The sequence below is a fragment of the Pygocentrus nattereri genome, chromosome 11 (assembly GCF_015220715.1).
Source record: "Pygocentrus nattereri isolate fPygNat1 chromosome 11, fPygNat1.pri, whole genome shotgun sequence".
NCBI classification, from domain to species: domain Eukaryota; kingdom Metazoa; phylum Chordata; class Actinopteri; order Characiformes; family Serrasalmidae; genus Pygocentrus; species Pygocentrus nattereri.
This window is the reverse complement of record NC_051221.1, coordinates 2,276,441-2,348,250: the sequence shown is the minus strand read 5'-3', so window position 1 is coordinate 2,348,250 and position 71,810 is coordinate 2,276,441. Positions and strand designations below refer to the sequence as shown.

Below are 71,810 nucleotides of genomic sequence, written 5' to 3'. Positions count from 1 at the left end.
TTTCTGAATGAGAACTGTCGTGAATTGCGCTGCCCACGCTGAAAACATGGTAGAACAACATTAAAAAACACAGCCTTATGATCAGATATAAACAGCTCAACTCCATGCAGGTTAGTAGGAGTTATGCCAGTAGAGCAGACAATGTCCAGTACATGACCTTTGTTATGGGTAGGAAAATTCACATTCTGAACAATGTCAAAACAATTAAGAAGATCTAAAAAACTTTTGGCAAATGAGCAGCTTTCGGAGTCAACATGAATATTAAAATCACCAAGCAGCAGCAAATTTGAGTACACAGGTATAAAAGAAGAGAGCATGTCAGAGAGTTCAGAAATAAAAACAGGCGACATTTTCGGTGGTCGGTATATGAGCAGAATTAAAACAGATCTAGAGGCAGTGATGAGCAATGAAAGACATTCAAATGAGGTCAGAGGGGGAAGTGGGATCGTTCTAACTTTAAGATTAGATCGGTAGACCACCGCAAGTCCCCCACCCCGACCTGTTAAACGTGGTTGACATACATATAAGAAGCCCGCTGGTAAAGTTTGATTCAGCGCAAAATAATCATTGGGTTGCTGCCAAGTTTCTGTTAAGCACAGCAGGTCAATATTGCGCTCCACAATAGCATCAGCAATGAGTGGTGCTTTATTATTAAGGGAGCGCACATTCAGTAAAGCACAGTTAACATTAAAATCAGTGTTCAAAGCAGGCAGATTTACGGTTTTAACGTAGTGCAGTATCCGACCACTAGCTCGAGTAGATATTCCCATAGCAATCGTACGACGACATGAGGTCCAGAGTGTAGAAATAGTATTCGCGTGCTGCTTATACATAAAAGTCCGGCCTGAACCACGGTGAGAGTATTTAGGTCTCCGCAAAATGCCGAGGTTGCGAAGATGATAAAGCGAGTCCGGGGGTTTACACCGAGTGTTTTGTAGAACATATAGTTCAATAAAAGAGTACCTTAATGTCCTTACTGCCATGCTGGAAGCCTCCATAAGAGCCAAAACAGAGACGCCGGGCCAGCAATGATTCCCGAAATCCAGTGGGCAATCCCAACAGCGCGAGCAGAGTCAGGACAGGGGCGGGTAATCCAAATGTTGACACCGGTGCCGGCCCACGCCACAGGTGAAGAGATCAAACGGTCTGTAAGAGCCAAAACAGCGACGCCGGGCCAGCAATGATTCCCGAAATCCAGTGGGCAATCCCCACAGCGCAAGCAAAGTCAGGACAGGGGCGGGTAATCAAGTACCGGTGCCGGCCCACGCCACAGGTGAAAAGATCAGACGATCTGTAAGAGCCAAAACAGAGACGCCGGGCCAGCAATGCTTCCCGAAGTCCAGTGGGCAATCCCAGCAGCACGAGCAGAGTCAGGACAGGGGCGAGTAATCCAAGTGTTAACACCGGTGCCGGCCCACGCCACAGGTGAAAAGATCAGACGAAACAAACCCAAGGGAACAAATGTCACCCACAGAGTACAAGATCCTAATCCAGGGTGAGCAATACGAGTAGAATTTTAACTTAAAAATAACCTAAAAAACTAAAACAAAAACTAAACCTAATTCAACATAAATTTAACAGGGGAGAAGCGGCAGCCAAACGCGCCAGCGTGTCTCTCGCAACCCGGAAGTACCGCTCTAGACTGTACCTTCCCCAATCTACGCCTTGCGGCAGCCCTTGCCTCATATAGATGGTACCTAAAGCCAGAGACATAATCCAAGACATTGACTGGTGCTTCTGCAGCACACCACACATCAGCTACAACAGCTGTTGGCCCCCTCACTACATGTCCAAAAACAAGCTCGTTAGGGCTGAAGCCAGTACTCTCCTGTATAACCTCCCTAATAGCTAAAAGTAGCCAGGGTAACCCCTCCTTCCAATCAGCCCCAAGCTCAACACAGTACGACCTTAAGAGAGACTTCAGGGTTTGATGGAAACGTTCAAGGGCGCCCTGACTTTGAGGGTGATAAGCACTAGATACGTTATGTTTAGCTTTTAACTGACGTAAAGCCCTAGCAAATTGTTTAGACATAAAATTAGTCCCTTGGTCACTTTGAATGACCTTGGGAATACCAAAGATAGACATGAAACTAGTGAGAGCCTTAAGCACAGATTTTGCAGTGATTGATCTGAGAGGGTAAGCTGCAGGATATCGCGTAGACTGACACATTACTGTTAACAAGTATAAATGCCCAGCTTTAGATCGGGGCAATGGCCCCACACAGTCAATAAGTAAATGCTCAAATGGACTGGAAACTGCTGGAATAGGACAGAGAGGGGCTACAGGAATCTTCTGATTAGGTTTGCCAGTTACTTGGCATACATGACAAGATCTTACAAAAGCAGACACATCCCGCTTCAACTTGGGCCAAAAGAACCTGCGCATAACCCTATCATATGTTTTCCTTACCCCAGTGTGTCCAGCCACCTTCCAAAGCTGATCTTTAGTTAAACGTGACAAACACTCCTCAGAAGGACTAGCAAAAAACTCTTCAGGAGTTGCCATAATTCAACAATGAAGATAACACGCTCAACAAAAGTCCAGCTAACACAACCCACACTAAAAATACACGCTGTAGCTAAGCGCTAAGCTACCTATCCCCCTAATAGGCGCCCACTCCACATAAAAGCTACTAGTGTGGCTACTCAATAAACCAAGACTACTGAGGCACAAAAACTAACCAAATAAATATATGTATATAGGCACAAAACAAAGGCTATAATGATTCAACCCAGCATACAATATGCAATCAAACACCAGCACTAGGCTACAACCCTAATACACAAAACAGCTGGTGACACTCCTCCCCGAATACAAACCTAGGCCTGCTACGAACACTTCAAATTCAAGCATTCATTCACTACAGTTTACTACAGGCCAAGTTACAAAGGCTTAATTGCAACCAAAATTGCCTCTACAACAAAATACAGAGTTTAAATAGCCTAAACGTTCGCTTGTGTAACCTAAAACACTAAAGTTTAGCTACACAAAATAACCAAACGCACGAATTAAGAAAAAAAAGATCAATGCGTTATTAACAAACGAAGCGAAAAAAAGCTGCTACTACAGCGAACGCTAAACATCACCAACTACACAAAACACTCCACTCACCTACTCAAAGGTGGATCCCAAATACGTCACGTACATCCAGTCGAAGCCTTGGTTGGCAGCCATTGAAAGTTCCCCGCAGTTCTCCAGTGTCCTGAACAACTAGCCTAGCTAGTCTTCCAGGGCTTGCTGGCCTCGGGGCGGCTGGTTAACGCTGAACACGTTGCAGTAACCTGCACGAAGCGTGCCCCCGGCAGGAGTACAAAACTCCGGACCAGGATTACCCCTCAAAACAACAAACTAAAATAAGAAAGTAAAAAAAACAAACAGTGCTCCGATGGAAGGGAAACCCCAGCTGAAGCACTCTGCCTGAATCCTGACCAGAGACTAACCTTAGCTGCACAGCCAACAGAATTAAGCTCACCTGGATGCACGTGAGTCTATGGTCCCATGTCACCACCTATGTAGAGATCCCGGACGAGGTCCCAATTATGTTACGGCATGGGCTCGTCCACACCCCGCAACATAAGAAGAGGGACACAACACGAAAGGTTGACTTTAAACCAAAGAATACTTTTCTGTCTAGGGTATGAATGCAGTGTTAGTCATGAATGAGTGGATGTATGGTTGTGTCAGTAGATGATATATGTAGAGGCAAAAGAAAAGAAGAGAGCGAGAAGGGAGGGCGGGGAAAGACGGATAAATCAAAGAGCCTAAAAAAAAAGAAAATAAACCGTGCCTACACAAAGAAAGAAGGTGCCTCTCTAGAGGGACAGATCCACCACCGTTTAAGCTATACCTCTTACCAGGTGCCCTCAATGATCTAATTAGACTAATCAGGCCTAGCTCCGCCCGTGCACTGGCAAACTAGTACCTGAAGGGAGCACAGGGGGTCGTCACAATTAGTTAACATGAAGTAATGCATTAGTTAACATGAAGTAATGCATTAGTTAACATGAAGTAATGCATTAGTTAATATGAAGTAACGCATTAGTTAACATGAAGTAATGCATTAGTTAAGATGAAGTAATGCATTAGTTAATATGAAGTAATGCATTAGTTAACATGAAGTAATGCATTAGTTAATATGAAGTAATGCATTAGTTAACATGAAGTAATGCATTAGTTAATATGAAGTAATGCATTAGTTAACATGAAGTAATGCATTAGTTAACATGAAGTAATGCATTAGTTAACATGAAGTAATGCATTAGTTAAGAGAGTTAAAGACTTTTACTTCTACTTAACACTGTTTGCTTAATTCCATTTCAGTCAATAATGTTTAGTTGCTTGTTTTTGATGGTTCATCTTTGGCCCTGTATTAAAGCTCAATAATATATACAATATAATTTAACCTGTAACATATTCTTATGCGTGTATTCAAGAAGGAATCATACGTACCATTCTCGCATAACAATCAGGCCTGGATGAGGCAGCTTGATGAAATTATTTACGTACCTTCAACCTCTCTTCTTTTAGCTTTATTTCATGATGCATATGCGTGAATGCAAATGTGACTTTTTTTTGTAAGTCCTCCTATATTTACAATTGCAAATATAAGCAATGAGTGTATACACATACATTTCATAAAAAACACCCTCAAACTTAATAAAAACCAATCATGCCTTTGTAAAGCATTACTAACATCTGTTAAACATTATCAATCCTTTATTAGGACTTGTTCAATGAATCAAACATACCTGATGTAAAGTGTAAACCAATAATGCCTTTGTAAAGCATTACTAACATCTGTTAAACATTATCAATCCTTTATTAGGACTTGTTCAATGAATCAAACATACCTGATGTAAAGTGTAAACCAATCATGCCTTTGTAAAGCATTACTAACATCTGTTAAACATTACCAATCCTTTATTAGGACTAGTTCAATGAATCAAACATACCTGATGTAAAGTGTAAACCAATCATGCCTTTGTAAAGCATTGCTAACATCTGCTAAACATTACCAATCCTTTATTAGGACTTGTTCAATGAATCAAACATACCTGATGTAAAGTGTAAACCAATCATGCCTTTGTAAAGCATTACTAACATCTGTTAAACATTACCAATCCTTTATTAGGACTTGTTCAATGAATCAAACATACCTGATGTAAAGTGTAAACCAATCATGCCTTTGTAAAGCATTACTAACATCTGTTAAACATTACCAATCCTTTATTAGGACTAGTTCAATGAATCAAACATACCTGATGTAAAGTGTAAACCAATAATGCCTTTGTAAAGCATTACTAACATCTGTTAAACATTACCAATCCTTTATTAGGACTAGTTCAATGAATCAAACATACCTGATGTAAAGTGTAAACCAATAATGCCTTTGTAAAGCATTACTAACATCTGTTAAACATTACCAATCCTTTATTAGGACTAGTTCAATGAATCAAACATACCTGATGTAAAGTGTAAACCAATAATGCCTTTGTAAAGCATTACTAACATCTGTTAAACATTACCAATCCTTTATTAGGACTAGTTGAATGAATCAAACATACCTGATGTAAAGTGTAAACCAATCATGCCTTTGTAAAGCATTACTAACATCTGCTAAACATTACCAATCCTTTATAAGGACTTGTTCAATGAATCAAACATACCTGATGTAAAGTGTAAACCAATAATGCCTTTGTAAAGCATTACTAACATCTGCTAAACATTACCAATCCTTTATTAGGACTTGTTCAATGAATCAAACATACCTGATGTAAAGTCTCTTATTGTGGAGTTCTAATTGTCTCTGCCTTTCATTTGAGGGTCTCTGCAGCTATGACTGCCACCCAGTCTGTCTGGATCAGGGCTGGAGGACTTTCTGGTTGAGGAAACAATGAAAACAGTAAGAACCTTTTCATCTAAAACTTTTAGAAGAACTTTTATCTAGAACATTTTCTACCAATGTAAAACTGTATATTAAGTTCAGTTTGTCTTCAGTTTAGATATTTCACTGCTTATAAAATAATCCTTGTTGGGAATAAAAGGCAGAACGTGTGCAGATCTACACTGTGTAGTTTAGTCCATCATTAGATGATTGTAGAACCCATTAATATTGTATTATAGGTCAGAAATAGTGCATGTAGAGGCTGAAGAGAGCGGCGTGTTTAGAGCAGGAGGTTTTTGTACAGCCAGTAAACCAGTTTGTATCACTGTGGTGGACTTTTGGTGGAGGAACCAAACTGTCAGTTGGAAGTAAGTCCACTTTTCCTCCTTATTCAAAAGGAATCTTTTATTAAAATGATTATGGATCAACAGAGCAGACGTACTTGATGTTCTTCTAAATCAGTTCTGATCCAAATTTGAATGTATTTCATTAGAACTTGGCTGAAGTGTGGCGAGCGTGGAGCTTTAGGCTTTACCACGAGCTCCTGTTTCTGAACTGGATTTCTTTTCTTTAAAACACTAATATTTCCTAAAGGTTTCCTGTGAAGTGTTCAGTAATGACATTTCTCTAAAAAGATCAGATGTAGAGCTGGATTGTAGTGTCAGTGTTGGGCTCCATTACAGCAGTTCTGTCTCCATCTGGAAGCCACAATGTGGAGGTTATTATGAGCGGCGTTTTCTGCTCTAAAGCTTTGAAGCCATAGTACATGGAGACTGCAGCTCCATTTATTTAGGGATTATTTATTGTTTTGGAGGAAATAAAATCATGTTCCATTTCAAATTTCCCATCACAGGATGTGCAGAATGTCCGAGTTTTACTGAGTGAAATTCAGTAATATTTTCTAATGAAAATGGAAATGAAGTGCAGCTATGAATGTGATTGGAAATATGAGTTTGTGTGTGAAACGGTTGAGTTTAAGGTTGTAATTAGAGTTTGGTTTTTAATGCATCACTGAACTCAGTTGTGCTCTGTTAGAAATAAGGGAAATGAAACTGTGTGTGTGTCCTAGGTGTGGCCGCGCCCACCCTCACGGTCCTGCCCCCCTCCAGCGTGGAGCTGCAGCAGGGGAAGGCCACACTCGTGTGTTTGGCCAACAAGGGCTTCCCCTCAGACTGGAGGCTGAGCTGGAAGGTGGACGGGAGCAGCTGGAGCTCGGGGGTTAGCCAGAGCCCCGGGCTTCTGCAGAAGGACGACGGCCTCTACAGCTGGAGCAGCACCCTGACCCTCCAGGAGGACCAGTGGCTAAAGAAGACAGTGACCTGTGAGGCCACCAAGGACTCCCAGACTCCTGTCAGCCAAACCCTGAGCAGAGAGCAATGCACTGGGCAGTGAGCGTCCACGCGTGTGGTGGAGCTGCTGGAGCTCCTTTTTATCTTCAGTGAGCTATAACATGGCTCTGCTTAATGCTCTGATCTTCATCTCATCACTTCATCATCACAATAAAGAGTTTCAGTATTAATATCTACAGTCTTTCATTGTTTATTATGTTATTTTCCTGTTTTTTCAAGCAAAGAATAAACATTTAAACAGCTCTTTGATCTGTAATTCACTGGAATCAATGTTGTTTATTTCTCTTCTAAAAATAAAGCTTGTAGATTTGATTAACTGCAGTGTTTCCACTTTTGTGTCATGATTTTTTGAGGTTTTATTGTAAAAATTTTAATGATGACACAATTATTTATTTTTCAAAAAGTCATACCAAACAAGATTATAGTCCATAAAACTTTCCATTATTAGAAAATAAATGAACCAATACAAACTCAGAAAAATAACAAATATACAAATAAAACCATAAACAAGTCGTTACATGGATAACAGTTCAACTCTGTCCCAATAAAATCAAATCTTTATTCAGTTTTGGATAAATGTAATGTTTCTGATTCAGCGACTCTAAAGAACTCTTGACTCTATCAGCCACTTTCATTAAGCTGAAAACCCTGATGCATCACTCTGTTGTCCACCCAACCAGGCACTATTTGTTTTAATAAAAATGTGTTTTTAATAGAAATAAGTTTCCTTTTTATAGCTTCTTCCTCACAAGGCTGGTTTATATATAAAAATTATTGAAATTCAGAGAAAAGCAAATCACTGAGAAACAGGCAGGTTTTGATTTGTGTCTTAAAGGCCGAGACAAATGTGAGATCATGCAGACTTTGAGGAAGTGAGTTTCAAAGTTCTGGAGCTGTTACAATGAACCACTGTCTGAGGATGATCTGAACTGGGGTGAAGAAAGCAGTACCAGAAGATCTGAGTGTACGAGCTGGTGTGTAGAGATACTCATAAACACACTAATCAGCATTTCTGCATCACTGCTACTGAGCATGAGACGGACCCTGGAAATGTTATAGAGGAGACTGAAGGTGGTTTAATCAGTGAGCTGATATGACAATCAATAAAAGTGACAAATTAAATGTGTCACCTAGATCAGAAACAGGTTCTGAGGGTTTTACATGAACTCCGTCAATGTTAAAACTCATATCAGTGTGAGTGCAAGTAAATATTTTGGGGGTAATTAGGAAATCAGTCTCATCAGAGTGAAGCATAAGGAAATTACAGCTCTTCCAACTTGTAATATCCCAACAGACAGTTAGAGAGGGGGGGGGCAAGAGATTAGAGGAGTTGAAGCTGATTTATATCTGTTTCTCATTTACATAACAAAGAAAACTGAGTCCATGCTGATGAATTATACGGCCCTGTGAAAGTGTGTAAATTATAAAGAGGAGAGGACCAAGGACAGAACCCTGGGGAACCCCTTGAGCAACATGAGAGACATTTTTCAGTAGTTTAGCAGTGAAAGGGAGTTTCGAATTTGGTCTGACATTATTTAAATTTGTTGAATCTGAACCAGATTTCTTCATGACCAGCACAACTGCAGCAGGTTTTAGTTGGAACAGGACAATTCCAGACATACAAGATTACTCAGGTGAGAAATGGGAGTAGAGATAACTGAAAGACTTTTGTTGGTATGGCACTGGAAGGATTTAACTGGTATGTTGTGGTCTCCCAGATAAACTCCTGAAAAGGTTATATGTAGAAGCAATTTTATTATGAAGAAACAGGAGAAGTTACTCAGATCGCTCAACAGAGCCAGAAACATTAGATGCAGGGGGTTAATGGGTTTGTTAACTGTGGTAAAGAGTGACAGAGGCCTGAAATGAACACTGCTGATTGTAGAAGACATGTGGTGTGAAGGTTTCTTCTAAAGCTGCTGAAGGTGGCAGCCTACTGCTCTCATGACCTGGAGCTCAGGAGTGGAACAAGGACAGGAGTGAGAAGAGGGTACAAGCCAAGTCTTCAAGGAGGCATGAGCTTCAGACGCTTTAAAGAGAGAGTAACTGTAATTTGAGAGCATCTCTACTGGGCAGCATTCATTAATAGTGTAAAGAGGAAAGGAAGATTGCATGGAGATAGAAAAGGACAGAGGACCAGCCAACTGAAGGCCATGATAGGATATTGTGTTTTCTGTCTTAGATTAAGTGGAGAAAACCTAAAACTGAATTCAAGCAAATGATCAGAGACACCACACTTGGAACCAGGAACATTAACATCATTCAGACCAAAGGAACAAAATAAATCAAATGTGTGATCATAAGAGTAATAAGATCCACATCCTGAGTTAAATTAAAGCATTCAAACACATTGAAGTGTGTAAATGTGAAGAAAAGCTAGATCTGCAGTATCTTCACCTGCTCTCTTCTCCAGGGTCTCCACCTCTATTGAAGAGAAGAATCGCATCATCTGCAAATGTCTTTTCTCATGACTGCACTGAATGGAGTGTATGGGGATGCATCTCCTCACAGTACTGAGTTCATAAAGGCACAACTCTTTTAGTGGTAACACTTTAAATCATTAGTCTGTGCTTTATAAATGAAATATTTGGTTTTAGTAAATGTGATTATTCAGTAATCAGCTCCACTCATATGTTCAACAGTGGACTGTGCTGAAAGTTAAAGAACCAACACTGATTCAGATCATGATGACCAGCTGGTCTGAGGTCAGTGAGATTCTCCTGGATGAAGACATTCACAGGTTTTAATGAGATGTTTCAACTGTTTCTATGACAGTTCATCTGATGGTAGTTAGATTAGGAGTTAGGAAAGTTCTAGTTGTTCCACTGTGGAAAGAGGAACCAGTGAATGTTCTCCAGTGCTAGAACGCATTAGTGCTGCTGCATAGTTTCCAGTTCTTTTGAGTTCAGTCTGAGTTCTTTACTGTGATGAATGGTGATGGTCAGTGTTGTTAGAGAGGGAGTTCAGCTGGAGATTCGGTGCAGTGCTGTGTGTTGATCTTGAGGGAGTTTGGCTGAATGAAGCTGAACATCTGGTGAAAGTGCTGCTCTATTCTGGGAGAAGGAGGTCGACTCAGGCCTGTTCATGCAGATCTGAGTTCCACCCCACTGCTCTCTCTCTCTCTCTCTCTCTCTCTGTCTCTCTCTCTCTGTCTCTCTGTCTGACTGTTTACTGCTTAAACTGCTTGTTTGAGTTCAGCTGGGTGGGCTGTGGGGGGCTGGTTTCACTTCTTCCTTTTGGTGCTTCTGCAAACCCTTTTAAACTTTGATTTACAGTTAATCAAATTTTCCTTGAAAACATCCAAACTGAAGAACAAACAGCTGCTCTTAATTATCTTCACTCAGTTCTCATCTTTCTCCAATCTGTATTTGGTACTGTGAACCACCAGCTACTGTATTTATCCTACCGGTCTGTAACATTGAATCTATAACATTAAAGACTCTTTCTCTACACAAGACTGTGGGCTTTTTCTCCTTTGGTCACTCATTTGTTTTGGTGTCATAAAGCTGTCATAGTCCTGTGATTATCAGCCTGGATTCATGTTTTATTGTTGCTAAGTACAGATCGACTAAGACCACAGTCAGTCCATGATCATCAAACCACACTGTTCTAACGATCATATCTTAGTCTAATGCTGAACCCACTGTTGTGTATGTAAACATAATTAGTGCTGATCTCATTTCATTATCATTGCTATGTAGAAACCCAGCTGTACTTCATCTAATCATCACCTTGGACTGATTCTTCATAACCAGCTCTGATCACATGACATCTGTTATCAGATCCTGAGGATTTCTACGACATGAACCAGAATTTTTTATTTTATTTTATTTATTTATTATTTATTTAACCAGGAAGGCCCTACTGAGATACACTGTCTCTTCTGTCAGGGAGTCCTGATGAAACTGAGCTGCTAAAATGAGATGAAAAGGTTTCATTCCAGAAAAGAGGACTTCATTTACATCTTAGTCATTTCCAGACTTGATTACTGAAATTTTCAGCTTGCTGACTTTCTTTCCTACACCTTTTCTCTTCTACAGAGGATGCAGAATGCTTCAACTGATCAAGTTCACGAATTCCCAGCTTCACATATCCTCTGCACCTGAATTCATAATAACACACTCACACGCTAACTTCAGATCTCCTGATCCCTGCCCTGCCCTTCCCTGAGATCCAAGAAAGGCATGAGGTCATTTCTCAACGCTTCACCGTCCACGTCTCTCAGTGGTTACACTTTCTCTGAGCCCCTTCTTCTGTGGGCTGAAGACTTAGTGCTTCACTAAATCCCTCAGACCACTGTTGAATTTATTGTTTACTTATTAAAAATTTAAAAACTTTAAAATATGTCCTTATTTAACAAGATCAAGCTTTGATAGGACTTGATTTTTAGGTTATAGACTTTAGAGACTATCTGGGTACTTTGTGTTGCGTTGATCTCCACTGTAATGAAAGGGGGTCTGCTAAATAAAAATTAAATGTAATATGGAACTTAATAATAATAATATTAATAATAATGATGATGATGATGATGATGATTGTTACTATTATCATTGTTATTATTATTATTAATATTATTATTATTATTATTATTATTACTATTAAGGTGGGATGGTACTTTAACGTCAGCGACAATCTGTGGGAGATTTTTGTCTCTTCACTACTTTTAAGTAGAACTAATAATATCCATGAGTTTGTAGATATTTGAGGGTAATCTTTAGAAAAGATGTGCTGAGTGTGTTTTGTGAGATGTTCCATCTCCTGCTGAAGATCCTGTTCCACAGTCAGGAGAACCCCCTAAAGAGAGAACAGTGCGCACTACTGTAGTGTTTTGGAGTTGATGAGTTCAGCTGAGTGCAGCTTTAGCAGCTGTTCTCAGATCAGTGAGAGTTTCTGAGTCAGAGCAGTTCCTCTACAGCTGAGGGAGGTTTTTGTATTGCGCTCTAACACTGTGTGAGCGGGTAGCTGTAACCCTGCTGACAGTAATAATCTCCTGCATCTTCAGACTGAACTCCACTGATCTTTAGAGTAAAATCTGTACCAGATCTACTCCCACTGAAACGATCTGGAACACCAGACTGACGGGTAGTAGCACCATAGATCAGGAGTTTAGGAGCTTCTCCAGGTTTCTGCAGATACCAGTGGAGAGAGTTGCTGATGCTCTGACTGGATCTGCAGCTGATAGTAACAGAGTCTCCTGGTGAAACAGTCTGAGATCCTGGAGTCTGAGTCATAATTATGTCTCCAAATGACCCTAAAGAAAAAAAAATACAGAGAAAAACAAGTCAGAACATTTCAGAACATCTTCTTTTAATTTTAATTCAGCTGTGATTAAAAAGAAAAGTGAGTTAATGCAGCTCCTCAGAACATAAATATAACCCCTGATATTTTTACCTTGAGTCCAGAGGGTGAGAGTCCAGATGAAGATGGAGACCAAAGTCATGGTTGCTGTGGGTGAAGTTTGTGGGGCAGCAGCTCTCAGTCATGAAGTGTTAAACTCACAGGACTATAAACACTAGCAGAGCACTGAAGCATGGGCTGATCATGCAAAGTGGAGCCTCTATGGAAATCATCTTTCTAACAACACTGAGTAAAGATGATCATATTTATCTGATCTTGTCTGATCAGACGTTTCTGCTCAGGGTGGAATCTGATGTTTAAAGTCCAGCTTTTTATAAAGATGTGGGGAAATGAAATCTCTTCTGATTCCCACCAGAGTTTTCTGAAAGAAGACAGAATGATTTGAGCGTTATACGACATTTCACTCCCCCAGATGATCCTTAAGGCATTAAGTGGAGAGGAAAAATAAGGGGGTCTCAGAGGTTTGTGGAGGTCAGTAGTGGAGACTATTGCTGGGAGCTACTTCAGCTCAGCCAGGCTTGTCCAATTCTAGAGAGATTAGAAGTGAAATATTCCCTTTAATGTCCAGCAGAGGGCGCTCTCTTATTGTGCAGTTCTAACTGTCTCTGCCTTTCATTTGAGGGTCTCTGCAGCTACGACTGCCACCCAGTCTGTCTGGATCAGGGCTGGAGGACTTTCTGGTGGAGGAAACAATGAAAACAGTAAGAACCTTTACATCTAAAACTTTTAGAAGAACTTTTATCTAGAACATTTTCTACCAATTTAAAACTGTATATTTAGTGTTTAGGAAGTTCAGTTTGTCTGTTGTGTAAATTCTAAAGGACCAAGCGAGTCCTCAGTTTAGATATTTCACTGATTATAAAATAATCCTTGCTGGGAATAAAAGGCAGAACGTGTGCAGATCTACAGTGTGTAGTTTATTCCATTATTAGATGATTGTAGAACCCATTAATATTGTATTATAGGTCAGAAATAGTGCGTGTAGAGGCTGAAGAGAGCGGCGTGTTTAGAGCAGGAGGTTTTTGTACAGCCAGTAAACCAGTTTGTATCACTGTGGTGGACTTTTGGTGGAGGAACCAAACTGTCAGTTGGAAGTAAGTCCACTTTTCCTCCTTATTCAAAAGGAATGTTTTATTAAAATGATTATGGATCAACAGTACAGACGTACTTGATGTTCTTCTAAATCAGTTCTGATCCAAATTTGAATGTATTTCATTAGAACTTGGCTGAAGTGTGGCGAGCTGGAGCTTTAGGCTTTACCACGAGCTCCTGTTTCTGAACTGAATTTCTTTTCTTTAAAACACTAATATTTCCTAAAGGTTTCCTGTGAAGTGTTCAGTAATGACATTTCTTTAAAAAGATCAGATGTAGAGCTGGATTGTAGTGTCAGTGTTGGGCTCCATTACAGCAGTTCTGTCTCCATCTGGAAGCCACAATGTGGAGGTTATTATGAGCAGCGTTTTCAGCTCTAAAGCTTTGAAGCCATAGTACATGGAGACTGCAGCTCCATTTATTTAGGGATTATTTATTGTTTTGGAGGAAATAAAATCATGTTCCATTTCAAATTTCCCATCACAGGATGTGCAGAGTGTCTGAGTTTTACTGAGTGAAATTCAGTAATATTTTCTAATGAAAATGGAAATGAAGTGCAGCTATGAATGTGATTGGAAATATGAGTTTGTGTGTGAAACGGTTGAGTTTAAGGTTGTAAGTAGAGTTTGGTTTTTAATGCATCACTGAACTCAGTTGTGCTCTGTTAGAAATAAGGGAAATGAAACTGTGTGTGTGTCCTAGGTGTGGCCGCGCCCACCCTCACGGTCCTGCCCCCCTCCAGCGTGGAGCTGCAGCAGGGGAAGGCCACACTCGTGTGTTTGGCCAACAAGGGCTTCCCCTCAGACTGGAGGCTGAGCTGGAAGGTAGACGGGAGCAGCTGGAGCTCGGGGGTTAGCCAGAGCCCCGGGCTTCTGCAGAAGGACGACGGCCTCTACAGCTGGAGCAGCACCCTGACCCTCCAGGAGGACCAGTGGCTAAAGAAGACAGTGACCTGTGAGGCCACCAAGGACTCCCAGCGTCCTGTCAGCCACACCCTGAGCAGAGAGCAATGCACTGGGCAGTGAGCGTCCACGCGTGTGTTGGAGCTGCTAGAGCTCCTCTTGATCTTCAGTGAGCTCAAACATGGCTCTGCTTAATGCTCTGATCTTCATCTCATCACTTCACCATCACAATAAAGAGCTTCAGTATTAATATCTACAGTCTTTCATTGTTTATTGTGTTATTTTCTTTATACTAAACCAGCAACAATAAACATGTAAACATTTCTTTGATGGTTAATTTACTGGAAATATGTTTGTTCATTCCTTTAATAAATAAAGCATTTGGTTTAGCAGAACTGCAGCGTTTCATCTTTTATATTGTGATTTTGGAGGATCTATCAGAGTAAAAATCATGAAGAGACACAGTTATTAAGGTCATAAATTTATTTGTAGTTTTTTATTTCCAATATCAGAGATTTAAAAAAATTATCAAAAAAATGAAAAATTCAATAAGACAATATTTCTATATTGGGTAAAATAAGATCTCTAGATTCAGAAATTAATTGTTTTTAACCAATCATATTAAATGTTAACAGTTTATAAAATGTTCCATTTCTATAAAAAGGAAAAATAATCAAACAAATAAACAATCAGATAAATAAATAAACAGCTCCACTTTCAGTCTCGTCACTATAATCACATTATTATTAAATCCTCCTTCATTTTTGTCTGAATGTAATGTTTCTGATTCAGAGACTCTAAAGACCTGCAGAATCTACCAGCAGCGTTCATTAACCTGAACACACTGATCCCTCACACTGTTTCCCACACAATCAGACATTTACTCGTTCCGTTTATTTAGGTTCTTTATGTGTTATGAATTTCTTAAAGTGAGTGTCTGTGATGACGGGTTAAAATCCCAGCATCCTCTCAGGCCTGCTTTCTTAGAACACCTGAAATTTCTCCGCCTCTATTAAAGTTTATGTTATTATATTATAGAGAATCTGTTTTACACACGAATGTGACGGATATTTTCTCTTACATGTTTGTTTAAATTCTCACGATTCAAAGTGTTTCTCACAGTGTTTTAACAGCGTTAGTCTGAACTTAAAGCCTATGGGTCTCCTGTAGATTACATACCATGTCTCTGCTGTTGACATGAATTGACCGGGATTTAAGCTGAAAACACATTTTGGTCTTTAAAACTGACAAATTACTTCAGTTTAGTGTAAAAGTCTGAAGTGTGCAGTCACTGGTGGACAGAGCAGTGTAGACTGCTGTGAGAGCAGATTACTATGAGTGGCTCAGTCATATTTAATCTGATGAAGATGATGAATCATCAGTGATTGTTGGGGGGACAGCAGACCCTCATAGTACAGTCAGCCCTTTAGGTTTGAGCCTGAGAGAAATGAAGCTGTGCCTGACAACCACAAAGATCAGACCAAGGAAAGATCAGTACCAGTAATTTCTATGAAGTAAACTGTCATAACTCAGCCAGGAAATCACTGATTTTAACTCCAGATCATTGTGAAATGAGGGGCTATGAGCCGAAATTCATTTCAATTTTAATGAAGCATCGTGCAGCTGGTGAGTGAAGCGAGATTTACAGATGTCACTACTGTGACTAATTCATGTTTATATCTGAATTATCTGTTATAAATTATTCATAAATGATTTCCAACATTAACTCCTTAAATGTCCAGGCTTCTTAGATAGTGAGGCTTATGATTCAGTAACTGCAGGGATTCCAGTGCAACCTGATTGAGCTATTCTGTGGTTATAGAAGTGTGTAATAAAATTTTGGGCCTGCCGGTGGTCCTGGCCGGTGGTCCTGGCCATTTAAGTGGTCAACTTTCACCTCAGTGCAATAGAACATTCCCAGTTAAGTCATGAAATCCTCTGACACTTCCCTAAATCACTGGTTTCCACCTAAATGAGACGGACGAGATTTTATGGAATAACACTTTTAGTCCTGATCAAACCAGCCAGCTGAATGTGTAACAGTATTAGACAGAAAGAGCTTGAAGTCCCCACCAGTTCTTCAAGCTCGCTCCTGTTAACACAGGACAGATGGAGTTGTTATGCGGTCACCTGCTACCAGTCAGTCAGTACCTATTATCTGACCCCTGCCCACCATGTGGACGTTCATTCAGAATGTTCTGTCTTCTGTTTGGGTCTTTGAGCTTCTGAATGGCTGGTTTCTCTGATTGTCTTCATCCATCTTGTAGCTGGTCGTTCTCCTCGTCTTTTACCCTCAACTGTCCTACAGTTAAATGTTCTCTTTCCACTGAACTGTTCTTCTCAGAAAGTGTTTAAACTGTGATCTTCAGTTTGGGTATCTGGGCTGTGAGAAGGGAGGTGAGGCTTCATTTGGTTGAGGATCCATTTTCTTTACTGTCCATGTTTCTATCAAAAGTCTTGACCAGCACCAAAGTTCAAAGGCATCTGTACTTTTTCTGTGCCTGTGTCTGTCTTGGTGCCGTCTAAATCAAACTCCTCTTCCAGATCTCCAAGCCCTCTAGACCTGTGGCCCCCTGTCTCACTGGATTCATCACACAGCCTGACATAAATCAGTGAAACTGAACTTGTATATAAGGAGAGGGGTCTGATACTGAAGCCCACACTTCTCTAGGACTTCCAAAACTACTTCTTCTCAGTGACTCCATGTTGTTAGAGAGAGAGTTCAGCTGGAGATTCAGTGCAGTGCTGTGTGTTGATCTTGAGGGAGTTTGGCTGAATGAAGCTGAACATCTGGTGAAAGTGCTGCTCTATTCTGGGAGAAAGAGGATGACTCAGGCCTGTTCATGCAGATCTGAGTTCCACTCCACTGCTCTCTCTCTCTCTCTCTCTCTCTCTCTCTCTCTCTCTCTCTCTCTCTCTCTCTCTCTGTCTCTCTCTCTCTCTCTCTCTCTCTCTGTCTCTCTCTGTCTCTATCTATCTCTCTCTCTCTCTCTCTCTCTCTCTCTGTCTCTCTCTCTCTCTCTCTCTCTCTCTGTCTGACTGTTTACTGCTTTAAACTGCTTGTTTGTGTTCAGCTGGGTGGGCTGTGGGGGGGCTGGTTTCACTTCTTCCTTTAGTGCTGATAACTCTGGGTGTGTCTTGGTCTTAGTGTATCAAACCTCCTTCAACTCATCAGGGGATCATTAAGCTCTGCATCAGGTCAGTCCGGTGTGTTAGAGTGAGAATACAGTAATATGTAGAGTGTTCAGTCTCCAAGACTGGAAATGACCACCACTGTGGGTCAGTCTTTGAGAATAAAACATAGAAAGAAATAAGTCAAAAAGGTCTAAATCAAGTTTAGCAAAGCTCCAGCTAAATGTGGTGAGGCTTTACAGTGTGGGCACTGAAGATAGGAGTAGTAATAGTAGAAGAAACTGCACAGAGAGACATTTTAGGCAAGTGTTTCACTTCATGTCAGCCTAGAGGCTTCACATGTGGTAAATACTGTGATTGCAGCTATTTGCTCAAGCAGGATTAGTTATAAAAGTGTTACCAGAACAAGTTTCTTTCCCTGTTATACCAAACAGTGGCCTAGTTTAAGAAGGTCCACTTCAAGAAGAACAGAACAGTTATAGACCAGAACAAAATACACACGGCATCTGACTTCAGCAAGTAAACCCACTTTATCACCGCAGGACATTTACCAGTTTATAGTGGTGCCTTTTAGCCAGTGGCTGATTGATGATCACAGTGCTGTGTGGTTTAGTATCCTAAGCTGGTGTAAAAGAGACTCAGTTCAGAGTCTAATGTTGCTGATTAACAGACCTATGGAGTCTGAAATGGATCATGATGTGATGGTCCTGTAGAAGACCATGTAGTGAGGTTCTTCTGAGGGAAGTAATGGGAGTATAAACAGTGTAATAAGTGCAGTGGGGAATGAAGCTCCAGCTGATTCTCCTGGGCTCTTTATCACAGTGTACAGAGAGTAATGGTGCAGCAGGAACATGGCCAGTGAGAAAACCCACAGCAGCGTTCCTGCACGCCTCCCAGCTCCACACTCCAGGATCAGTAGTGGGAGTTTTATTGATCAGTGTGGGAAGGTGGAGCTCCAGGAGGCTGCTGGGAGGGGCTGAGTTGGGCTGTGGCTCCCCCTGCTGGTCAGTCTGCCTGTCAGACTCCATGGTGGGTCACTCTGTCTAACAGCACACCAACTGCTGCTGACCACTGCGTCCATCAGGTCCAGTTAGACTCTTGGGAAGTTCTGCACTGTAGGAACTCAGAACAACAGTGTAAGTCGTGTAGTGTGAAAGGTGTTGAGAGAGAAAGAGCAGCTTCAAATCAGACTCCAGTGAAAGTGTTGATACTTCAGTGAAATCATGACTGAAGTAGCAGTAAAAGTACAACTGGAGTAAAAAAGTATCAGATCTAAAATCTACTCAAGCTCTGAGTTTCTCTATAGAACTCAGTCCTGAACTGTGAGTTTCAGAGCTGGACCTCCAGTTCAGGTCATTAATGTCAAAACTCCATCATAAATAAATAAATAACAGGAACAGTGATCTGCTGTAGATGTTAAATGCTGAGTGGACGGGATTAATTTGGATTAAATCACATGAAAAAGTCAAGATTGTGAGATCAGCACCTCTAAGGGGTTTGTAATGTAATGTTAGCGCTAAGCTAACGGAGCTGCACATGCAGATTTTATAACAGCTCTAATTAAATTAAACCCTGATCTTCAAACCTTATAACAGACATAGTTTACATGTTTTTACTGTCTGTGTTTCAGTTTTACAGAGACTTCAGTAAAGATCTGAACTTAATAGCTAAATCTGAATATTATTGGAGGAGCCTGAATTTCTGCTGAACTGAACTGGCTTTACTCAATAAATAACTTGATTGAATAAATGCATCATATAAAGTATTGATTATAGTAAATAAACTATGTTTTACAGTGAACTCACCTCTGAATATGATCTCCTACTAAAAACTGATGAGTGTGAGAGTGAAGTCTCTGTGCAGCTGGACTGAGGGGGGTTTTTGTACACCTACTAAACTCTGTGGGAACACCCAGCTACCACTGATAACATGTCCACTCAGACAGTAATAATCTCCTGCATCTTCAGTCTGGACATTACTGATGGTCAGAGTGAAGTCAGATCCAGATCCACTGCCACTGAAACGAGCTGGAATACCTGACTGTCTCCTGGTAGCGTAGTAGATCAGGAGTTTAGGAGCTTCTCCAGGTTTCTGCTGGTACCAGGCTAATCCCTCTTCTCCACCACTCCAGCGGTAAACTGCAGGGCTGGTTTTACAGCTGATTTGAACTGTTTCTTTTGGAAGTGAAGAAATGACAGGAGGCTGATTCACAGTCACCTGACCACTGGAACCTGGAAACCAAAAAATAATAAATACATGTAGATTAAAACTTTAGTTTTATACATTTATTTATAAATATTAAAAACATGTAAAAACTCATTATATATATATAGTTTTAAGAATATATTTTAAAGATTATACGTCCCTTGTCCAGTTGTACAAAGAGGCAAATGAGTGAGTGACCTTGAGTCCAGAGGGTGAGCGTCCAGATGAAGATGGAGACCAAAGTCATGGTGGCTGTGGGTGAAGTTTGTGGGGCAGCAGCTCTCAGTCATGAAGTGTTAAACTCACAGGACTATAAACACTAGCAGAGCACTGAAGCATGGGCTGATCATGCAAAGTGGAGCCTCTATGGAAATGGACTCACCAAACACCTCCATAATAAACACGTCTGATTATTCAGATCTGATTAAAAAGTATCAGCTCAGTTCTGTTCATTCAGTGTTAGATGTTCATCTCTAAAGCTCATCAATAGTTGAGTGTAGAAGAGCTCAGGGTGAACAGTGAGGAGTGATGGAGGTTTATGTACAATGACTTCACTGAAATGTAGCACTGTGGTTCTCTTTCAGTGGAGGAACCAAACTCACTGTGAAAAGAGACTTTTATTCTATTTAAACAGGAGATTCATTTAATCCCCTCATTATCAGCTGCAGATCATGATGACCAGCTGGTCTGAGGTCAGTGAGGTTCTCCTGGATGAAGACATTCCCAGGTTTTAATGAGAGGTTTGAACTGTTTCTATGACACTTCATCTGATGGTAGTTAGATTAGGAGTTAGGAAAGTTCTAGTTGTTCCACTGTGGAAAGAGGAACCAGTAAATGTTCTCCAGTGCTAGAACGCATTAGTGCTGCTGCATAGTTTCCAGTTCTTTTGAGTTCAGTCTGAGTTCTTTACTGTGATGAATGGTGATGGTCAGTGTTGTTAGAGAGGGAGTTCAGCTGGAGATTCAGTGCAGTGCTGTGTGTTGATCTTGAGGGAGTTTGGCTGAATGAAGCTGAACATCTGGTGAAAGTGCTGCTCTATTCTGGGAGAAAGAGGACGACTCAGGCCTGTTCATGCAGATCTGAGTTCCACCCCACTGCTCTCTCTCTCTCTCTCTCTCTCTCTCTGTCTCTCTCTCTCTCTACCTCTCTCTGTCTCTCTCTCTCTCTCCCTCTCTCTGTCTCTCTCTCTCTCTCTGACTTTTTACTGTTTAAAACTGCTTGTTTGTTTTCAGCTGGGTGGGCTGTGGGGGGCTGGTTTCACTTCTTCCTTTAGTGCTGATAACTGTGGCTGTGTCTTGTTCTTAGTGTTTCAGACCTTTTTCAACCCATCAGGGAATCATTAAGCTCTGCATCAGTTGAGTCAGTCAGGTGTGTTAGAGGAAGAATACAGTAATATGTCGAGTGTTCAGACTCCAAGACTGGAACTGACCAGCACTGTTGGTGAATCCTTGAATATAATCTATGAGAACAAAATCCAAAAAATCTTGAAAAAAACAGTCAACACCAAGTTCACCGAAGTAGCAGAAATATTTGGTAGGACTTCAAAAAATGGATGGAGAAAATCGCATCAGTCCACGTACAGACATATTTTAGTAACGCTATGCTGCACTAATCAGAAGAATTCTTAGAACTGAGGCTGTGGATTTTGCTAATACTTCAAATCTGCTTAATCCAGGTTCTTTAACTTAAAGGGAACAAAGCTAGACCTATTATTCCAAGCAAAGATCTGGTTTGAAAGGCATTGACCTTAAACTTCAGTCTCACCCTCAAGGTCACCCTCTTAGTTGATCTCAATGGGCCTCATTCACCAAACGTTCTTAGGTAGAAATTTCTTCTTAAACCCACTTACATAGTTTTAATGAAGATTCTATCACCCACCAGTGTTTTATTTGGGATTTGCTCTTTGGTAAGAACAGAATCTGCACACACTCAAGAGCACAGAGGTGAGAACAGATCTGGGCTTTATGATCATGTCATGAATCTGAGACTTTCTCTTAGAACCTTCATCAAGAACAAACTTCAGAAAAAACTCATGGGTGAATGAGGCCCATAAACTGTAGCTAGGATACCTGTGATTCATCTACAAAGAGATGGCCAAATCATGGACATGGTGATTTACTCAAATCACCCTTTAAAATGCTCTATGAATGTCAGGTCAGGATTTTGTTGGATATGGTCAGGAGGTTCAATCAATTGGACAATCAGGTTTGAGTGTGAATGTCTCTACTCTATTTAAAAGAACAGTGTATGCCATGTCTCAGCCAAAAGAGATTTCTGAGGATCTCAGAAAAACATGTCAGTGTTGATTAGACAGGAAGAAGTTCAAAACATTTTCTGATGAGTTTGTTTTCACAGATCCACTGTCAGACCAATTCAACACCACTGTTATCCTTCACTGGAGTGGTGATCCAACAGAAAATGACTCCATGACTAAGATACATAATATTCTGGTAGATCACGAAGAATCTCAGGATATGTCTGAGAACCTGCAGGCCCTCTTACACTGGGTAATGTCAGAGTTCATGAGTCCATCATCAAGCAAACACTGAAGAGGAAGAGTATGTATGGAATGATAGGATGGAGAAAGCCATTACTCTCCAAGAAGAACATTTCTGCCTGTATAAAGATTCCTGAAGACAACCTGGATGAGCCAGAAGATGACTGAAATAATGACATGTGGATGGAAAATGGATCTTGGTGGCTCAAACAAGAAATATAACATTTAATAAAACCGAACACTTCCAGCATAAGAACCATGACTGAACTTAGAAACATGGTGGTGGGAGTATCACAGTTTGGGGCAGTTTGCTGGTATTAGACCAGGACAGCTTGCCATCATTTAATGGAGCTATGAATTCCGGAATGTATCAGTAAGTTTTATAGGAGAATGTTAGGACATTAATCCATGAACTGAAGCTCAACAGAAGGTGGTCCTGCAGAAAGACAATGACCCTAAAACCACCAGTTAGTCTATAAAGAACGACTGATGCAGAAGAAATGTTGGAACGACTTGGTCAAAGTCCAGACCTTAATCCAATGGAAATGTTGAGGCAGAACCTGATATGTGGCAGTCATACCAACAAAGTACAGTGGAAACAGTTATGGAGGAACAGGCCAAGATCCCTCCAAGTCAATGTGTTGGGCTGATCAACACTTACAGAAACTATTTGTTTGAAATAATCTGATCATATTTTTTTTGGTCACATGTATGAAGAAATGAAGGGGATCAAAAATGTTCAACACAGGCAGAAGCAAGACAGACAGAAGGTCAGGAATGGAAAGAAGGCAAGGACTAGAAGCTTTGAGTCAGGGCAGGTGTCAAGCCTTCTGGTGAAGACGCCTCCCCCACCTGTTCCTTTTTACTCAGGTCACTTGAGTCCTTGAACGGCCCAGAGGACTCCAACTCCCATGAATCAGTGGGAGACCAAGTGACTCCTACTCTAAAGCCATCAACCAGTGAACATTCACTTCAGCATTCAGCCTCACTGGAATTCTAAACCATCACCCCTGTTTTTATTACAGCTCGTTAGTCAGTATATAAAGCCGGGCTTTAGCGTAGAACTTTGTGAAGTATTGCCAACCTTTTTCTTTGTCCACTGAGAGTTCTCTGTTTGTCAGTTATTTCGTGTATGACCTGTTTTTTGTATGTCTGACCTGCCCTTGCTGGTTTGTTCGCTGGATCCTGTGTGAGATGTTGGTTTTTGAAGACTGATTTTTGGCTACTCTCTGGATGTCCTGTTTGTTTTGGTTTTCTTGCTCACTGGTTCTGACCCTCGCCTGTTCTGACTATGCCCTCTGTACATCCATCAAAACCTCAAGTAAACTTCAACCTTGTTCTTTTATCTGTGAGCGTCTGACCTGTGTTGACATCCTAAGAGCAGGAGGTGCTACTGTTGCTCCAGACAAAAGTTCTACAGGGTAAATATCAATAAAGTCTGGAAACAAATGTGAACTCTTTAGTAAAGAAACTAGAAAGTATATTAATATTAAAGAATATTAATGTCAAAACTCAGTCATAAATAAATAAATAACAGGAACAGTGATCTGCTGTAGATGAGAAAATGTTGAGTGGACGGGATTAATTTGAATTAAATCTTGTGAAAGGTCTAGATTGTGAGATCAGCACTTCTAAGGGGCTTGTAATGTAATGTTAGTGCTAAGCTAACGGTGCTGCACATAAAGATTTTATAGCAGCTCTAATTAAATTAAACCCTGATCTACAAAGCTTATAACAGACAGAGTTTACATGTTTCACATCAGTAAAGATCTGAACTTATTGTGTCAATCTGAATATTATTGGAGGGGCCTGAATTTCTGCTGAACTGAACTGGCTTTACTCAATAAATAATTTGAATGAACAAATGCATCATATAAACTATTGATTATAGTAAATAAACTATGTTTTACAGTGAACTCACCTCTGAATATGATCTCCTACTAAAAACTGATGAGTGTGAGAGTGAAGTCTCTGTGCAGCTGGACTGAGGGGGGTTTTTGTACACCTACTAAACACTGTGGGAACACCCAGATACCACTGATATAATGTTCACTCTGACAGTAATAATCTCCTGCATCTTCAGTCTGGACATTACTGATGGTCAGAGTGAAGTCAGATCCAGAACCACTGCCACTGAAACGAGCTGGAACACCTGACTGTCTAATGGTAGCCCAGTAGATCAGGAGTTTAGGGGCTTGTCCAGGTTTTTGCTGATACCAGGCTAAACGGTCTCCACCATAAACGCTAGTGCTGGTTCTACAGCTGATGGTAACTGAGTCTCCTGGAGAAACAGTTTTCACTGCAGGAGTCTGAGTCACAGTCACCTGAACACTGCATCCTGAGAGAAATAAAAGAAAGAAAAAAAAATTAGATTCAAATGATAAAATTGAAGGGAAAACTACACAGAGCATGAAATGTAACTAAATATACTTCAAACAGGACAGAAATTAATTTACACAAAGATAAATGAGTGAGTGACCTTGAGTCCAGAGGGTGAGCGTCCAGATGAAGATGGAGACCAAAGCCATGGTTGCTGTGGGTGAAGTTTGTGGGGCAGCAGCTCTCAGTCATGAAGTATTAAACTCACAGGACTATAAACACTAGCAGAGCACTGAAGCATGGGCTGATCATGCAAAGTGGAGCCTCTATGGAAATGGACTCACCAAACACCTCCATAATAAACACGTCTGATTATTTAGATCTGATTAAAAAGTATCAGCTCAGTTCTGTTCATTCAGTGTTAGACATTCATTTCTAAAGCTCATCAATTGTTGATGAGTGTAGAAGAGCTCAGGGTGAACAGTGAGGAGTGATGGAGGTTTATGTACAATGACTTCACTGAAATGTAGCACTGTGGTTCTCTTTCAGTGGAGGAACCAAACTCACTGTGAAAAGAGACTTTTATTCTATTTAAACAGGAGATTCATTTAATCCCCTCATTATCAGCTGCAGATCATGATGACCAGCTGGTCTGAGGTCAGTGAGGTTCTCCTTGATGGAGACATTCACAGGTTTTAATGAGAGGTTTGAACTGTTTCTATGACACTTCATCTGATGGTAGTTAGATTAGGAGTTAGGAAAGTTCTAGTTGTTCCACTGTGGAAAGAGGAACCAGTGAATGTTCTCCAGTGCTAGAACGCATTAGTGCTGCTGCGTAGTTTCCAGTTCTTTTGAGTTCAGTCTGAGTTCTTTACTGTGATGAATGGTGATGGTCAGTGTTGTTAGAGAGGGAGTTCAGCTGGAGATTCAGTGCAGTGCTGTGTGTTGATCTTGAGGGAGTTTGGCTGAATGAAGTTGAACATCTGGTGAAAGTGCTGCTCTATTCTGGGAGAAAGAGGACGACTCAGGCCTGTTCATGCAGATCTGAGTTCCACCCCACTGCTCTCTCTCTCTCTCTCTCTCTCTCTCTCTCTCTCTCGCTCTCTCTCTCTCTCTGTCTGACTGTTTACTGCTTAAAACTGCTTGTTTGTGTTCAGCTGGGTGGGCTGTGGGGGGGCTGGTTTCACTTCTTCCTTTAGTGCTGCTTCGTAGTCGTAGTGTCTCGTCCCTCATTAAACTCATCAGGTAATTCTAAAGCCCTTCATGGGTTTAGTCCAGTGGGCTGGACTAAGACTACAAAAGTATGAGGACTGTAGAGCGTTCAGGGCTGGAACTGAGAACCAGTGTGAGGAACCTTTGAGAATAAACTACTGAACTGTCAGGCAGGTAAAGGACTGTGAGATGAGAGATCCACTGATGCTGCTCCAAAGCCTTTATTTCTCCAAGCTGAGAACTTTCCACCACAGCACAGCAGCTCACGGCTCAGAGCTCCACTCATTCATTAGCTTGTGTGGTCTGAAATAAACTAGAGTGGAATAAACAGCACAGCAGTTTAAGTAGTCTAGAGAATTAACTCCTCCCCTTCAAGCAGTAATGAAGTCCACACTACTGTTTAAGACTCATCACAGGCTTTATCTACAAGTCCACCATCTCCAACATCTCTGTTTAACTTATACAACAGTGCCTCCTTGTGGGGGAAGCAGGTTCAAGTTCTTATATACAACAACTTATATACAATGAAAAGCTTACTTTGCTCCTCGCTAAGAATGCCAGATATAACATTAAAAAAATACAAAAGAGTATATATACAACCATATAAATTAATCAAGAAATAACGCAATGTATAAATTACAGTGGTATGGATGGACAGTGCTGTGCCTTGCCGGGAACATGATTGTCTGCAGCAGAAATGAGTAGTAAAGTGCAATAGTGCAGTTGTAAACATGTGCTACAGTTAAAGTGACAGTAGGTGCAGGTTATTCCTGAGGAAAGAGTTCTTTACCAGTGGGGTACACATCACACGTCTGTACCTAAGTCTGGCAGACCGAAGTGTGAATAGTTATTTCTGGTTCAGAACTCTGATTGCGGTGGGGAAGAAGGAGTTCTTTAGTCTGGAGGTCTTGCACATCATACTCCTATACCTCCGGCCTGAGGGCAGAGGTTTGAACAGACCGTGCTGGGGGTGGGTGGGTGGGGTCTTTGATGATGGAGGCAGCCTTCCTTTGGACTCTATGGTTGTAAATGTTCAGTGCAGTGGAGAATTGGTGATCTTCTCTGCAGTCTTCACCACTCTCTGTAGGCATTTACGATCCATCACAGTCAAGCTGCCATACCACACGGTGATGCAGCTGGTCAGGAGGCTCTCAATGATGCAGTTATAGAAGTTGCTGAGGATCACCGGAGACATCCCAAACTTCCTCAGCCTCCTCAGGAAGTACAGCCGCTGTTGAGCCTTTCTGACTAGCTGCTTGGTGTTCAGTGACCATGTGAGGTCTTCACTGATGTGGAAACCCAGGTATTTAACACTGCTCACCCTCTCCACCTCGAGCTCCCGGATGAAAAGTGGCCGATGAGGTCTCCTCTCCTTCCTCATGTCCACTATCAGCTCCTTTGTCTTGTCCGTGTTGAGGATGAGGTTGTTATCATCACACCATGACACCAGTCTGGTCACCTCCCTTCTGTAGGCTGCTTCATCTCCACCAGTGATACATCCTATCACTGCTGTGTCGTCAGCAAACTTCAGGATGATGTTGTCCTTGTGGGAGGCAACACAGTCATGGGTGAACAGGGTGTAGAGAATAGGGCTGAGGACGCAGCCCTGTGGAGTGCCGATGTAGGTGGTGATGCTGTCTGAAGTCCTGTTGCTGATCCTGACAGACTGGGGCCTTCCAGTCAGAAAGTCCAAAAGCCAGTCACAGAGGGTGGGGTGCAGGCCGAGTGTGGAGAGTTTGTGGGTGAGTTTGTGTGGGATGACCATATTGAAGGCTGAGCTGTAGTCAACAAAGAGCATCCTGATGTAGGAGTCTTTGTTTTCCATTTGGGGGAGGGAGTAGTGAAGGGCAGCAGCGACTGCGTCCGAGGTGGATCTGTTGTGACGGTAGGCATACTGCAGGGGGTCCAGCGTGTCCGGTATGCTGTCTTGGATGTGGGCCAGCACCACTCTCTCAAAGCACTTCATAATGATTGGAGTGAGTGCTACTGGTCTGTAGTCATTCAGGCTGGTGGGGGGGCTCTTCTTAGGGATGGGGACAATGACTGTCCTTTTATAGCAGGTGGGAACAATGCTCTGGCTGAGAGAGAGATTGAAAATGGAGGTCAGTACATTAGCCAGCTCGTTCGCACATGCTCTGAGGGCCCGCCCAGGAATCTTGTCTGGTCCTGGTGCCTTGCGGGGGTTGATCTTTCTCAGAGCTCTGCAGACCTGGCCTGTTGATACTGACAGGGGGGGGGCAGGGGTTGTGTGGGCTGAGTGTGTGTGAACCTCGTGCTAGTGCTGGAGGTTTCGAAGCGGGTGTAGAAGGTGATGAGGTCGTCCGGTAGGCTGTCTGTGGAGCTGATGTTGCTGGTGATAGTCCTGTATTCTGTGATGTGTTGTAGGCCTTGCCACATCTGCCTGGAGTCAGCAGTGGAGTAGAAGCCATCCAGTTTCTCCCTGTACTGCCTCTTGGCTGCTGTGATGACTTTCCTCAGTCTGTACTTCGCAGCTTTGTACCCTGTCTCATTGCCTGATCTGTATGCAAGAGAGCGAGCACGGAGCATGTGTCGTACCTGACTGTTAATCCAGGGCTTCTGGTTGGGGAACCTCTTCACTTGTGTGGTGGGCACAATGTTATCCACACACATGCTGATGTAACCAGACACGTGTTCAGCATATTCTTGAATGCTGACAGAAGAGTCCTCCACACATCCCAGTCTGTCATAGCAAAACAGTCCTGCAGTATGCTCTCAGTCTCCGGAGACCATACTTGAACCGTTTTGGTAACCGGATGTGTTTGTTTCAGCCTTTGTCTGTAAGCCGGGTACATGAACAAGGAGATGTGGTCTGAGAGTCCAAAGTGGGGGCGGGGTGCAGCCCTGTATGCACAGCGTACATTACTGTACACGTGATCCAGGATGTTTTTGTCACGAGTTGGAACGTCCACGTGTTGGAAGTATTTCGGAAATACAGTCCGTAAGTTGCACTGGTTGAAATCACCGGCAATGATAAAAAAGGATGCTCCTCCACTGTTGAAGCGGCTGACTGTAGCTGTGGTCGCAAGGTAGTTGGTGCCTGTCAGGGCGGTAATCCTCGAACCCGGTGGTGGACACCCCAGGTGAGAGATGCCGTCGAGCTGAAGAAGGAGTCCTACCGGACATGGTTGGCCTGTAGGACACCAGAGGCAGCTGGCAGGTATCGACAGGCCAAGCAATCTGCGGCTTCAGTCGTTGCCAAGGCAAAAACCCGGGTGTGGGAAGAGTTCAGTGAGGCCTTGGAAAGTGACTTTAAGTCAGCTCCGAAAAGATTATGGCAAACTGTCAGGCGACTCAGAAGGGGAAAGCAGTGTGCCACTAGCACTGTATATAGTGGAGATGGTGTGCTGCTGACTTCGACTGAAGACGTCATTGGGCGGTGGAAGGAATACTTTGAGGACCTTCTCAATCCCACCAACACGTTCTCCAGTGAGGAGGCAGAGTCTGGGGACATGGGAATAGGCTTGTCCATTACTGAGGCCGAAGTTGCTTAGGTAGTTAAGAAGCTCCTTGGTGGCAAGGCTCCAGGGGTGGATGAGATCCGTCCCGAGTTCCTCAAGGCTCTGGATGTTGTGGGGCTGTCTTGGCTGACACGCCTTTTCAACATTGCGTGGACATCGGGGGTGGTGCCACTGGATTGGCAGACTGGGGTGGTGGTGCCTCTTTTTAAAAAGGGGGACCGGAGGCTGTGTTCCAACTACAGGGGAATCACACTCTCAGCCTCCCTGGTAAGGTCTATGCAGGGGTACTGGAGAATAGAGTCCGGCTCATAGTCGAACCTCGGATTCAGGAGGAGCAGTGCGGGTTCCGCCCTGGTCGTGGAACACTGGACCAACTCTTTACCCTCTCCAGGATACTGGAGGGTTCATGGGAGTTTGCCCAACCAGTCCACATGTGCTTTGTGGATTTGGAGAAGGCATTCGACTGTGTTCCCCGGGGTATTCTGTGGGAGGTGCTTCGGGAGTACGGGGTACATGGCTCTTTGCTACGAGCCATTCAGGCCCTGTACAAACAAAGCAGGAGTTTGGTTCGCATGGCCGGCAGTAAGTCAGACTCGTTCCCAGTGAGAGTTGGACTCCGTCAGGGCTGCCCTTTGTCACCGATTCTATTCATAATATTTATGGATAGAATTTCTAGGCGCAGTCAGGGGATGGAGGGTGTCCGGTTTGGTGACCTCAGGGTCACATCGCTGCTGTTTGCAGATGATGTGGTCCTATTGGGGACATCAGGCCGTGAACTTCAGCTTTCACTGGATCGGTTTGCAGCCGAGTGTGAAACGGCTGGGATGAGGATCAGTACCTCCAAATCCGAGGCCATGGTTCTCAGGCGGGAAAGGGTGGAGAGCCCTCTCTGGGTCGGGGATGTGGACATTCATGAAAACATTTGATATTCTGTGTAACTTGGATACCGCAAAGGTCTCTATCCACTGGAATTCCTTGGAGAAATATAATGAAACACAGTTATTCCAGAGTAACTATGTAAAAGTTCCACTTTATAATAAGTGGACAGTTCCTGTGTAGTTATATGTAAGTAGTATGTACTTACAGAGTGTTATTACTTGAAGTGATGTGATCAGGTTACCATGTTATAACACAGTTATTCCACAGTATTTACACAAATGTTACACTTTATAATAAGTGGACAGTTCCTGTGTAGTTGTTATGTAGGTCCTGTGTAATGGAGTGGTGATATAAACGTTGCTTTGTAGGTGGTACAACACATTTAATTAAGGTCTTTAAAGTTAGATTTTAGGATAAGGGGACGTCTCCTGCACCGTCACATTGCAGAATGGTTTAAAGCTGAAACTGGTTACAGTGTCACGGCGCTAGCAGCATAGATATTATCTAAACGTTAGGAAAGCTGGCTGGTCCAGTGTAATAATGTGTTACTGCAAGTTATTCCATACTTTCTTTTACTGCTGGACATGACCAGAACTAAACTGCTGTTCCAGTCTAATTACAAATGTAATTACACTTGTTATTACCCTCATGTAATTACGTGAGTGAGAATAGACTGTTACGACTATCAAGATACATGTGTGTAATTACATGGGGCAAACTGAAGGTGATACACGAGTGTAATTACACAACTTGTGCTTCTGTAATCAATTTGTAACAGTGATTAAATCATATGTAGTTACATTGTTGTTACATGTGTTATTTATATGTAACTACACAGTTATTATGGACACATAATATAAAGTGGGACCAGTCATTCTTTTTGGAAATCATGGACACCGTGTCCTCCGGGACTCAACACTCAAGTACATGTACTAAAATAAATATCAATATAAAATAAACTCCCCTGAGCTTTTTTCAAACCATAATATCTTCACTTTTAGATACGCACAAAAGTCAGTATATGAATCTACATTTTACTGTTTCTTTTATTCTGTGTTTAACTTCATCATTCAATTCAATTCAATTCAATTCAGTTCAGTTCAACTTTATTGTCATTGTACAATACAGGGTAGTACAGTATAATGAAACACTATGGGGCGACTTTTCCAGTGCAGTAATAAGAGATGCATAGTAAACAGGGCGGAGACTAAAGACAGTAAAAGACAGACAGAATGTGCGGTCAGTAGGTTCAGGTGTTGAACGTAGACAAGATGTGCGTAGGCGAGTGTTATAGGTGTCCTGGACGTATAGACAGTTAGTGCATAGTCAGATATTCAAGTGTATCAGGTATAGAGACAGAAATGTGCTGGTGAACTGCAGTCCAGTAAATGCAGAAGTACTAGTGGTGTAAACAGTGGTCAGTATATAAAGTCTACAGTGCAGGTACAGAGGAGCAGCATAACGTTCAGGTAACATCTTAAATAAAGAGTTACAGTATAAATATGTACATATACTAGAAATAAGGCTTAGCCAGAGATGAAGTGCACAGCATACAGTCCTCTGAGCTGGTGGAGCTCAGTGTGTAGAGGGCTGGGTGGTCAGGCTGGTCAGTAGCAGCGCTGCCAGTCACAACATTTATGCTGTTTTTAGATTGGGAACATCTTTGACTTCAGAGTCAGACTCCATAGTGTATCACTTCAACAGCACACCAGCTGCTGCTGACCACTGTGTCCATCAGGTCCAGTTAGACTCTTGGGAAGTTCTGCACTGTAGGAACACAGAACAACAGTGTAAGTCGTGTAGTGTGAAAGGTGTTGAGAGAGAAAGAGCAGCTTCAAATCAGACTCCAGTGAAAGTGTTGATACTTCAGTGAAATCATGACTGAAGTAGCAGTAAAACTATAAATTAAATAGGAGTAAATAAAAAGATCAGATCCAAAATATATCAGAACTCTGAGTTTCTCTATAGAACTCAGTCCTGAACTGTGACTTTTAGAGCTAGACCTTCAGTTCAGGTCATTACTGTAGAAAATCAGTCATAAATAAATAAATAAATCAATAACAGGAACAGTGATCTGCTGTAGACGTTAAATGTTGAGGGGACAGGATTCATTTGAATCAGTTCATGTGGACGTCTAGTTTAGCACATCTAAGCGGTTTGTAATGTAATGTTAGCTCCAAGCTAACGGTGGTGCACATGTAGAGTTTTATAGCAGCTCTGACTTAAACTCAGATGTTCAAAGCTTATAACAGACATTCTGTTTCCATAGTTTAGTGTTTCAGTTTTACAGAGAATTCAGTAAAGATCTGAACTTCATGTCTGTCTCTGAACATTACTGGAGGAGTCTGAAGGTCTTCATGCTGTAAAATTTGAGTGAACTGGTTTTACTGAAATAAACACTCTAAATGTGTTATTTCAACTGAATGAGGCCAGAAAAGATGATTGTTACCACATGAAGTAATTATTTGAGGTTAAACAGATGAATTACTGTTTACAGTCTACTGACCTCTGAATATGATCTCCTACTAAAAGCTGATGAGTCTGAGTTTGTTGAAGGACTTCTTCAGGGACTCCCTCTTTCTCAGGACTGAGAGAAACATCCATTTCATAATCTGTCCAGATCCTTATAATAAACTTTAGAATAAATGAGACTGGAGCTGAACTCTACAGCTAGTTCCAGACCTGTGGAGATCAGGAAATAAACCCCTAAAATCACAAAGCATTTCCAGTCTAATGAACAGAAGAACAAACTCCATCTAAAGTCCTGATTTCCACAGAGTGTGTTATTGTGTGTGTCCATCCTCCCCCTCAGCACCTGCAGTAGAGTCCAGCTGCAGCAGTGCAGTCTCTGTGCAGCTGGACTGAGGGGGGTTTTTGTACGCCTACTAAACACTGTGGGAACACCCAGCTACCACTGATACTGTGTGCACTCTGACAGTAATAATCTCCTGCATCTTCAGTCTGGACATTACTGATGGTCAGAGTGAAGTCAGATCCGGATCCTCTGCCACTGAAATGATCGGGAACACCTGACTGTCTACTGGTAGCGTAGTAGATCAGGAGTTTAGGAGCTTCTCCAGGTTTCTGCTGATACCAGGCTAAGTATGAACCACCATGAACGCTTGTGCTGGTTCTACAGCTGATGGTAACTGAGTCTCCTGGAGGAACAGTTTTCACTGCAGGAGTCTGAGTCACAGTCACCTGACCACTGGATCCTGAAAATTAAAAAGTAACATATTTGAAATGCAAAATTCATAAAACAAGTAAACAGAAAATGAAATTAAAAGGTTTTATCAAAGTATAAAAATACAGAGGTGTATTTATTCAAAGGTGAATGACTGAGTGACCTTGAGTCCAGAGGATGAGCGTCCAGAAGAAGATGGAGACCAAAGTCATGGTTGCTGTGGGTGAAGTTTGTGGGGCAGCAGCTCTCAGTCATGAAGTGTTAAACTCACAGGACTATAAACACTAGCAGAGCGCTGAAGCGTGGGCTGATCATGCAAAGTGGAGCCTCTATGGAAATGGACTCACCAAACACCTCCATAATAAACACGTCTGATTATTTAGATCTGATTAAAAAGTATCAGCTCAGTTCTGTTCATTCAGTGCTAGACGTTCATTTCTAAAGCTCATCAATAGTTGATGAGTGTAGAAGAGCTCAGGGTGAACAGTGAGGAGTGATGGAGGTTTATGTACAATGACTTCACTGAAATGTAGCACTGTGGTTCTCTTTCAGTGGAGGAACCAAACTCACTGTGAAAAGAGACTTTTATTCTATTTAAACAGGAGATTCATTTAATCCCCTCATTATCAGCTGCAGATCATGATGACCAGCTGGTCTGAGGTCAGTGAGGTTCTCCTGGATGAAGAGGGTTTGAACTGTTTCTATGACACTTCATCTGATGGTAGTTAGATTAGGAGTTAGGAAAGTTCTAGTTGTTCCACTGTGGAAAGAGGAACCAGTGAATGTTCTCCAGTGCTAGAACGCATTAGTGCTGCTGCATAGTTTCCAGTTCTTTTGAGTTCAGTCTGAGTTCGTTACTGTGATGAATGGTGATGGTCAGTGTTGTTAGAGAGGGAGTTCAGCTGGAGATTCAGTGCAGTGCTGTGTGTTGATCTTGAGGGAGTTTGGCTGAATGAAGCTGAACATCTGGTGAAAGTGCTGCTCTATTCTGGGAGAAAGAGGACGACTCAGGCCTGTTCATGCAGATCTGAGTTCCACCCCACTGCTCTCTCTATCTCTCTCTCTCTCTCTCTCTCTCTCTCTCTCTGTCTCTCTCTCTCTGTCTCTCTCTCTCTCTCTCTCTCTCTCTCTCTCTCTCTCTCTCTGTCTCTCTCTCTCTCTCTCTCTCTCTCTCTCTCTCTGTCTGACTGTTTACTGGTTAAACTGCTTGTTTGAGTTCAGCTGGGTGGGCTGTGGGGGGCTGGTTTCACTTCTTCCTTTAGTGCTGCTGATGACCATCAGTGTGTCAGTCCAATAATAACCTGTTTTATTTCTACAGCACCTTTATTAAACTCAAAGCAGGTAACAGTGAAACAGAACGAGTGCAGAAACAAACAGAAAGAGCTCTAACATACAGGAGAAGAGCATCAGCTCCATCTGAATGAACATGTAAAGGGAGGTAAAGCACTGAGTGAACAGGGGGGTTTGAGTTGTGTGTTAAAGACAGAGATAGAGGGGAGTTCCAGAGGTTTGGAGCTGTTCCACTAAATTCTCTCCCACTGACTGAGGACAGTCTGATTCACTCTAATCAGACCAGCTCCAGAAGACCTGAGTGTCCCAGCTGGCGTGTAGAGATGGAGGAGGTCAGTAAGGTATGAAGGTCAAGGCCATGTATGTCTGTGAAGGTCATGAGCAGCAGCCTGTACTGACCACACAAAGGGGCAGATAAGCAGTGCAGGTTATGGAGAGCAGGTGTGATGAGGGCAGAGTGCTTAGTGTGAGTGAGGACTCCAGCTGCTGAGTTCTGAACAGACTGGTATTTAGGGAGGAGTTTAACTGGGAGTCCACTAAGAAGGTCATTACAGTAATGAAGGTGGAACTGATAAAGATCTAATCTACATTTCTGCAGCACTGCTGATAATCATGGGGCGGAGTCTGGAGATATGAGGAAGGTGGTGGAAGACAGTCTGGATCAGTGAGATAATATGGGATTCAGAAGTGAGTGAGGAATCAAATATGACACCATGATCATGAAGAGTTTGTGAGGGTTTTATCTGATCTCATCAATATCAACATACTTTCAGAGAGGGAGGTGATACAAGTATTAGGGTAATAATTAGAACATCAGTTTTATTTGTGTTGAATTTAAGTAAATTAGAGCTTAACCAAATCTTAACATCACAGATACAGGTAGTTAGAAAGGGAGTTAATATAGATTTGGATATCAGAAATGTAACAATGAACACATAATCCATTAATGACTGTTGGACTGCATATAAACTATAAAGACAGGGGGTCCCATAACAGAACCCTGGGGAACACCCGGAGCATCAGGAGCAGTGGGGGATTTGTGTTGCTGTATAGTGAAGAGCAGAGATGAATATTAACTAGTTATATTTCCTCAACAGTTCCATGTACTAAAATACAGGTGATTTGATTTCTCCTGACTGTTTTCAAATTATAATACTTTCATTTCCACTCAGGTAGAGTAATCTACTTTTTACTGAGTTATTCATATTTACTTCATGATTTATGTGTTAAATTCCATTTTATCTCATTGGTGATATCTGTACTGCTTTGTGATCGGTCACATCTGTTTGAAGTCAGAGTCCATGGTGGGTCACTCTGTCTAACAGCACAGCACCTGATATTGACCACTGTTTCCATCAGGTCCAGTTAGACTCCTGGGAAGTTCTGCACTGTAGGAACACAGAACAACAGTGTAAGTCGTGTAGTGTGAAAGGTGTTGGGAGTGAAAGAGCAGCTTCAAATCAGACTCCAGTGAAAGTGTTGATACTTCAGGGAAATCATGACTAAAGTACTATGAAAAGTACAATTTTAGAGATTATTTTCTCCAAAAGATCCCAGAAAGGTGTTACTAAATAAACTTCTTATGCATTTTGTGGTAAAATAAAATGCTAATGCCCCAAAATGAGAGGTGTGAGCAGCAGCAGACCAGCCCAATAATGATTAATGCAGAAACCCTCTACATCACTCTGTGAGAGGCTTTAGTTTATCTTATCAACAGCTCTGGCGATGCTAGAGCCCATAAGGGGTTTGTAATGTTATGTTAGCACCAAGCTAACAGTGGTGCATGTTAATATTATATGGAACATCTTCCTTAAACAGACCTTCCAAGCTTATAACAGACATTCTGTCTACATATTTTAACTGTGTTTCTGTTTTACAGGGACTTCTTCAGTAAAGATCTGACCTGAACCTGTATCTCTGTAATGTTATTGGAGGAGCCTGTTATCACTTCTGTTCAGTTTCAGTGACGTAGTTTCATGTTCCAGACCTACAGTGATGGTATTTTTATCATTCCTGTAACTAACTTTGATTATTTGATTAAAAAAGGAATTTGTAGTTTTAAATGAATTCTATATTTTGAATAAAATAAATATAAATAGTTCATTATTTTGCTATTTTGGAAAGGCTTTTGACGGCATTTGACCTACACAAGCAGAGAATAAATGAATTTATGTAACTGATGTTTACAGTGACAGATTATGTGTATAAAAATTAAAATCTTTTAAACCGGAATGTTTTTTAAAAGAATGCAGTCTTTTAACTGGACCTTGGCTGAGCAGCTGGACAGATAATAATTCCATTATGAATTCATCCGATTTAAGTGTAACTGCTTAGTACTCACCCTGTAAAGATCATCTCCTACTAAAAGCTGACGAGTCTGAGTTTGTTGAAGGACTTCTTCAGGGACTCCCTCTTTCTCAGGACTGAGAGAAACATCCATTTCATAATCTGTCCAGATCGTTATAATAAACTTTAGAATAAATGAGACTGGAGCTGAACTCTACAGCTAGTTCCAGACCTGTGGAGATCAGGAAATAAACCCCTAAAATCACAAAGCATTTCCAGTCTAATGAACAGAAGAACAAACTCCATCTAAAGTCCTGATTTCCACAGAGTGTGTTATTGTGTGTGTCCATCCTCCCCCTCAGCACCTGCAGTAGAGTCCAGCTGCAGCAGTGCAGTCTCTGTGCAGCTGGACCGAGGGGGGTTTTTGTACACCTACTAAACACTGTGTGAACACACCACCACTGTGATAACTCTGACAGTAATAATCTCCTGCATCTTCAGTCTGGACATTACTGATGGTCAGAGTGAAGTCAGATCCAGATCCACTGCCACTGAAACGAGCTGGAATGCCTGATTCTAAATGATTTACATATTTAATCAGGAGTTTAGGAGCTTCTCCAGGTTTCTGCTGATACCAGGCTAAACAGTCATACGACACACCACTGGGTCCACAGTCATTATAAACAGCGCTGCTGAACTTACAGTTGATATTCACAGTTTCTTGTGAAGAAACTGCAGAAACAATTTTCACAGCAGGAGTCTGAGTCACTGTGACCTGACCACTGGATCCTAGAAAAAAAAAGAAAAGAGAGAAAAAAAACATAATTAGATAGGATTACCACAAAAGTGTGACTCAAATTTTTGCGTTACCTTGACATTTTTACCTTGAGTCCAGAGGGTGAGCGTCCAGATGAAGATGGAGACCAAAGTCATGGTTGCTGTGGGTGAAGTTTGTGGGGCAGCAGCTCTCAGTCATGAAGTGTTAAACTCACAGGACTATAAACACTAGCAGAGCACTGAAGCATGGGCTGATCATGCAAAGTGGAGCCTCTATGGAAATCATCTTTCTACCAACACTGAGTAAAGATGATCATATTTATCTGATCTTGTCTGATCAGACGTTTCTGCTCAGGGTGGAATCTGATGTTTAAAGTGCTGCTTTTTATAGAGATGTGGGGAAATGAAATCTCTTCTGATTCCCACCAGAGTTTTCTGAAAGAAGACAGAATGATTTGAGCGTTATACGACATTTCACTCCCCCAGATGATCCTTAAGGCATTAAGTGGACAGGAAAAATAAGGGGGTCTCGGAGGTTTGTGGAGGTCAGTAGTGGAGACTATTGCTGGGAGCTACTTCAGCTCAGCCAGGCTTGTCTAATTCTAGAGAGATTAGAAGTGAAATATCCCCTTTAATGTCCAGCAGAGGGCGCTCTCTTATTGTGCAGATCTAACTGTCTCTGCCTTTCATTTGAGGGTCTCTGCAGCTACGACTGCCACCCAGTCTGTCTGGATCAGGGCTGGAGAACTTTCTGGTGGAGGAAACAATGAAAACAGTAAGAACCTTTTCATCTAAAACTTTTAGAAGAACTTTTATCTAGAACATTTTCTACCAATTTAAAACTGTATATTTAGTGTTTAGGAAGTTCAGTTTGTCTGCTGTGTAAATTCTAAAGGACCAAGCGAGTCCTCAGTTTAGATATTTCACTGCTTATAAAATAATCCTTGTTGGGAATAAAAGGCAGAACGTGTGCAGATCTACAGTGTGTAGTTTAGTCCATTATTAGATGATTGTAGAACCCATTAATATTGTACTATAGGTCAGAAATAGTGCGTGTAGAGGCTGAAGAGAGCGGCGTGTTTAGAGCAGGAGGTTTTTGTACAGCCAGTAAACCAGTTTGTATCACTGTGGAGGACTTTTGGTGGAGGAACCAAACTGTCAGTTGGAAGTAAGTCCACTTTTCCTCCTTATTCAAAAGGAATGTTTTATTAAAATGATCATGGATCAACAGTACAGACGTACTTGATGTTCTTCTAAATCAGTTCTGATCCAAATTTGAATGTATTTCATTAGAACTTGGCTGAAGTGTGGCGAGCATGGAGCTTTAGGCTTTACCACGAGCTCCTGTTTCTGAACTGGATTTCTTTTCTTTAAAACACTAATATTTCCTAAAGGTTTCCTGTGAAGTGTTCAGTAATGACATTTCTTTAAAAAGATCAGATGTAGAGCTGGATTGTAGTGTCAGTGTTGGGCTCCATTACAGCAGTTCTGTCTCCATCTGGAAGCCACAATGTGGAGGTTATTATGAGCAGCGTTTTCTACTCTAAAGCTTTGAAGCCATAGTACATGGAGACTGCAGCTCCATTTATTTAGGGATTATTTATTGTTTTGGAGGAAATAAAATCATGTTCCATTTCAAATTTCCCATCACAGGATGTGCAGAGTGTCCGAGTTTTACTGAGTGAAATTCAGTAATATTTTCTAATGAAAATGGAAATGAAGTGCAGCTATGAATGTGATTGGAAATATGAGTTTGTGTGTGAAACGGTTGAGTTTAAGGTTGTAATTAGAGTTTGGTTTTTAATGCATCACTGAACTCAGTTGTGCTCTGTTAGAAATAAGGGAAATGAAACTGTGTGTGTGTCCTAGGTGTGGCCGCGCCCACCCTCACGGTCCTGCCCCCCTCCAGCGTGGAGCTGCAGCAGGGGAAGGCCACACTCGTGTGTTTGGCCAACAAGGGCTTCCCCTCAGACTGGAGGCTGAGCTGGAAGGTGGACGGGAGCAGCTGGAGCTCGGGGGTTAGCCAGAGCCCCGGGCTTCTGCAGAAGAACGACGGCCTCTACAGCTGGAGCAGCACCCTGACCCTCCAGGAGGACCAGTGGCTAAAGAAGACAGTGACCTGTGAGGCCACCAAGGACTCCCAGCCTCCTGTCAGCCAAACCCTGAGGAGAGAGCAATGCACTGGGCAGTGAGCGTCCACGCGTGTGTTGGAGCTGCTAGAGCTCCTCTTGATCTTCAGTGAGCTCAAACATGGCTCTGCTTAATGCTCTGATCTTCATCTCATCACTTCATCATCACAATAAAGAGCTTCAGTATTAATATCTACAGTCTTTCATTGTTTATTATGTTATTTTCTTTATACTCAACCAGCAACAATAAACATGTAAACATTTCTTTGATGTTTAATTCACTGGAAATAAATAAATCTGTTCATTTCTCTTGTAAAAATAAAGCATTTAGATCAGAAACACTTCAGTGTCATGTCTCCAATTTTTAGGATTTACTGTAATAAAATGCTTTAATTGACAATGATGTGTTTTTTCTCTGACTAGAAATGTCTCTAAATAGAGCCTTTATAGGAATTCATCAGTTTTAAAACAAATAAATAAACTAAAAGAACAAAAGAAATAAATAATTAAATAAATATCTAAGTATTTCAGTAATATATCAGTAAATGATGGAGTTCCATGTCTAGTGATGAAACTCCAATCAAAATATCTTAAATAATTATTAACATTTATATAATTTAATGAATCTGCCAGCAGCTTTCATTAATCTGAGCGCACTGATACGTTACACTGACTCACACGATCAGATGTTTATTAATCTATTTATTCATTCAGAATGTGTTTATTATTGTCACTCATTCATTAAAGTGAGCTGCTGTGTCCTGAGGGTTCATTTAATTCTGCACAATAAAATTAACACAGTAAACTGATGAAAATAAAGCAGCTCACAGTTCATAACAGCACTGGTCTTTTAATGTTAACACTACATCACTGATTACTCCATTTTTAATTATTTAAATATTCATTAAACTTTGAATTTTTTAATTTTTACTAATCAATGAATCATTTAGCAGTTAGTGACTGTGCTCACTGATAACTGATAGTCCAGTTTGTTCTTAGTTCATAGCTCATCTGTTAATAACTGGTGCTTATTAAACTGTAATAAACTGATGAGTGTGTTGACTCACATAAAGAAGTCACTCGTTCATACACAGTCAGAAAGAAAAGGTACGACACTGGGACTGGGGCAGTACCCCTCTTGTCACTGTGGTGGTACCCTCAGGGGTACATCTCAGTACCTTTAGCCAGGGAACATAACGGAACCATAATCCACTGAAATTGTTGGACTGACTGATTCACCCCACTGCTCTCTCTCTCTCTCTCTCTCTCTCTCTCTGTCTCTCTCTCTGTCTCTCTCTCTCTCTCTCTCTCTCTCTCTCTCTCTCTCTCTGTCTCTCTCTCTGTCTCTCTCTCTCTCTCTCTCTCTCTCTCTCTGTCTCTCTCTCTCTCTCTCTCTCTCTCTCTCTGTCTCTCTCTCTGTCTCTCTCTCTCTCTCTCTGTCTCTCTCTCTGTCTCTCTGTCTCTCTCTCTCTCTCTCTCTGTCTCTCTGTCTCTCTCTCTCTCTCTCTCTCTGTCTCTCTGTCTCTCTCTCTCTCTGTCTCTCTCTCTCTCTCTCTCTCTCTCTCTCTCTCTCTCTCTCTCTCTCTCTCTCTCTCTCTCTCTCTGTCTGACTGTTTACTGCTTAAAACTGCTTGTTTGTGTTCAGCTGGGTGGGCTGTGGGGGGCTGGTTTCACTTCTTCCTTTAGTGCTGCTGATGACCATCAGTGTGTCAGTCAAATAATAACCTGTTTTATTTCTACAGCACCTTTATTAAACTCAAAGCAGGTAACAGTGAAACAGAACGAGTGCAGAAACAAACAGAAAGAGCTCTAACATACAGGAGAAAAGCATCAGCTCCATCTGAATGAACATGTAAAGGGAGGTAAAGCACTGAGTGAACAGGGGGGTTTGAGTTGTGTGTTAAAGACAGAGATAGAGGGGAGTTCCAGAGGTTTGGAGCTGTTCCACTAAATTCTCTCCCACTGACTGAGGACAGTCTGATTCACTCTAATCAGACCAGCTCCACAAGACCTGAGTGTCCGGGCTGGCGTGTAGAGATGGAGGAGGTCAGTAAGGTATGAAGGTCAAGGCCATGTATGTCTGTGAAGGTCATGAGCAGCAGCCTGTATTGACCACACAAAGGGGCAGATAAGCAGTGCAGGTTATGGAGAGCAGGTGTGATGAGGGCAGAGTGCTTAGTGTGAGTGAGGACTCCAGCTGCTGAGTTCTGAACAGACTGGTATTTAGGGAGGAGTTTAACTGGGAGTCCACTAAGAAGGTCATTACAGTAATGAAGGTGGAACTGATAAAGATCTAATCTACATTTCTGCAGCACTGCTGATAATCATGGGGCGGAGTCTGGAGATATGAGGAAGGTGGTAGAAGACAGTCTGGATCAGTGAGATAATATGGGATTCAGAAGTGAGTGAGGAATCAAATATGACACCATGATCATGAAGAGTTTGTGAGGGTTTTATCTGATCTCATCAATATCAACATACTTTCAGAGAGGGAGGTGATACAAGTATTAGGGTAATAATTAGAACATCAGTTTTATTTGTGTTGAATTTAAGTAAATTAGAGCTTAACCAAATCTTAACATCACAGATACAGGTAGTTAGAAAGGGAGTTAACATAGATTTGGATATCAGAAATGTAACAATGAACACATAATCCATGAATATGACTGTTGGACTGCATATAAACTATAAAGACAGGGGGGCCCATAACAGAACCCTGGGGAACACCCGGAGCATCAGGAGCAGTGGGGGATTTGTGTTGCTGTATAGTGAAGTGCAGAGATGAATATTAACTAGTTATATTTCCTCAACAGTTCCATGTACTAAAATACAGGTGATTTGTTTTCTCCTGACTGTTTTCAAATTATAATACTTTCATTTCCACTCAAGTAGAGTAATCTACTTTTTACTGAGTTATTCATATTTACTTCATGATTTATGTGTTAAATTCCATTTTATCTCATTGGTGATCTCTGTACTGCTTTGTGATCGGTCACATCTCTTTGAAGTCAGAGTCCATGGTGGGTCACTCTGTCTAACAGCACAGCACCTGATATTGACCACTGTTTCCATCAGGTCCAGTTAGACTCCTGGGAAGTTCTGCACTGTAGGAACACAGAACAACAGTGTAAGTCGTGTAGTGTGAAAGGTGTTGAGAGAGAAAGAGCAGCTTCAAATCAGACTCCAGTGAAAGTGTTGATACTTCAGTGAAATAATGACTAAAGTACTATGAAAAGTACAATTTTAGAGATTATTTTCTCCAAAAGATCCCAGAAAGGTGTTACTAAATAAACTTCTTATGCATTTTGTGGTAAAATAAATTGCTAATGCCCCAAAATGAGAGGTGTGAGCAGCAGCAGACCAGCCCAATAATGATTAATGCAGAAACCCTCTACATCACTCTGTGAGAGGCTTTAGTTTATCTTATCAACAGCTCTGGCGATGCTAGTGCCCATAAGGGGTTTGTAATGTTATGTTAGCACCAAGCTAACAGTGGTGCATGTTAATATTATATGGAACATCTTCCTTAAACAGACCTTCCAAGCTTATAACAGACATTCTGTCTACATATTTTAACTGTGTTTCTGTTTTACAGGGACTTCTTCAGTAAAGATCTGACCTGAACCTGTATCTCTGTAATGTTATTGGAGGAGCCTGTTATCACTTCTGTTCAGTTTCAGTGACGTAGTTTCATGTTCCAGACCTACAGTGATGGTATTTTTATTATTCCTGTAACTAACTTTGATTATTTGATTAAAAAAGGAATTTGTAGTTTTAAATGAATTCTATATTTTGAATAAAATAAATATAAATTGTTCACTTTTTTGCTATTTTGGAAAGGCTTTTGACGGCATTTGACCTACACAAGCAGAGAATGAATGAATTTATGTAACTGATGTTTACAGTGACAGTTTATGTGTATAAAAATTAAAATCTTTTAAACCTGAATGTTTTTTAAAAGAATGCAGTCTTTTAACTGTATCTTGGCTGACCAGCTTGACAGATAATAATTCCATTATGAATTCCTCCGATTTACGTGTAACTGCTTAGTAGTCACCCTGTAAAGATCATCTCCTACTAAAAGCTGATGAGTCTGAGTTTGTTGAAGGACTTCTTCAGGGACTCCCTCTTTCTCAGGACTGAGAGAAACATCCATTTCATAATCTGTCCAGATCCTTATAATAAACTTTAGATTAAATGAGACTGGAGCTGAACTCTACAGCTAGTTCCAGACCTGTGGAGATCAGGAAATAAACCCCTAAAATCACAAAGCATTTCCAGTCTAATGAACAGAAGAACAAACTCCATCTAAAGTCCAGATTTACACAGAGTGTGTTATTGTGTGTGTCCATCCTCCCCCTCAGCACCTGCAGTAGAGTCCAGCTGCAGCAGTGCAGTCTCTGTGCAGCTGGACTGAGGGGGGTTTTTGTACGCCTACTAAACACTGTGGGAACACGTAGCCACTGATATAATGATAACTCTGACAGTAATAATCTCCTGCATCTTCAGTCTGGACATTACTGATGGTCAGAGTGAAGTCAGATCCAGATCCACTGCCACTGAAACGATCTGGAACACCTGACTGTCTACTGGTAGCGTAGTAGATCAGGAGTTTAGGAGCTTCTCCAGGTTTCTGCTGATACCAGGCTAAACAGGGACTACCTGAACAAGTTCCTACTGAAGGGCTGGTTCTACAGCTGATGGTAACTGATTCTCCTGGAGAAACAGTTTTCACTGCAGGAGTCTGAGTCACAGTCACCTGACCACTGGATCCTGAGAAAAAATATCATTTTAAACTCTTCAAAATAAAGAATTAGTAGAATATATAGAGAAATATTAATCTACAGAAATTAGTTTACACAAAGGTCAATGAGTGAGTTACCTTTAGTCCAGAGGGTGAGCGTCCAGATGAAGATGGAGACCAAAGTCATGGTTGCTGTGGGTGAAGTTTGTGGGGCAGCAGCTCTCAGTCATGAAGTGTTAAACTCACAGGACTATAAACACTAGCAGAGCACTGAAGCATGGGCTGATCATGCAAAGTGGAGCCTCTATGGAAATCATCTTTCTTGAAATATGAATGAATGAAATATTCCCTTAAACTAATAATTATATTTCTCCCTGTCTGGTCATCGTACTGTAACTGTAATATCAGCAAGTCTTTATTCATGTTATTCATATTATTCATAAATATCATGTTTCTGATTCAGAGACTCTAAAATCTCCAGAATCTAACAGCCACTTTCATTGACCTGAACACACTGATACACCGTTTCACAGGAGGCTTGTTGATTGACACTGAAGGTGCATCAGAAAACTGAGTCATTAATCTTCATTAAATCTGATTAGTTCAGCTGCTCAGTTACACAGACGCTTCCCCGTGTACTGGAGTTAAAGTCGACACCCCCAAGGTAAAATATTCCTCCAGTAAAAGTAGATGTTCCTCCCTTTAGACCTCCACTTGAGTAAAAGTACTAAAGTATTTCCCTTCAAATGTACTTAAGTATAAAGTAAAAGTACTAAAAGAGTAATTCTGGCTCTGATGTCCTGTTATCATTTTTATAACCAGACTGGCTTCATGAACTCATTTCAGGTGAAAGTCCTCCAGCGTCTCTCTTGGTAAACCAGTCTTTTAATAGAACGTCATTAATTAGTGACGCTGACGTCTATTAAAATGATCAGAAGCACAAAACACTGAAGGTAAACAGTTTCCATCAGGGAGAACCGAGTGGCTCTGAAATCACTTTTTACACACAAGCAAAGTTTCAGTTTCAGATTTATTTACAACTTAGTTCCAAGTTTAAGTTGAATAAAAACTGGCTTTAAACTCAGGATCACAGATGAGCTCCTTTACTATGTTGATCTGTAGGCGTCTGTTCATAAACATAAACCAGCCCAAACTCATTTACTATAAAATGAAATGGTGTTTGTAGAAATTCAGAAAAAAGCCGCGTCAGTCTCGACTGCATATGTGGACATATTTCTATATTGAGCTCTATTTACACAAAGTTAGGTTAGTTCATCATTTATGTTGAACAGACTCTCCCAAAGTTTTACACTGCTGCGCTGACGTTGAACCGCGTGCTGCACTGGGTTGGTATGACCAACAGGTCAAAACCAGCTCTAAACAAAGTGACCGCTGGGCCCTGATTGGTGCTCTGGCTTTGCGCTTCTTTCGTTTTGACATGTGACGTTTTTATACACACAGAAACCAAAAGGAACGACAGATTTCTCAAAATGTAGGAGGAGAAAGTCGGATATTAGACTCTGAAATGTAGTGGAGTGAAAGGAGAAAGTCGACCAGAACGGAGAAACTTCAGTACAGATACACCAAAAATACTAAAGTACAGAAACTAATTACATTTACTCAGTTACTGTCCACCACTGTTGAGCTCTAATAGCTCTGTACTTTACTCCTTTTAAACGCTGTATTGGAGAATAATGTGCCTGGACTCTTCTGAGAGTCGCAGGTTCAGGAGAAACTCTTTTAATGCATATTTAATAAACCTGATATAAATATTCTATTTTGATATAAATTCCACTTCTACACTTCATAATGAAAGCTGTTCTGATCGTCAGTGAACATCAGAGGCTTCATGCTGTTACACTGGGCTTTCACAGGCCAACTCCAGCTTTCTGTGAATCTATTCTGTCTATTAATGACGTTTAAAGGACTCAGCTGTTCCGCTTCCCCAGGTTCTGCTGGTTCTCTCTACCCCTCCTGCCCCTCTCCCCTCCTCTATTCCCCTGCATTCTTCCAAGGTAGGAGAGGAGCAGGAGAAAGAGAGGGGAGGACAGGAGCAGTAGCATAAGTTTCTGGACGCAGTCAGAGTGAAGAACACAGCAGGGCAGGAACCGTACAGTATGTAAATGTAATGTATGGACTTGTTCTGCATGTATATCTAGTTCATAATCCACCCAGACACACACAGCTGCAGCTATTTCAGCTCTAGATGGTAACAAGATCCAGATGTGGAGGAAAAAAGTGGTCACCAGTCCTGTTCTTGGAGAGAGACCTTCCTGGAGAGTTCACCTCCACACAGTCATTTAATGTCCATTTAATTAGTCAGATCAGGTGCGCTGGATTTGGGCTGGAGCTGAGTTCTGCAGGAAGGTGGATCTCCAGCAGCAGAGCTGGTGAACGTAGATTTGAGGGACTCTGTATAAATAATGAAATCATTGTTACCTGAGTTTGCTAATGTTAGGTAGATTAACTTTAGGAGGATCAGTCAGTAAAGACAGCAGATTACTGCAGGGTGTTTTGGTGCTGACTGTGCTAAATCTAAATGATGTGGTTGGTTCTAGATTATAGCACAGTCAGGTTCACAGAACTAACAGGAGAACAGATCTAGATCTACAGGACTGCTCCCCTCATGCAAGTCAGACATTATAAAGTAGGAGACACTGGTTGGAAAGTGAATGGGAAAGTTCCTAATGCTCAACGTGGAGTCTATGTGTGGAGAAAGTCCTGCCCTTCAGTGAAAAGCTCTGATCCAGAGCGAGCAGGAAAATCCTTCTGCAGTATTTGGGCAGATGCTTTTTAGAAGGTTTATCTCAAACGAATTGTCTGGTAAAATGAATGTAATTAAAACAGTAACTGATCTCTTCTCATTCAAAGAGACAGGACGCTGGTCTTGACCGGAAATTTGTCAAGAGTGGACAGATTTTCTTATAAGGACTTTGTATCAGTGGACACTAGTGCTGTGAGTTGATCTCGAGGGAGTTTGGCTGAATGAAGCTGAACATCTGATGAAAGAGGACGATTCAGGCCTGTTCATGCAGATCTGAGTTCCACCCCACTGCTCTCTCTCTCTGTCTCTCTCTGTCTCTCTCTCTCTCTCTCTCTCTCTCTCTCTGTCTGACTGTTTACTGCTTAAAACTGCTTGTTTGAGTTCAGCTGGGTGGGCTGTGGGGGGCTGGTTTCATTTCTTCCTTTAGTGCTGATAACTGTGGGTGTGTTAGAGTAAGAATACAGCAATATGTAGCTTGTTCAGTCTCCAAGACTGGGACATTAAATATTGTTTTTTTTGGGAAAAGTATTTAAACGGCTAGACTTTTCAGTTTAGTGTGGGTGGTTATTAGTGTGAAGAGGTTCTGTCAGTTGGATGACAGTCAGATTGGAGTATAACTGACCGTACCGTATTTAAAAATGTCAACCTGAGTCTTCACTAAGAAAGTCTTGGCCTTTACCTCACTCTTTAATTAGTGCACGCCATGTCTCCTAAGACAATAAGATCTCTGAGGAAATCAGAACATTATTTGTCAATGCTCAATAGACTGGAGCAAGTTCTAAAACTATTACTGATGAGTTTGGGCTTCACTGATCCACTGTCACTCAATACAGTACAAGTCAAGTAAATTCAACACCACTGTTACTCTTTCCTTAAGCAGGCATCCAAAAAAACTGACTCCAAAACTAACATGTATAACATTCTGGAAGATAACAAAGAACCCCAGGGTAATATTTAAGGATCTGTTGCCTCTCCCACACTCACTAATATCAATGTATATTAGTCCACCATCAGGCAAGTAATGAGGTAAAATGGTCCATAGAGAAGTCTAGCACAGAGAAAGCCATTACTCTCCAGGAGGAACATTCCTGCCTGTTTAAAGTTGTTAAAATCACCTGGATGAGCCAGAACAATACTGGAATAATGACATGTGGATGGATCAGACCAAAATGTATCTTTATGCTCTAAATGAGAGATGTTGTTTAGCACAACTGAACAATGCATTCCAGCATAAGAACCTCATGCCAACTGTAGAACATGGTGGTGGCAGTATCATGATTTAGTGCTGTTTTTCTGCTACTGGACCAATTCAAAACACTTTCAAGCAGCACTGCCTGTCAAATGAAAATGTGCAGAGGCTGAAGACGACAGCATGGCTCAGGAAAACCAGAGAAAATGCAGCACAGACAGAAGGCTGGGTATAAAAAGGAAACAAAGACCAGAAACTTTGAGTCAGGGCAGCAGGTGCTGCTGCTGCTACTGACAGAAGATCTACAGAGTAAATCAGAAAATCTGGAAACAAATGTGACCCAGTCAATTGAAAAGAGGCTGGTGTCTGAAACAACAACGATCCAAAACACACTTTAATCTGGACTATGAACTACTTCATGACATGGCATGGGATGGTCCTGTAGAAGACCATGTAGTGAGGTTCTTCTGAGGGAAGTAATGGGAGTATAAACAGTGTAATAAGTGCAGTGGGGAATGAAGCTCCAGCTGATTCTCCTGGGCTCTTTATCACAGTGTACAGAGAGTAATGGTCCAGCAGGAACATGGCCAGTGAGAAACATCACAGCAGCGTTCCTGCACGCCTCCCAGCTCCACACTCCAGGATCAGTAGTGGGAGTTTTATTGATCAGTGTGGGAGGGTGGAGCTCCAGGAGGCTGCTGGGAGGGGCTGAGGTGGGCTGTGGCTCTCCTTGCTGGTCAGTCTGCCTGTCAGACTCCATGGTGGGTCACTCTGTCTCACAGCACACCAACTGCTGCTGACCACTGTGTCCATCACGTCCAGTTAGACTCTTGGGAAGTTCTGCACTGTAGGAGCACAGAACAACAGTGTAAGTCGTGTAGTGTGAAAGGTGTTGAGAGAGAAAGAGCAGCTTCACATCAGACTCCAGTGAAAGTGTTGATACTTCAGTGAAATCATGACTGAAGTAGCAGTAAAAGTACAACTGGAGTAAAAAAGTATCAGATCTAAAATCTACTCAAGCTCTGGGTTTCTCTATAGAACTCAGTCCTGAACTGTGAGTTTCAGAGCTGGACCTCCAGTTCAGGTCATTAATGTCAAAACTCCATCATAAATAAATAAATAACAGGAACAGTGATCTGCTGTAGATGTTAAATGTTGAGTGGACAGGATTAATTTGGATTTAATCACATGAAAAAGTCTAGATTGTGAGATTAGCACCTCTAAGGGGTTTGTAATGTAATGTTAGCGCTAAGCTAACGGTGCTGCACATGAGGATTTTATAACAGCTCTAATTAAATTAAACCATCCATCCATCCATCCATCCATCATCTTCCGCTTCTCCGGGGTTCAGGTCGTGGGGGCAGCATCCTGAGCAATGAAGCCCAGACCTCCCTTTCCCCAGCCACTTCCACTAGCTCCCTGGGAGGGATTCCGAGGCGCTCCCAGGCCAGCTGGGCGATATAGTCACGCCAGCGTGTCCTGGGTCTTCCCCGGGGTCTCCTCCCCTGTGGACTTGCCTGTGACACCTCCCAAGGGAGGCGTCGAGGAGGCATCCTAACAAGATGCCCGAACCACCTCAACTGGCTCCTCTCGATGTGAAGAAGCAGCGGCTCTACTCCGAGTCCCTCCCGGATGACCGAACTTCTCACCCTATCTCTAAGGGAGAGTCCAGCCACCCTGCGGAGGAAACTCATTTCGGCCGCTTGTATTCGCGATCTCGTTCTTTCGGTCATTACCCAAAGCTCATGACCATAGGTGAGGGTGGGAACGTAGATCGACCAGTAAATCGAGAGCCTTGCCTTATGGCTCAGCTCTTTCTTTACCACAACAGACCGGTAAAGAGCCTGCATCACTGCTGACCCAGCACCAATCCGCCTGTCAATCTCCCGCTCCCTTGTACCATCACTCGTGAACAAGACCCCGAGATACTTAAACTCCTCCACTTGAGGCAAGAGCTCATCCCCGACCCAGAGAGGGCTCTCCACCCTTTTCCGCGTGAGAACCATGGTCTCGGATTTAGAGGTACTGATCCTCATCCCGGCCGCTTCACACTCGGCTGCAAACCGATCCAGTGAAAGCTGAAGTTCACGGCCTGATGTCCCCAATAGGACCACATCATCTGCAAACAGCAGCGATGTGACCCTGAGGTCACCAAACCGGACACCCTCCGTCCCCTGACTGCGCCTAGAAATTCTATCCATAAAAATTATGAATAGAATCGGTGACAAAGGGCAGCCCTGACGGAGTCCAACTCTCACTGGGAAAAAGTCTGACTTACTGCCGGCCATGCGAACCAAACTCCTGCTTTGTTTGTACAGGGCCTGAATGGCTCGTAGTAAAGAGCCATGTACCCCGTACTCCCAAAGCACCTCCCACAGAATACCTCGGGGAACACAGTCGAATGCCTTCTCCAAATCCACAAAGCACATGTGGACTGGTTGGGCAAACTCCCATGAACCCTCCAGAATCCTGGAGAGGGTAAAGAGTTGGTCCAGTGTTCCACGACCAGGGCGGAACCCGCACTGCTCCTCCTGAATCCGAGGTTCGACTATGAGCCGGACTCTCTTCTCCAGTACCCCTGCATAGACCTTACCAGGGAGGCTGAGGAGTGTGATTCCCCTGTAGTTGGAACACACCCTCCGGTCCCCCTTTTTAAAAAGAGGCACCACCACCCCAGTCTGCCAATCCAGTGGCACCACCCCCGATGTCCACGCAATGTTGAAAAGGCGTGTCAGCCAAGACAGCCCCCCAACATCCAGAGCCTTGAGGAACTCGGGACGGATCTCATCCACCCCTGCAGCCCTGCCGCCAAGGAGCTTTTTAACTACCTTAGCGACTTCGGCCTCAGTAATGGACAAGCCTATTTCCGTATCCCCAGACTCTGCCTCCTCACTGGAGAACGTGTTGGTGGGATTGAGAAGGTCCTCAAAGTATTCCTTCCACCGCCCAATGACGTCTTCAGTTGAAGTCAGCAGCACACCATCTCCAATATATACAGTGCTAGTGGCACACTGCTTTCCCCTTCTGAGTCGCCTGACGGTTTGCCAGAATCTTTTCGGAGCCGACTTAAAGTCACTTTCCAAGGCCTCACCGAACTCTTCCCACACCCGGGTTTTTGCCTTGGCAACGACTGAAGCCGCAGATCGCTTGGCCTGTCGATACCTGCCAGCTGCCTCTGGTGTCCTACAGGCCAACCATGTCCGGTAGGACTCCTTCTTCCGCTTGACGGCATCTCTCACCTGGGGTGTCCACCACCGGGTTCGAGGATTACCGCCCCGACAGGCACCAACTACCTTGCGACCACAGCTACAGTCAGCTGCTTCAACAATGGAGGAGCGGAACATGGCCCATTCTGAGTCAATGTCCCCCACCTCCCTCGATATCTGGTGAAAGTTCTGACGGAGGTGTGAGTTGAAGATCAATCTGACAGGTTCTTCTGCCAGACGTTCCCAGCAAACCCTCACTATACGTTTGGGTTTGCCTGGTCTGACTGGCATCTTCCCACACCACCTGATCCAACTCACCACCAGGTGGTGATCAGTTGACAGCTCAGCTCCTCTCTTTACCCGAGTGTCCAATACACATGGCCGCAAGTCCGCTGACATGACTACAAAGTCAATCATCGAACTGCGGCCTAGGGTGTCCTGGTGCCATGTGCACTTATGGACATCCTTGTGTTCAAACATTGTGTTCGTTATGGACAAACTGTGGTTTGCACAGAAGTCCAAAAACTGAACACCACTCGGGTTCAGATCAGAGAGGCCATTCCTCCCAATCACACCCCTCCAGGTCTTACTGTCGTTGCCCACGTGAGCGTTGAAGTCCCCCAGTAGGACAATCGAGTCTCCAGGAGGAGCACTTTCAAGCACCCCTTCCAAGGACTCTATGAAGGCTGGGTATTCTGAACTGCTGTTCGGTGCATAAGCACAGACAACAGTCAGGACCCGTTCCCCAACCCGAAGGCGTAGGGAAGCTACCCTCTCGTCCACCGGGGAAAACCCCAACATACAGGCGCCGAGTCGAGGGGCTATGAGAAAGCCCACACCTGCCCGTCGCCTCTCACCATGGGCAACTCCAGAAAAGAAAAAAGTCCAGCCCCTCTCAAGGAGATTGGACCCAGAGCCCAAGCTGTGTGTTGAGGTGAGCCCGACTATATCTAGCCAGTATCTCTCAACCTCACGCACCAACTCAGGCTCCTTCCCCGCCAGTGAGGTAACGTTCCAAGTTCCAAAAGCCAGTTTCAGTAACCGAGGATCAGAACGCCAAGGCCCACGCCTTCGGACACTGCCTGATCCACAATGCACCGCACCCCTACTACTGCCCCTCCCATCGGTGGTGGGTCGATGGGAGGGGGGACTCATGTAGCTCCTTCGGGCTGGGCCCGGCCGGGCACCATGAGTGAATGCCCGGCCACCAGACGCTCACTGGCGAGCCCCTCCCCCAGGCCTGGCTCCAGAGTGGGGCCCCGGTAACCTGATCCGGGCAGGGTACACAAGTCCTGTTTTGTTGTCCTCATAGGGGTGGTTATGGATCACACTTTGTCTGGCCTGTCACCTAGGACCAGTTTGCCATGGGAGACCCTACCAGGAGCTTTTGCTCCAGACAACATAGCTCCTAGGGTCCTTCAAGCACACAAACCTCTCCACCACGATAAGGTGGTGATCCATGGAGAGGTTAAATTAAATTAAATTAAATTAAACCCTGATCTTCAAAGCTTATAACAGACATAGTTTACATGTTTTTACTCTCTGTGTTTCAGTTTTACAGAGACTTCAGTAAAGATCTGAACTTAATGTCTCAATCTGAATATTATTGGAGGAGCCTGAATTTCTGCTGAACTGAACTGGCTTTACTCAATAAATAATTTGAATGAATAAATGCATCATATAAACTATTGATTATAGTAAAGAAACTATGTTTTACAGTGAACTCACCTCTGAATATGATCTCCTACTAAAAACTGATGAGTGTGAGAGTGCAGTCTCTGTGCAGCTGGACTGAGGGGGGTTTTTGTACACCTACAAAACACTGTGGGAACACCCAGCTACCACTGATATAATGTGCACTCTGACAGTAATAATCTCCTGCATCTTCAGTCTGGACATTACTGATGGTCAGAGTGAAGTCAGATCCGGATCCACTGCCACTGAAACGAGCTGGAATTCCGGAGGCTCTGTCATCAATTGAGTAGATCAGGAGTTTAGGAGCTTCTCCAGGTTTCTGCTGATACCAGGCTAATCCCTCATTCCCAGCACTCCAGCGGTAAACTGCAGGGCTGGTTTTACAGCTGATTTGAACTGTTTCTTTTGGAAGTGAAGAAATGACAGGAGGCTGAGTCACAGTCACCTGACCACTGGAACCTGGAAACCAAAAAATAATAAATACATGTAGATTAAAACTTTAGTTTTATACATTTATTTATAAATATTAAAAACATGTAAAAACTCATTATATATATAATGTTTTAACAATACATTTGAAAGATTATACGTCCCTTGTCCAGTTGTAAAAGAGGCAAATGAGCGAGTCACCTTGAGTCCAGAGGGTGAGCGTCCAGATGAAGATGGAGACCAAAGTCATGGTTGCTGTGGGTGAAGTTTGTGGGGCAGCAGCTCTCAGTCATGAAGTGTTAAACTCACAGGACTATAAACACTAGCAGAGCACTGAAGCATGGGCTGATCATGCAAAGTGGAGCCTCTATGGAAATGGACTCACCAAACACCTCCACAATAAACACGTCTGATTATTTAGATCTGATTAAAAAGTATCAGCTCAGTTCTGTTCATTCAGTGCTAGACGTTCATTTCTAAAGCTCATCAATAGTTGATGAGTGTAGAAGAGCTCAGGGTGAACAGTGAGGAGTGACGGAGGTTTATGTACAATGACTTCACTGAAATGTAGCACTGTGGTTCTCTTTCAGTGGAGGAACCAAACTCACTGTGAAAAGAGACTTTTATTCTATTTAAACAGGAGATTCATTTAATCCCCTCATTATCAGCTGCAGATCATGATGACCAGCTGGTCTGAGGTCAGTGAGGTTCTCCTGGATGAAGACATTCACAGGTTTTAATGAGAGGTTTGAACTGTTTTCTGAGTTCTTTAGTGTGATGAATGGTGATGGTCAGTGTTGTTAGAGAGGGAGTTCAGCTGGAGATTCAGTGCAGTGCTGTGTGTTGATCTTGAGGGAGTTTGGCTGAATGAAGCTGAACATCTGGTGAAAGTGCTGCTCTATTCTGGGAGAAAGAGGACGACTCAGGCCTGTTCATGCAGATCTGAGTTCCACCCCACTGCTCTCTCTCTCTCTCTCTCTCTCTCTCTCTTTCTCTCTCTGTCTCTCTCTCTCTCTCTCTCTCTCTCTCTCTCTCTCTCTGTCTGACTGTTTACTGCTTAAAACTGCTTGTTTGTGTTCAGCTGGGTGGGCTGTGGGGGGCTGGTTTCACTTCTTCCTTTAGTGCTGCTGATAACTGTGGGTGTGTCTTGTTCTTAGTGTTTCAGACCTTTTTCAACTCATCAGGGAATCATTAAGCTCTGCATCAGGTCAGTCCGGTGTGTTAGAGGAAGAATACAGTAATATGTAGAGTGTTCAGACTCCAAGACTGGAACTGACCACCACTGTTGGTGAATCCTTGAATATAATCTATGAGAACAAAAAACAAAAAATCTTGAAAAAAAAACAGTCAACACCAAGTTCACCGAAGTAGCAGAAATATTTGGTAGGACTTCAAAAAATGGATGGAGAAAATCGCATCAGTCCACGTACAGACATATTTTAGTAACGCTATGCTGCACTAATCAGAAGAATTCTTAGAACTGAGGCTATGGATTTTGCTAATACTTCAAATCTGCTTAATCCAGGTTCTTTAACTTAAAGGGAACAAAGCTCCACCTATTATTCCAAGCAAAGATCTGGTTTGAAAGGCCTTGACCTTAAACTTCAGTCTCACCCTCAAGGTCACCCTCTTAGTTGATCTCAATGGGCCTCATTCACCAAACGTTCTTAGGTAGAAATTTCTTCTTAAACCCACTTACACAGTTTTAATGAAGATTCTGTCACCCACCAGTGTTTTATTTGGGATTTGCTCTTTGGTAAGAACAGAATCTGCACACACTCAAGAGCACAGAGGTGAGAACAGTTCTGGGCTTTAAGATCATGTCATGAATCTGAGACTTTCTCTTAGAACCTTCATCAAGAACAAATTTCAGAAAAAACTCATGGGTGAATGAGGCCCATAGACTCGAAACTGTAGCTAGGATACCTGTGATTCATCTACAAAGAGAAGGCCAAATCATGGACATGGTGATTTACTCAAATGACCCTTTAAAATGCTCTATGAATGTCAGGTCAGGATTTTGTTGGATATGGTCAGGAGGTTCAATCAATTGGACAATCAGGTTTGAGTGTGAATGTCTCTACTCTATTTAAAAGAACAGTGTATGCCATGTCTCAGCCAAAAGAGATTTCTGAGGATCTCAGAAAAACATGTCAGTGTTGATTAGACTGGAAGAAGTTCAAAACATTTTCTGATGAGTTTGTGTTCACAGATCCACTGTCAGACCAATTCAACACCACTGTTATCCTTCACTGGAGTGGTGATCCAACAGAAAATGACTCCATGACTAAGATACATAATATTCTGGTAGATCACGAAGAATCTCAGGATATGTCTGAGAATCTGCAGGCCCTCTTACACTGGGTAATGTCAGAGTTCATGAGTCCATCATCAAGCAAACACTGAAGAGGAAGAGTATGTATGGAATGATAGGATGGAGAAAGCCATTACTCTCCAAGAAGAACATTTCTGCCTGTATAAAGATTCCTGAAGACAACCTGGATGAGCCAGAAGATGACTGAAATAATGACATGTGGATGGAAAATGGATCTTTGTGGCTCAAACAAGAAATATAACATTTAATAAAACCGAACACTTCCAGCATAAGAACCACGACTGAACTTAGAAAGATGGTGGTGGGAGTATCACAGTTTGGGGCAGTTTGCTGGTATTAGACCAGGACAGCTTGCCATCATTTAATGGAGCTATGAATTCCGGAATGTATCAGTAAGTTTTATAGGAGAATGTTAGGACATTAATCCATGAACTGAAGCTCAACAGAAGGTGGTCCTGCAGAAAGACAATGACCCTAAAAACACCAGTTAGTCTATAAAGAACGACTGATGCAGAAGAAATGTTGGAACGACTTGGTCAAAGTCCAGACCTTAATCCAATGGAAATGGTGAGGCAGAACCTGATGTGTGGCATTCATACCAACAAAGTACAGCTGAAACAGTTCTGGAGGAACAGGCCAAGATCCCTCCAAGTCAATGTGTTGGGCTGATCAACACTTACAGAAACTATTTGTTTGAAATAATCTGATCATATTTTTTTGGTCACATGTATGAAGAAATGAAGGGGATCAAAAATGTTCAACACAGGCAGAAGCAAGACAGACAGAAGGTCAGGAATGGAAAGAAGGCAAGGACTAGAAGCTTTGAGTCAGGGCAGGTGTCAAGCCTTCTGGTGAAGACGCCTCCCCTACCTGTTCCTTTTTACTCAGATCACTTGAGTCCTTGAATGGCCCAGAGGACTCCAACTCCCATGAATCAGTGGGAGACCAAGTGACTCCTACTCTAAAGCCATCAACCAGTGAACATTCACTTCAGCGTTCAGCCTCACTGGAATTCTAAACCATCACCCCTGTTTTTATTACAGCTCGTTAGTCAGTATATAAAGCCGGGCTTTAGCGTAGAACTTTGTGAAGTATTGCCAACCTTTTTCTTTGTCCACTGAGAGTTCTCTGTTTGTCAGTTATTTCGTGTATGACCTGTTTTTTGTATGTCTGACCTGCCCTTGCTGGTTTGTTCGCTGGATCCTGTGTGACATGTTGGTTTTTGAAGACTGATTTTTGGCTACTCTCTGGATGTCCTGTTTGTTTTGGTTTTTTGCTCACTGGTTCTGACCCTCGCCTGTTCTGACTATGCCCTCTGTACATCCATCAAAACCTCAAGTAAACTTCAACCTTGTTCTTTTATCTGCGAGCGTCTGATCTGTGTTGACATCCTAAGAGCAGGAGGTGCTACTGTTGCTCCAGACAAAAGTTCTACAGGGTAAATATCAATAAAGTCTGGAAACAAATGTGAACTCTTCAGTAAAGAAACTAGAAAGTATATTAATATTAAAGAATATTAATGTCAAAACTCAGTCATAAATAAATAAATAACAGGAACAGTGATCTGCTGTAGATGAGAAAATGTTGAGTGTACAGGATTAATTTGAATTAAATCTTGTGAAAGGTCTAGATTGTGAGATTAGCACCTCTAATGGGTTCGTAATGTAATGTTAGTGCTAAGCTAACGGTGCTGCACATAAAGATTTTATAACAGCTCTAATTAAATTAAACCCTGATCTTCAAAGCTTATAACAGACAGAGTTTACATGTTTTTACTGTCTGTGTTTCAGTTTTACAGAAACATCAGTAAAGATCTGAACTTACTGGCTAAATCTGAATATTATTGAAGAGCCTGAATTTCTGCTGAACTGAACTGGCTTTAATCAATAAATAACTTGAATGAACAAATGCATCATATAAAGTATTGATTATAGTAAATAAACTATGTTTTACAGTGAACTCACCTCTGAATATGATCTCCTACTAAAAACTGATGAGTGTGAGAGTGAAGTCTCTGTGCAGCTGGACTGAGGGGGGTTTTTGTACACCTACTAAACACTGTGGGAACAGGTTTGTGCTACTGATATAATGAAAACTCTGACAGTAATAATCTCCTGCATCTTCAGTCTGGACATTACTGATGGTCAGAGTGAAGTCAGATCCAGATCCACTGCCACTGAAACGAGCTGGAACACCTGACTGTCTACTGGTAGCAGCATAGATCAGGAGTTTAGGAGCTTCTCCAGGTTTTTGCTGATACCAGGCTAAACAGTCATTTGACCCATCACAATAATCAGCAACAGCGCTGCTGAACTTACAGCTGATGGTAACTGAGTCTCCTGGAGAAACAGTTTTCACTGCAGGAGTCTGAGTCACAGTCACCTGATCACTGGATCCTGAGAAAATAAAAGAAAGAAAAAATAAATAAATTAGATTCAAGTGATAAAAATGAAGGGAAAACTACACAGAGCATGAAATGTAACTAAATATACTTAAAACAGGACAGAAATTAATTTACACAAAGGTAAATGAGTGAGTGACCTTGAGTCCAGAGGGTGAGCGTCCAGATGAAGATGGAGACCAAAGTCATGGTTGCTGTGGGTGAAGTTTGTGGGGCAGCAGCTCTCTGTCATGAAGTGTTAAACTCACAGGACTATAAACACTAGCAGAGCACTGAAGCGTGGGCTGATCATGCAAAGTGGAGCCTCTATTAGAAGTGAAATATTCCGTTTAATGTCCAGCAGAGGGCGCTCTCTTATTGTGCAGTTCTAACTGTCTCTGCCTTTCATTTGAGGGTCTCTGCAGCTACGACTGCCACCCAGTCTGTGTGGATCAGGGCTGGAGGACTTTCTGCTGGAGGAAACAATGAAAACAGTAAGAACCTTTTCATCTAAAACTTTTAGAAGAACTTTTATCTAGAACATTTTCTACCTATTTAAAACTGTATATTTAGTCTTTAGGAAGTTCAGTTTGTCTGCTGTGTAAATTCTAAAGAGCCAAGCGCGTCCTCAGTTTAGATATTTCACTGCTTATAAAATAATCCTTGTTGGGAATAAAAGGCAGAACGTGTGCAGATCTACAGTGTGTAATTTAGTCCATTATTAGATGATTGTAGAACCCATTAATATTGTATTATAGGTCAGAAATAGTGCGTGTAGAGGCTGAAGAGAGTGGCGTGTTTAGAGCAGGAGGTTTTTGTACAGCCAGTAAACCAGTTTGTATCACTGTGGTACACTTTTGGTGGAGGAACCAAACTGTCAGTTGGAAGTAAGTCCACTTTTCCTCCTTATTCAAAAGGAATCTTTTATTAAAATGATTATGGATCAACAGTACAGACGTACTTGATGTTCTTCTAAATCAGTTCTGATCCAAATTTGAATGTATTTCATTAGAACTTGGCTGAAGTGTGGCGAGCGTGGAGCTTTAGGCTTTACCACAAGCTCCTGTTTCTGAACTGGATTTCTTTTCTTTAAAACACTAATATTTCCTAAAGGTTTCCTGTGAAGTGTTCAGTAATGACATTTCTTTAAAAAGATCAGATGTAGAGCTGGATTGTAGTGTCAGTGTTGGGCTCCATTACAGCAGTTCTGTCTCCATCTGGAAGCCACAATGTGGAGGTTATTATGAGCGGCGTTTTCTGCTCTAAAGCTTTGAAGCCATAGTACATGGAGACTGCAGCTCCATTTATTTAGGGATTATTTATTGTTTGGAGGAAATAAAATCATGTTCCATTTCAAATTTCCCATCACAGGATGTGCAGAATGTCCGAGTTTTACTGAGTGAAATTCAGTCATATTTTCTAATGAAAATGGAAATGAAGTGCAGCTATGAATGTGATTGGAAATATGAGTTTGTGTGTGAAACGGTTGAGTTTAAGGTTGTAATTAGAGTTTGGTTTTTAATGCATCACTGAACTCAGTTGTGCTCTGTTAGAAATAAGGGAAATGAAACTGTGTGTGTGTTCTAGGTGTGGCCGCGCCCACCCTCACGGTCCTGCCCCCCTCCAGCGTGGAGCTGCAGCAGGGGAAGGCCACACTCGTGTGTTTGGCCAACAAGGGCTTCCCCTCAGACTGGAGGCTGAGCTGGAAGGTGGACGGGAGCAGCTGGAGCTCGGGGGTTAGCCAGAGCCCCGGGCTTCTGCAGAAGGACGATGGCCTCTACAGCTGGAGCAGCACCCTGACCCTCCAGGAGGACCAGTGGCTAAAGAAGACAGTGACCTGTGAGGCCACCAAGGACTCCCAGACTCCTGTCAGCCAAACCCTGAGGAGAGAGCAATGCACTGGGCAGTGAGCGTCCACGCGTGTGTTGGAGCTGCTAGAGCTCCTCTTGCTCTTCAGTGAGCTCAATCATGGCTCTGCTTAATGCTCTGATCTTCATCTCATCACTTCATCATCACAATAAAGATCTTCAGTATTAATATCTACAGTCTTTCATTGTTTATTGTTTTATTTTCTTTATACTAAACCAGCAACAATAAACATTTAAACATTTCTTTGATGTTTAATTTACTGGAAATATGTTTGTTCATTTCTTTAATAAATAAAGCATTTGGTTTAGCAGAACTGCAGCGTTTCATCTTTTATATTGTGATTTTGGAAGATCTATCAGAGTAAAAATCATGAAGAGACACAGTTATTAAGGTCATAAATTTATTTGTAGTTTTTTTATTTCCAATGTCAGAGATTCAAAAATGATCAAACAAACAAAAAAAATATAATAAGACAATATTTTTATATTGGGTAAAATAAGATCTCTAGATTCAGAAATTAATTGTTTTTAACCAATCATATTAAATGTTAACAGTTCATAAAATGTTCCATTTCTATAAAAAGGAAAAATAATCAAACAAATAAACAATCAGATAAATAAATAAATAAACAGCTCCACTTTACGTCTCTTCACTATAATCACATTATTATTAAATCCTCCTTCATTTTTGTCTGAATGTAATGTTTCTGATTCAGAGACTCTAAAGACCTGCAGAATCTACCAGCAGCGTTCATTAACCTGAACACACTGATCCCTCACACTGTTTCCCACACAATCAGACATTTACTCGTTCCGTTTATTTAGGTTCTTTATGTGTTATGAATTTCTTAAAGTGAGTGTCTGTGATGACGGGTTAAAATCCCAGCATCCTCTCAGGCCTGCTTTCTTAGAACACCTGAAATTTCTCCGTCTCTATTAAAGTTTATGTTATTATATTATAGAGAATCTGTTTTACACACGAATGTGACGGATATTTTCTCTTACATGTTTGTTTAAATTCTCACGATTCAAAGTGTTTCTCACAGTGTTTTAACAGCGTTTGTCTGAACTTAAAGCCTATGGGTCTCCTGTAGATTACATACCATGTCTCTGCTGTTGACATGAATTGACCGGGATTTAAGCTGAAAACACATTTTGGTCTTTAAAACTGACAAATTACTTCAGTTTAGTGTAAAAGTCTGAAGTGTGCAGTCAGTGGTGGACAAAGCAGTGTAGACTGCTGTGAGAGCAGATTACTATGAGTGGCTCAGTCATATTTAATTCAATAACTGCAGGGATTCCAGTGCAACCTGGTTGAGCTATTCTAAGGTTATAGAATTGTGTAATAAAACTTTGGGCCTGCCGGTGGTCCTGGCCGGTGGTCCTGGCCGTTTAAGGGGTCAACTTTCACCTCAGTGCAGTAGAACATTCCCATTTAAGTCTATGAAATCCTCTGACACTTCCCTAAATCACTGGTTTCCACCTAAATGAGACGGACGAGATTTTATGGAATAACACTTTTAGTCCTGATCAAACCAGCCAGCTGAATGTGTAACAGTATTAGACAGAAAGAGCTTGAAGTCCCCACCAGTTCTTAAAGCTCACTCCTGTTAACACAGGACAGATGGAGTTGTTATGCAGTCACCTGCTACCAGTCAGTCAGTACCTATTATCTGACCCCTGCCCACCATGTGGACGTTCATTCAGAATGTTCTGTCTTCTGTTTGGGTCTTTGAGCTTCTGAATGGCTGGTTTATGATTCCTCTGGTTGTCTTCATCCATCTTGTAGCTGGTCGTTCTCCTCGTCTTTTACCCTCAACTGTCCTACAGTTAAATGTTCTCTTTCCACTGAACTGTTCTTCTCAGAAAGTGTTTAAACTGTGATCTTCAGTTTGGGTATCTGGGCTGTGAGAAGGGAGGTGAGGCTTCATTTGGTTGAGGATCCATTTTCTTTACTGACCATGTTTCTATCAAAAGTCTTGACCAGCACCAAAGTTCAAAGGCATCTGTACTTTTTCTGTGCCTGTGTCTGTCTTGGTGCCGTCTAAATCAAACTCCTCTTCCAGATCTCCAAGCCCTCTAGACCTGTGGCCCCCTGTCTCACTGGATTCATCACACAGCCTGACATAAATCAGTGAAACTGAACTTGAATGTAAGGAGAGGGGTCTGATACTGAAGCCCATACTTCTCTAGGACTTCCAAAACTACTTCTTCTCAGTGACTCCATGTTGTTAGAGAGGGAGTTCAGCTGGAGATTCAGTGCAGTGCTGTGTGTTGATCTTGAGGGAGTTTGGCTGAATGAAGCTGAACATCTGGTGAAAGTGCTGCTCTATTCTGGGAGAAAGAGGACGACTCAGGCCTGTTCATGCAGATCTGAGTTCCACCCCACTGCTCTCTCTCTCTCTCTCTCTCTCTCTCTCTCTCTCTCTCTCTCTGTCTCTCTCTCCTTCTCTCTCTCTCTCTTTCTCTCTCTCTCTCTCTGTCTGACTGTTTCCTGCTTAAAACTGCTTGTTTGTGGTCAGCTGGGTGGGCTGTGGGGGGCTGGTTTCACTTCTTCCTTTAGTGCTGCTGATGACCATCAGTGTGTCAGTCAAATAATAACCTGTTTTATTTCTAAAGCACCTTTATTAAACTCAAAGCAGGTAACAGTGAAACAGAACGAGTGCAGAAACAAACAGAAAGAGCTCTAACATACAGGAGAAGAGCATCAGCTCCATCTGAATGAACATGTAAAGGGAGGTAAAGCACTGAGTGAACAGGGGGGTTTGAGTTGTGTGTTAAAGACAGAGATAGAGGGGAGTTCCAGAGGTTTGGAGCTGTTCCACTAAATTCTCTCCCACTGACTGAGGACAGTCGGATTCACTCTAATCAGACCAGCTCCAGAAGACCTGAGTGTCCCAGCTGGCGTGTAGAGATGGAGGAGGTTAGTAAGGTATGAAGGTCAAGGCCATGTATGTCTGTGAAGGTCATGAGCAGCAGCCTGTATTGACCACACAAAGGGGCAGATAAGCAGTGCAGGTTATGGAGAGCAGGTGTGATGAGGGCAGAGTGCTTAGTGTGAGTGAGGACTCCAGCTGCTGAGTTCTGAACAGACTGGTATTTAGGGAGGAGTTTAACTGGGAGTCCACTAAGAAGGTCATTACAGTAATGAAGGTGGAACTGATAAAGATCTAATCTACATTTCTGCAGCACTGCTGATAATCATGGGGCGGAGTCTGGAGATATGAGGAAGGTGGTAGAAGACAGTCTGGATCAGTGAGATAATATGGGATTCAGAAGTGAGTGAGGAATCAAATATGACACCATGATTATGATCAGATTGTGAGGGTTTTATCTAAACTCATCAATATCAACATACTTTCAGAGAGGGAGGTGATACAAGTATTAGGGTAATAATTAGAACATCAGTTTTATTTGTGTTGAATTTAAGTAAATTAGAGCTTAACCAAATCTTACCATCACAGATACAGGTAGTTAGAAAGGGAGTTAATATAGATTTGGATATCAGAAATGTAGCAATGAACACATAATTCATGAATTTGACTATTGGACAGCATATAAACTATGAAAACAGGGGGGCCCATAACAGAACCCTGGGGAACACCCGGAGCATCAGGAGCAGTGGGGGATTTGTGTTGCTGTTTAGTGAAGAGCAGAGATGAATATTAACTAGTTATATTTCCTCAACAGTTCCATGTACTAAAATACAGGTGATTTGTTTTCTCCTGACTGTTTTCAAATTATAATACTTTAATTTCCACTCAAGTAGAGTAATCTACTTTTTACTGAGTTATTCATATTTACTTCATGATTTATGTGTTAAATTCCATTTTATCTCATTGGTGATCTCTGTACTGCTTTGTGATCGGTTACATCTCTTTGAAGTCAGAGTCCATGGTGGGTCACTCTGTCTAACAGCACATCACCTGCTACTGACCACTGTTTCCATCAGGTCCAGTTAGACTCTTGGGAAGTTCTTCACTGTAGGAACACAGAACAACAGTGTAAGTCGTGTAGTGTGAAAGGTGTTGAGAGAGAAAGAGCAGCTTCAAATCAGACTCCAGTGAAAGTGTTGATACTTCAGGGAAATAATGACTAAAGTAGTGTGAAAAGTACAATTTTAGACATTATTTTCTCCAAAAGTTCCCAGAAAGGTGTTACTAAAGAAACTTCTTATGCATTTTGTGGTAAAATAAAATGCTAATGCCCCAAAATGAGAGGTGTGAGCAGCAGCAGACCAGCCCAATAATGATTAATGCAGAAACCCTCTACATCACTCTGTGAGAGGGTTTAGTTTATCTTATCAACAGCTGTGGCGATGCTAGTGCCCATAAGGGGTTTGTAATGTTATGGTAGCACCAAGCTAACAGTGGTGCATGTTAATATTATATGGAAAATCTTCCTTAAACAGACCCTCCAAGCTTATAACAGACATTCTGTCTACATATTTTAACTGTGTTTCTGTTTTACAGGGACTTCTTCAGTAAAGATCTGACCTGAACCTGTATCTCTGTAATGTTATTGGAGGAGCCTGTTATCACTTCTGTTCAGTTTCAGTGACGTAGTTTCCTGTTCCAGACCTACAGTGATGGTATTTTTATCATTCCTATAACTAACTTTGATTATTTGATTAAAAAAGGAATTTGTAGTTTTAAATAAATTCTATATTTTGAATAAAATAAATATAAATTGTTCATTATTTTGCTATTTTGGAAAGGCTTTTGACTGCATTTGACCTACACAAGCAGAGAATACATGAATTTCAGTAACTGATGTTTACAGTGACAGTTTATGTGTATAAAAATTAAAATCTTTTAAACCTGAATGTTTTTTAAAAGAATACAGTTTTTTAACTGTATCTTGGCTGACCAGCTGGACAGATAATAATTCTATTACAAATTCCTCCGATTTACATGTAACTGCTTAGTACTCACCCTGTAAAGATCATCTCCTAATAAAAGCTGAGGAGTCTGAGTTTGTTGAAGGACTTCTTCAGGGACTCCCTCTTTCTCAGGACTGAGAGAAACATCCATTTCATAATCTGTCCAGATCCTTATAATAAACTTTAGAATAAATGAGACTGGAGCTGAACTCTAGAGCTAGTTCCAGACCTGTGGAGATCAGGAAATAAACCCCTAAAATCACAAAGCATTTCCAGTCTAATGAACAGAAGAACAAACTCCATCTAAAGTCCTGATTTCCACAGAGTGTGTTATTGTGTGTGTCCATCCTCCCCCTCAGCACCTGCAGTAGAGTCCAGAGTGCAGTCTCTGTGCAGCTGGACTGAGGGGGTTTTTGTACACCTACTAAACACTGTGGGAACACGTAGCTACCACTGATCTCATGTAAACTCTGACAGTAATAATCTCCTGCATCTTCAGTCTGGACATTACTGATGGTCAGAGTGAAGTCAGATCCAGATCCACTGCCACTGAAACGAGCTGGAACACCATCATCAAGTGTGTCTGCTGAATAGATCAGAAGTTTAGGAGCTTCTCCAGGTTTCTGCTGATACCAGGATAAAGCAACATCAGCATACACGGCAGGGCTGGTTCTACAGCTGATGGTAACTGAGTCTCCTGGAGAAACAGTTTTCACTGCAGGAGTCTGAGTCACAGTTATCTGACCACTGGATCCTGAAAAAGTAAAAGAAAAAAAAAGGATGAAAACATTGAAAGAAATATTGTATGAAACGTAAAATACAACACAATGTACATCAAACAGGACAGAAATTAATTTACACAAAGATAAATGAGTGAGTGACCTTGAGTCCAGAGGGTGAGCGTCCAGATGAAGATGGAGACCAAAGTCATGGTTGCTGTGGGTGAAGTTTGTGGGGCAGCAGCTCTCAGTCATGAAGTGTTAAACTCACAGGACTATAAACACCAGCAGAGCACTGAAGCGTGGGCTGATCATGCAAAGTGGAGCCTCTATGGAAATGGACTCACCAAACACCTCCATAATAAACACGTCTGATTATTTAGATCTGATTAAAAAGTATCAGCTCAGTTCTGTTCATTCAGTGTTAGACGTTCATCTCTAAAGCTCATCAATAGTTGATGAGTGTAGAAGAGCTCAGGGTGAACAGTGAGGAGTGATGGAGGTTTATGTACAATGACTTCACTGAAATGTAGCACTGTGGTTCTCTTTCAGTGGAGGAACCAAACTCACTGTGAAAAGAGACTTTTATTCTATTTAAACAGGAGATTCATTTAATCCCCTCATTATCAGCTGCAGATCATGATGACCAGCTGGTCTGAGGTCAGTGAGATTCTCCTGGATGAAGACATTCACAGGTTTTTTTTTTTTTTTTTTTTTTTTTTTTTTTTTTTTTTTTTTTTTTTTTTTAACAACCTGTCATATCTGGCCATTTTTGCAATCGGAATGGTAATCCGAATGTACTGATGTACCAAACATATTTGTTTTCACAAGAAAAAGCTCTATAGGTTACTAAAGCCTATTCTTGTTAAAGTTTTTATTTTATTTGTTTGGCCAGGCCTGACAGGCAATAAAAAAGAGGACAGGAAAGAAAGAGAAGAAGGGAGGAGAGAGAAAAAAAAAAAAATAATAATAATAATAATAATAAATCATAATAATGATAATTAAGTAAGTAAATAAATAAATAGAAAAAAAAAAAAATAATAATAATAAAAAAGAGAGAAAAAACAAATAAAATAAGTAAATAAACAGACAACTAAATAAAAATAAATAGATAAATAAGTAAGTTAAAAAAAAAAAAAAAAAAAAAAAAAAAAAAAAAAAAAAAAAAGGGGAGGGGAAAAAAACAATTATACAGATATACATACATATACATATTCACATATACATATACATATATACACCCAGACATAATTCTACTATTTGCTGCTACATACATACACATGTTTACATATCTATACATATGCCTCTATACATATACACCCACCCACCACACACAATTCTACTGTTTGCAACAATGTGTATATGTGTGTATATGCGTTCACGTGTCATGTGTCATGGAATGTGCTCAGCAATGAGGGCAAGAAGCCGCAACCATGCCCCCGTGGTCCAGAGACAGATAGGGAAGGACCCGGGGGACCCGGACCATCCACAGCCCATTAGGAACTCAGGAGACCTGAGGCCACACGCTCCGACGGCCACCGCGTGCACGCCCCAGAGGACGAAGAATGGAGGCCCCAGACAGAGCGCCCACAGACAAAGGGCAAGTGACCGGAGAGCCAGAGGCAATGAGCAGCCCACCCCCCCCGGCAGGCCAACATCCCCAGCATGAGCCGAGCATGCGGCCCCCGAGGGCCCAGGCGCCCGAGACCGGCCGACCCCCGGCAGGACCCCCCCCCCCCATGCCAGAAAGGCCCAAACCACCCTCAGGACACAACCGCCAAGGGAGCAGGGCAGGGACCACGCCACGATGTCCAGTCATGCACCCAGGGACCCACAGGGCACCCATACCCCGGGTGTGGGGCGGAGTCGGCAAGCAGCGGGGAGCGGTGGGGAGGGGTAACTCCTGCCCACCACCATGTACCACAGATGTCCAGGCTCAGCAAGTCATAGACCCAGGCCCAGCTGTCCACACACACATGTTCACATGCACCCACACACACCCACACCCACACTCGCACACACCAGTCACCCACTCATGCATACACACGGAACATACATGGACTCACAGTATCGGCGGGCGGACACCAGCACGGGTCAGCGGTAACCCAGGGAGGCAGCCACCCCGGCCCCGAATGACCGGCCGGTCTCCCCACCAGGCAGGGTGCACCAAACCGGTGTGAGAGGACCTGCCCACCCCCCCCCCCCACACACTCAATATGTGTGTGAAATGAAAAGAATGTGTGTGAGCTACAGTGCAATTAAAATTGGAGGGACAGAGGCAATGTAGTACTGAATAACAGCACACTGCCACGCTGCCCCCCAAGGCCCTCAATGTCTAATGTGTAAATAAAATTGAGGGGCAGGTAGCAGTGAGCAGATAAGTGAGGTCACATCAGCAGCGCCACCCACCATCCACTGAGTGACACCTGCCCCCCAAAGCCCTGTGTGTACTGTACTGTGTCATGAAATGTGTCATTGTAAGGGGGGAAAAAAAGGGGAGGAGTGGGACATCACGCATCACAGCGAGCAGAGCCAGGTAGGTGGCCCTACTCACTGTAGCATGGGCCCCCCTCCCCCAGAACCCCCATGTGTAGTGTGATGTTTGACTGAGTGGGAGGAGGGGAAGGGTCAGGATAAGAAAGACCGAGAGGCAGAGAACTACCCCTCGGAGGAAGAGAGCCAGCTGGCGCTAGCTCACTAGGCACCCCGGTTTCCTACACCCGGCCGCGGCGCAGGGAAGGCCGGCCCAGGGCCCGAAGCGGCCAAGCCCCCAGGACACCACCGCGCTCCAGGCCGGCGCCCGCCCACACAGCTGACACAGCACAAAACATACACACCCACACGCACACAAGAGACAACAATTATCACACATACACATACTCACGGTTACAATACACATACTCACGATTACAATACAAACACACACACATACATACCAACACAAACACACTCACCCGCACAAACTTCACACACACCCATATATACGCAAACACAGTGGTCCTGGGTCCAGAACCAACCAGCCCTATGTGGTTGTCCCCCTACTTGAGTGCCCCACCCCTCCTCCCGGGAGGCATCAAGAATCCTGGAATGCCAGACAGACACCCCGGCGCGCCCCAGACCCCCATCACCCGGCGGTGCGCCCAGGGGGGCACAGACCCCTCCAGCGCAGGGAGGAGCCCAAACGGGGGACGGGCGACCCCAGGCGCCAAGGCCCCAGATCCCACACCCCGGCCCACACAGAGGAGGCCAGCCCCCCGGACGGGGCCAGCACCCACCCCCACGGGTCCCCAGGTCCCCACCCCAAGACCGTGAGCGCACACATCCAGGCCCCCCACCATCAACAACAGGGCCCGCACACAGAAACCGCAGAGCGTCAGCCCCCATCTCCAGTCCAAGAGCCATCAGACATCCAAATCCCCCAGCCCACCCCCAGCCACCTGCTGGGTACACCACAAGACAAGACTACAGCCGGTTACCCCCATCACGTGATGGAGCTGATCAGTGGGGACCAGAGGGATTCAAATGTAGTCAATTGATTTTTAGTGGTAGCAGACATTCTTTCCAGACTAATGTGGTCTAGAAGTAGGTTTCTGTAGTGAGTTATACATAAATCATTTTTTGATTTCCACTTCATGAGGATAGTTTTCTTGGCGATGCATAAGGCAGTAAGAACTATAGGTGATATATTCGTTTCTATGTTTAATTCACTTATATCACCTAAAATGCACAGTTTTGGTGAGGCTTGGATATCACAATGGAACCATGTGGATAAGTCTTCACATATTGTCTGCCAAAATCTCTGAACTGGCATGCAAGACCATATAGCATGCATATAATTTTCAATATAATTACCTGTGCAGTTAGTGCATATATTTGTTTCTCTGAGGCCCATTTGGAACATTCTGTGCCCTGTATAATGTATTCTATGGAGAGTTTTGTATTGTATAAGTTGTAAATTTGGATTTTTAGTCATTTTAAAAGTATTTAGACATATCTGTGTCCAGAAATTTTCATCCGGGATGATGGAAAGATCTCTCTCCCATTTTGTAATTGGAAGGGATATTGAATCATTAATTTTTAATAATAATTTGTATATTTTTGATAACAGTTTAGGGGTATAGAGGTTTAGAAAGTCTGTTATCCACACAGGGATTTCTAGATTTAGATTACTTAGATTAAATCTTGCCTGTATGATGGACCTCAATTGGTGATATTCCAGAAATTTGCTACTGCTAATTTCATATTTTAAAATAAGATCTTCAAATGAAATAAAGGTCCCATCATGAATAACATGTTCTAAATTATTTATTCCTTTTTCTTGCCATTCTGAAAAATTCAGTACTGTCTTTTTCCGACATATATCGGGATTGTTCCAAATGGGTGTTAATTTACAAGGGATTAGTGAAGACTTAGCCATCTTTAAGAATTCCCACCAGGCTATCAGGGTGGTGCTTATTGTAAGGCTTTTAAAGCAATTGTAATGTTTAATGCTGGAGCTAATGAGAGGTAAGTCAGATATTTTCAATTTCCCACAGAGTGTTTGTTCCAGATCCAGCCATGGGCTGTCTGAGCGGTTTGATTTCATCCACCTTGAAACATACTGTAGTCTATTGGCTAAAAAATAGTGATAAAAATTTGGTAGTTCTAGACCACCGCTGCATTTTAGCTTTTGTAAAGTCTTCAAGCTTATTCTAGATGTTTTACTTTTCCATAAAAATTTAGAAATATATGAGTCTAGCGACTTAAACCAAGCAATAGAAGGTTTATTAGGGATCATTAAGAACAGATAATTTACTTTAGGCAGAATCATCATTTTTATTGTGGCAACTCTCCCCATGAGAGATATAGGTAGAGAGTTCCAACGTGTGAGATCGTCCTCTATTGTTTTTAGTAAAGGAATATGGTTCAGTCGTACCAGATCTAACAGCCTGGGAGAAAAATTTATACCTAGATATCTAATGTTGCCCGACTGTAGTGATGTAGGTATGATGTTCTGAAATTTACAATTCAGAGGCAAAACTGTTGATTTACTCCAATTAATGGAGTAATCTGATACAGATGAGAACTTATCTATAAGTGTGATTGTCTTTAGAAGAGCGGTTTGTGAGTTCCCGAGGAAAAGTAATACATCATCAGCATAAAGGCTTATTTTATGGTCTGTATTTTCTGTTTGGATTCCTTTGATGTTTACATTCTGTCTGATTTTTGCTGCTAGTGGCTCAATGAAGATGATAAACATTGAGGGAGAGAGTGGGCAACCTTGTCTAGTTCCCCTCTGCAGACTGAAGCTTTGTGAAATAAGATCATTTGTCCTAACCCGTGCATTTGGAGAGCTGTATAATGTTTCGATCCAGTTTATAAAGGATGGGCCAAATCCAAATTTATGTAGAACTGCTAACAAAAATTTCCAATTTACCCTGTCGAATGCTTTCTCTGCATCTAAAGAGACTACTATTTTTTCTAATTTGTTAATGGAACAGTAATCTATTATATTTATTAGTCGGCGTGTGTTATCGGCTGAGTGCCGGCCCTTGATAAAACCTGTTTGGTCCGAATGTATAATATATGGAGTGATTTTTTCTAATCTTCTTGCGAGAACTTTGCAAATAATTTTAAGGTCTACA

At 42.2% G+C, this 71,810-nt stretch overlaps 1 protein-coding gene, 2 long non-coding RNA genes and 6 gene segments (V, D, J or C); 4 read left to right on the top strand and 5 right to left on the bottom strand.

Moving 5' to 3' along the window:
• LOC119264328 (T cell receptor beta chain MC.7.G5-like) overlaps positions 1-7,292 on the top strand; it is a 23,824-nt gene extending 16,532 nt beyond the window's left edge. The window contains exons 4-5 of the mRNA XM_037542786.1: positions 6,147-6,253; positions 6,955-7,292. Coding sequence (XP_037398683.1) covers positions 6,147-6,253; positions 6,955-7,277 — 430 coding nt within the window. The 3' untranslated portion in view covers positions 7,278-7,292. The remainder of the gene's footprint in view (positions 1-6,146; positions 6,254-6,954) is intronic.
• A 4,688-nt stretch (positions 7,293-11,980) lies between these two features.
• Positions 11,981-14,975, top strand: LOC119264327. The segment is given in 4 exon segments: positions 11,981-12,014; positions 13,025-13,063; positions 13,225-13,293; positions 14,387-14,975. Coding segments are annotated over 4 exon segments (465 nt in total).
• Positions 14,976-38,239: 23,264 nt separating this feature from the next.
• Positions 38,240-40,171, top strand: LOC108416422. The segment is given in 4 exon segments: positions 38,240-38,276; positions 38,382-38,391; positions 38,542-38,621; positions 39,716-40,171. Coding segments are annotated over 4 exon segments (450 nt in total).
• A 2,240-nt stretch (positions 40,172-42,411) lies between these two features.
• LOC119264387 lies at positions 42,412-44,136 on the bottom strand. The gene is made up of 2 exons (XR_005130996.1): positions 44,033-44,136; positions 42,412-43,079 (listed from the first exon to the last, which is right to left on the bottom strand). It is a non-coding gene; the product is annotated as an uncharacterized LOC119264387 (long non-coding RNA).
• A 121-nt stretch (positions 44,137-44,257) lies between these two features.
• LOC119264326 lies at positions 44,258-44,921 on the bottom strand. The segment is given in 3 exon segments: positions 44,258-44,283; positions 44,419-44,748; positions 44,858-44,921. Coding segments are annotated over 3 exon segments (405 nt in total).
• Positions 44,922-49,037: 4,116 nt separating this feature from the next.
• Positions 49,038-53,702, bottom strand: LOC119264388. Its single transcript, XR_005130997.1, has 2 exons — positions 53,607-53,702; positions 49,038-49,517 (listed from the first exon to the last, which is right to left on the bottom strand). It is a non-coding gene; the product is annotated as an uncharacterized LOC119264388 (long non-coding RNA).
• Positions 53,703-58,268: 4,566 nt separating this feature from the next.
• LOC119264372 lies at positions 58,269-58,933 on the bottom strand. The segment is given in 2 exon segments: positions 58,269-58,733; positions 58,879-58,933. Coding segments are annotated over 2 exon segments (462 nt in total).
• Positions 58,934-59,202: 269 nt separating this feature from the next.
• LOC119264325 lies at positions 59,203-60,829 on the top strand. The segment is given in 3 exon segments: positions 59,203-59,211; positions 59,496-59,604; positions 60,305-60,829. Coding segments are annotated over 3 exon segments (441 nt in total).
• Positions 60,830-63,453: 2,624 nt separating this feature from the next.
• LOC119264324 lies at positions 63,454-66,404 on the bottom strand. The segment is given in 3 exon segments: positions 63,454-63,678; positions 65,893-66,221; positions 66,350-66,404. Coding segments are annotated over 3 exon segments (603 nt in total).
• Positions 66,405-71,810: the final 5,406 nt, after the last annotated feature.